At 46.2% G+C, this 72089-nt stretch overlaps 1 protein-coding gene across 1 annotated transcript; it reads left to right on the top strand.

Moving 5' to 3' along the window:
• Positions 1-14170: 14170 nt before the first annotated feature.
• Positions 14171-57932, top strand: CLEC11A (C-type lectin domain containing 11A). Its single transcript, XM_068241407.1, has 4 exons — positions 14171-14627; positions 22671-23112; positions 36884-37075; positions 56900-57932. Exons 1-4 carry the CDS (start codon positions 14463-14465, stop codon positions 57292-57294), a joined length of 1194 nt encoding a protein of 397 aa, XP_068097508.1. The 5' UTR covers positions 14171-14462; the 3' UTR covers positions 57295-57932.
• The last annotated feature ends 14157 nt before the right edge of the window (positions 57933-72089 follow it).

The raw sequence follows: 72089 nt of genomic DNA, 5'->3' as shown, positions 1-72089 counted from the left end.
CCCAGAGCCTGTAGGGGCCCCCAAGTTGTCCCTCCCCCATCTTAACTGTTGCTCCCCAGGGACTCTGCAGAGTCTGTTAAGTTGGGAGGTGATTGGGGGAGGGTCAGCAGCCAGCTCAGGGGCCCAGGAGGGAAGTTTGGCTGCAACAAAGGGCCTCTAATGACGCTTTTTGGTCGGGGGGTGTCTGTTGGGGGGGCCCCCAGGCTAATTTTGCCCTAGGGCCCAATTGTTACTTGAACTGGCCCTGAGGCCAGCCATCCTAGAACACAGCCCAACCAGCCTGTGCAGAAATCAGGCACTGGAAGCGACTGACGTGGAACAAGCATGCAGCCTGTGAAGTTTGAGTTAGGTAAGAGCTCAGGTGTGCATTGGTTCAGGGAGTACAGAAGCCTTCAGATTAGCACCAAAGCCAGAAGAGAAGCACTTTCAGAAAAAGAGGTCAGCAGTGCATATAAATCTCACAACAGGCTTCATCTGACAGCGGCTCTGACTATGTACAGTGTATGTGTTGTCACGGCTCATCCACACTGATGAGGATGAATTCCTTGGGCTCTGCAGTCACGGACACGACAGCGCTGATTAGCCCTGTCGAACCATCTGGACATAAATACACTGTGCTATCTATAGACTGGCACATCCTTCCCGCTAATAAACCTTGGAAGACTGAGCAAAATTCTTCAGCTGCAGGGGGTCCATCGTGTAATTGTTCAAACGTCCGATGACTGACAGTATCCAAGCGCCGGTAAATATTCATGGGCGAGACGCTTTCATACCAACCATACATTTTAATCAGGAGAAAGCAATTCAGACTCTCAGCAGGCGGTCGGAGCGGCGGCCCGTCCTGTTCCCCCCGCGCAGGTCACGCGACGCGGCACAGATCAATAACTCCGGCAACCTATCTCCTGTCGCGAGCTCACTTAAGCCTCAGATGTATAATGACTGCCTCGTCCTTTCACCCCTCCATGCTTTGTAGCGCTAAGGCGGCACGTACGACTCAGGCGTAGACTTCCCTTCATGGCGGCATTATTATTCTATCCCGCTAGAACCGGGATGATCGGCTAAATGACTTGCGAGGACTGCCTCACGTTGCCGAGTGTTCCATCCATTGTTACTAATGACAGGCTGCACAGAACCACCTAGAGGGCCCCACCGAATGTCACTATCTGTTCAGTACACGCTAAAGAATTCTACTCAGCGTTGTTTGACTATGGAACATCCACAAATCACAACACCATTATCATTTTAGAAAATCTCCAGCCCTTTATAGCACTAAAAATCTTGACTTTGACACCGGGATATATGCAGGAATGTATGTTTTTGTTCCTGTGCGGCCTCCTCTTCTTCAGCTTGTCAATGAGGAACAGATATGAACTATGAACAGTGTCAGCTCGTATGATGTAGCTGAGCGCTTTCCCGCCTCTTCTTCCTGTGCTGCGACTTAGCATGAGCCTATATAAAGTTGCCTCTTCAAAGTGGACCTGTCACAGAGATAATGGAACAGATGTTACCTTCAGGATTCTGTAATTGTTTATTGTACAGTTGTACAGAGGCGCCAGAAGTGTAAAAGAGAAATAAAACTTTTAAAAATGGGGGGTTAGTGGTGGACTTACCTCTCCAAGACAGACACAAGATGCTGATGGTTTTTTCAACAAAAACAATTTATTTACATACATTTAGATAAGTGCAACGCGTTTCATGGGCAAATCCCACTTCATCAGGCTATAAAAAGGAGCAAACAACTTATGCAGTCTGGTATAAAGCTTAGCGCCTTTTGAATTTAAGGCAGCACACTGATGTGCTGGTTAGCTCTCTTGCATGTTCTCACTGTGTCTTTGTGATTTTCCCCCGGGCACTCTGGTTTCCTTCCACATCCCAAAAACGTACAGATGCAGTACACTACACGATATAGACATATGATTATGGTAGGGATTAGATTGTGGGCCCCTCTGAGGGGCAGTTAAGTAACCAGACAATATAATCTGTACAGTGCTGCGGAAGATGTCAGCACTATATAAATAATAACACTGTGATGAAGAGTTCACCTCGGGTTAAAACATCTATCGACTTGGCAGCCGATCGACCATCCAATTCAATAATTATTATCGAATCGGATGAAAATCCGTGCCCTTAAGAACATGTCCGATCGACGATGTGAACATTTTTCACATCGTCGTTTTTCACATGCTGCAAGATGTCGGGCCATCGTGGTCGATCAGATGCGCAGTGGTAACGGTGAGTGATATCAGGTCAAACGATGAACCCCCACCACTGTCCCCCCAATGTAAAAACTACCCCCAAGGTGCCTGTGCGGTATACTTTACCTGTTCATGTCCGCTGCTGGCTCCAGGCTCCATCCGCAATCCTCAACCTGCATACATCTACCCCACGTGGTTGCCAGAGTAACATGGGTGCATGTATGTAGATTGCGGGCGGAGCCAGAGGAAAACACAGTCAAGTAAAGTATACTGCACCAGGCACCTCGGGGGAACATTTTACATTAGGGGGGACAGCGAAGGGGGCGGCGAGTCTGCCGATGTGGCGTCACAAGGCCGATTCCCGAAAGATTTCACACTTTAATTTGATCAGAGAGATATTTGTCTCTTGCTCCATTCTGTCCATCATTGCTAGATGTATGGCCACCTTTATCTTTGCAGCACAAGTATTTATACTTCATCTGACAAGTGACACCCCTTCCTGCTTCCTGGTGATCTCGTTCTTCCTGGAGCTACGATGTCCCCAGAGATGCGGGGATGGGTGAAATGTGGTGGCCACCTGCAGGAGAGGAGATGCAGGTGGTGAGCAGGACTCGTCACTCGAGCGGGAACACTCTGTCATCGTTCAGTAAAACTTCCAAGCTGTTGTTTCTCCTCCTCCTCCTCCACACTTTCTGGGACATGTTTAAGCATGAAAAATGTTGCTTTATGACTTTATGTGGATGTGATCGATCCTTCAGCTTCAGTTATTAACAGCTGTGGCTGTCTCCCTCCAGTCACTCAATGAGCCGCAACTTCCTGTCTTCAGAAGCTCACGTTCTGCCTTCGGAGTTATGTAAGATACGGTACAAGTGATCTGAATATTTACTAAGAGAATGCTGTGCTGGATTGTAGTACTCCCTGTTATCAAGTTAAAGGGACACTTAAGTCAAACAAAAAAAATGAGTTTTACTCACCTAGGGCTTCCAATAGCCCCCTGCAGGTGTCCGGTACCCTTGCCGTCTCCTTCCGATCTTCCTAGCCCCGCCGGCAGCCACTTCCTGTTTCGGTGACAGGAGCTGACAGGCTGGGGACGCGAGTGATTCTTCGCATTCCCAGACACATTAGCACCCTCTATGCTGCTATATGGTATATGATATATGCTCTAGCAGCATAGATGGCGCTATTGTGGCCAGGAACGCGAAGAATCACTCGCGTCCCCAGCCTGTCAGCTCCTGTCACCGAAACAGGAAGTGGCTGCCGGCGGGGCCAGGAGGATCGGAGGGAGACGGCGAGGGCACCGGACAGCTGCAGGGGGCTATTGGAAGCCCCAGGTGAGTAAAACTCATTTTTTTTTTACTTAAGTGTCCCTTTAAGAACTGATCAAGTATACAGTGAGTATGGAGGAGAAATAATAAAGTGAACAATACAAAAGTCCATAGCCATGTCACTAAGGCGTACATATGTAATTTCCATTTTTATTTTTTGGGCGTTCGCAGTATAATTAGAATAACAGTAAAACTATGAAACCGGTAGTCTGCTATGGGTAACAGTGGTTATTTCTCGTTCCTGAAGGTACTCTTCTAATCTCCCTCCTCCCCCGCCCACCCTCCTACCAATACGTTAAACACTAACCTTTTATATCTATTTGCCTAACACTAACCTTCTCACTGATAAGTATAACAGTACACTTCTTTTACATTTACCTAACACTAACCTTCTTATCAATAAGTCCAAAGCAGAGCCGGGACATGGTCTTCCAGCACCCAAGGCTGAGACACCAAAGTACATCCCTCCCACCCAGCCGTCACACACTGATTGCTATTAGACTAGGGCCCCCAACACCTTAATCTCTAGTTATCTGGCTTGCAGTCATTGCCATGTATCCCTTTTTCTTATTTCTCTCTGCTTCAAACACAATAGGCGAATGATAGCTGAGTGAGTTGTGTGCCCCCTTCTACACTGCGCCCTGAGGCTCGAGCCTCTTTCACCTATGCCTCGGCACGGCCCTGGTCAAAAGACTTGTACACACATTCCAACCTGCACTATAGTCAGGCAGATTGATCCACTGGTTGGATCTGGCAAACAACTTGTTATCAGTTGGTCTGTTTTTTTGCCAGCCGTACATACTCCCAACTATCTTCCAACACACATTTAAGGTGGCCATACACTGGTCGATTTGCCATCAGATTTGACCAACAGATAGATCCCTCTCTGATCGAATCTGATCAGAGAGGGATCGTATGGCTGCCTTTACTGCAAACAGATTGTGAATCGATTTCAGCATGTAACCAATCACAATCAAGTGTTTTCGGTTCACTCCTATCGGAAATCGATTTGAAAATGATCAGAAATCGATATGAAATCAGATTGGACATGTTAGAAATAATCGATCTGACAGTAAATCTGCCAGAAAAACTCATAGTGTGTACCTAGCATAACACTAACCTTCTTATCAATAAGTCTGATACTAAGCTTCTTACCAAATTGCCTGACACATATATTTCACGCGTTTCTTCACACGTTTGTGATTTACAACGCCAAGCATTACATGCATTACATAAAGCTACAAGCTGAAATGGGAAAACTATTTTAATAACATTACATTTGAAGAAGACCTGCACAGCACCGTTCATGGTTTTGTTTTACTTTTCTTAAAGCCGACCTGAACTCTTGCACAGGACAGAAGGAAAACAGAGAGCAATGCACCTTGTATGTATTTAGAGAGTTTAGCCTGTATAATAATCACCCCTCATCTGTGACTAATTACCACTGTAATTTGATCTATCAGCTTTGTCAGCTCAGAAATCCTGGCATCCTAAGCAGAGCAACTAATTTGTATTTGTGGATGTTAACCCTGTGTCTGCTTCCATGAAAGCAGGGAGTAGACACACTGCAGATTTATTTCAGGATTTGTATCAGCTGGAACAAAGAAATGTTTTTCTTCAACGGTTATTATGCTGTTGCTTATCGTTTAGAGCAGAGAGGAAGTGCTAAATTCAGGTCCGGTTTAAATGTAATGTCCCTTCAATTTTAAATGAGATGGTAGAAGTGCGCTCAGGTGCTGCTGAGTACATTATCTCTGCCCAGCTCTCATCCAGTTTCCTGTATTTATTTATCCAAGGTGTGAAAATTCTATAATCTTCTCTCCGGGCTTTATCTGTGTTTTCAGCAGAGGAAGTCATTACTGGATACAGGTAGACGGTCTCATTGCTTCCAGGGAAAGTCATGGGCTGGCCAGATGCCAGCACACTGCTCACTGCTTTACACTCAGAGTCAGACAATGTGGCCACAATTCTTACAAACGCTGCAGTTTTCCTATTGACTGTGTTACAGTTTTTTTACTTCACATAAATCGATACTACTCACACTGGGTGGTTGTCCATTTGCAACTGGATTTTTAGATTTTGAAGAAACCCATCGCCACCCAGGTCTTTACTGTAAAGCTGGGTACACATATCAGATAAAAGTTTGTGGGAAATGAAAGATCACAGACCAATTTTACCCCCTACCATGTAGTATGAGAGCAAATCTACACAGTCTATTATATTGAGCTGAACTCCCCATCAGATAAAAATCTATGCAAGATGCTGCACACACAGATGCTGTACACATGCAAAAGATCAGTTCCTGCAAAAGATCAGTTCCTGAAAATTGCATTCCTAATCTATGATATCTGCAGATCCCATACACACACACATTCATCTGCAGATCAGACAATCATCTGCAGATCTGAAAATCCATCCTGGTGGATCTGATCTGCAGATGAATGTCCGTTACAGTAAACAAGGTGTGTATGAGATCTGCAGATATCATAGATGATGAATGCAAATTGCAGGAACTGATATTTTGGATATACTGATCTTTTGCATGTGTACAGCATCTTTGTGTGCAGCATGTTGCTAAGATTTTTATCAGTTCAGCTCAATAGACTAGACTGTATAGATATGCTCTCATACTACATGAAGGGTGGTAGATCTTTTATTTTCCAAAGACTTTTATCTGATGTGTGTATCTAGCTTAGTCCTCTGGCTTCTCTCTACTGTAATATACATGTTTAGGTCAGCAGTAGAAGGAGAAAAGTGTGTGTGTGTGTGGGGGGGGGGGCAATCTGCAAAGTAACTTGGATCTACAGTGAAAAATTATGAAAAAAGGAAATAAAATAAATTTTAAAAATTACAATAAGGGCCTGTCTATACTCATGCATTTTTACAATAAACGTATTTCAAACTGCTGTAAAATGTGCACATAAAAATGCATACATTTTTGCATTCACTTTTTCTGCTTCACAAGAAAAAAGCATATTTATAACTACAGTATTCTGAGAGTGAAAAAGGTGGTTACATTTATACATTGGGGGGTAGCAGTGGTGCGGACGCGGAATCGGCCTGTAGTGTATTGGCAGCTTCGATGAATAGACACATTTATCTCTAATCAGATTCAATGAGAGATAAATTTGTGCGAATGTGGAATCTGTCGATAATTGTCAGGTCTATGTATGGCCATCTTTAGTATTTCTGTTTTTTTTAAATAATATATATATATATATATATATATATCTTCATCCAGAATAAATTGCCTGAGTTTATATTTTTTTCAGCCCTGAACTGAATTATTTGTGTTTTTACAGTTAGCCTAAGAGTACAAAGGTATATTCAGCAAATACAGTATGATAACTGTAAAGTGTTTTTGTTTACTGTAAATATTTTTTTTTTAAATTGTCACAAACGGCCTTGAATAGATGAAAAGCAATTAACATGTTCATTGGTCTGAATAACTTGTACCATGTAGTGTTGAAGACTGTATTTTTACACTTTCTCTATGGAAATGCTAACAGTGTTTTAAAGAGACACTGAAGCGAAAAAAAAAAATATGATATAATGAATTGGTTGTGTACTATGAATAATTACTAGAAGATTAGCAGCAAAGAAAATATTCTCATACTTTTATTTTCAGGTATATAGTGTTTTTTCTAACATTGCATCATTCTATAATATGTGCAGATTACACAACACTCAGCATTCAAAATGAGTCTTTCAGAGCAGTCTGGGAAGTAATGACCTCTCCTCTAGCAGAGAAAAGTAAACAGTTCACTTACAATTAGAGTTGGGCCGAACGGTTCGCCTGCGAACGGTTCCATGCGAACTTTAGTGGTTCGCGTTCGGGTCCCGCAGGTGAACTTTTGCGGAAGTTCGGTTCGCCCCATAATGCACCATGAGGGTCAACTTTGACCCTCTACATCACAGTCAGCAGGCCCAGTGTAGCCAATTAGGCTACACTAGCCCCTGGAGCCACTTCCCCCCTAATACAAGGCAGGCAGCGGCGGCCATTACGTTCACTCGTGTGCCTGCGTTAGTGAGAGTAGGGCGAGCTGCTGCAGACTGTCTCTCATAGGGAAAGATTAGTTAGGCTTAGCTTGTTCCTGGCTGCATACCTGTTCTGTTCAGTGAGCCCACCATACCTGTTCTGTTCAGTGAGCCCACTGGATACCTGCATACCTGTTCAGTGAACCTGCCACTGCATACCTGTTCTGTGAACCCACCACTGCATACCTGTACTGTGAACCCACCACTGCATACCTGTTCAGTGAACCCACCACTGCATACCTGTTCAGCGAACCTGCCACTGCATACCTGTTCTGTGAACCCACCACTGCATACCTGTTGTGTTCAGTGAACCCGCCACTGTATACCTGTTCAGTGAACCTGCCACTGCATACCTGTTCTGTGAACCCGCCACTGTATACCTGTTCTGTTCAGTGAACCCGCCACTGCATACCTGTTCTGTTCAGTGAACCCGCCACTGTATACCTGTTCAGTTAACCCGCCACTGCATACCTGTTCGGTTCAGTGAACCCGCCACTGCACACCTGTTCTGTTCAGTGAACCTGCCACTGTATACCTGTTCTGTTCAGTGAACCCACCACTGCATACCTGTTCAGTGAACCCGCCACTGCATACCTGTTCTGTTCAGTGAACCCGCCACTGTATTCCTGTTCAGTGAACCCGCCACTGCATACCTGTTGTGTTCAGTGAACCCGCCACTGTATACCTGTTCAGTGAACCTGCCACTGCATACCTGTTCTGTGAACCCGCCACTGTATACCTGTTCTGTTCAGTGAACCCGCCACTGCATACCTGTTCTGTGAACCCACCACTGCATACCTGTTCAGTGAACCTGCCACTGCATACCTGTACTGTTCAGTGAACCCGCCACTGCATACCTGTTCAGTGAACCTGCCACTGCATACCTGTACTGTTCAGTGAACCCGCCACTGCATACCTGTTGTGTTCAGTGAACCCGCCACTGTATACCTGTTGTGTTCAGTGAACCCGCCACTGTATACCTGTTCAGTGAACCTGTAAGTTACAATTGAGATAATAAAAGTCAGATAACAGCCCTCTCCAGGACTAACTTAGTCGGAGAGCTTAATGGCTTGTTTGCATAGAGATAACAACTGGAGTTTCTCAACTCTTCCTGTACTGGAAACAATTACACTGATATATCTGATCTTAATGTTTTATTTCTTAGCTGTACTACACATACAAATCATAATATCATAATTTTTTTTTTCGCTTCAGTGTCTCTTTAAGTTAAACACTGGAGTGTTTAAATGATTTAAACAGAGTCTGCTCATATGATGACATGTTTATCTGTTTGACAAGAAAATAGGGTTTTGGCAAGAAAGTGTACAGTTTTGACTAATGTGGTCCATTTTGCACATAATCTGAGGTGTTGTGCTACTTGTGTGCGGTGTTGTGAAAATTGTGTGAAGTGTTTTAAAAATGCTTACCTTTTTTTTTTAAACTGTGCTTAAGCAATTGTAAAAAAACTGTAAATGAACATGCACTGTGTTCTTGGTTAATGCCAAGGCTGTGTTTGAAATTGGTCTGGTGTCGTTAAAAATAACTTTAACAAGCACTGTAGTGACATATAACAGAATGCAGTAAAGTGTACAGGATACCCACTTTTACATTAATTATTCTGGTTTCAGCATCAGAAATACTTCTTATATCTATATATTGCTGCATATTGGTATGTAACCCCGCCCCTTCCCAGTTTAACCTCCAATGTTTAGCTTTGTGGAATTCTCCTCCCAGAGCATTCTGGGAGAACAGGTATTATTTCTGCTGGGTTCAGAACACAGAGTACCCAAACATTTCACAGTGATACACCTGCCTGCAATAAAAATGTCCCCGCCTGTGACAAATGTCAGCGTGTAAGGCCCGGTTCACATTAGCGGTGGCTATCCGGAATAGCCGTGCCGGAGCCGCACCGCATGCTGGCCGGACGAAACGGACGCACGGCATAGCAATGTAAGTCTATGCCAGGGTTCACATGTGTCCGTTTCGTCCGGACCGGAGCCGGACCGGATCCGGACTCCGGTGTCCGTTCCAACATGCGCTATTTTTTGGTCCGGCTCCTCCGGCAGCCGTATCCGGGGCGGAGCCGGACTGCACCATCCGGCCAATGGAAACCAATGAGAACCGGAGAGCGCACAACACACTGGCAAAAAATCCGGATGTTCTACCCCACTTCCTATGAGGATTGTTGCGGCGATATTGTATCGGGGACACATGGGCAACCATTTTGGAGTGGAGCAGCACGAGCTGGAGATGTTGGCAGCATGTTGGAGGTGGAGGTGAGTGCTAAACAGCGGAGGGCCTGATTCCACAGGTCCCCCTTCTGCTGACCTCCCAGACCCCAACATTTTTTTTTGTTTTTATACAGGTTGTTATCTCTTTAAGAATCCGGATCCGGACCGCAACCGTGTTCATACCGCACGGAAACCGTATGCAACCGGACCGGATCCGGACAGGAACCGTACGGTTCAGGTCCGATCCGGCTCCGGTGCGGTCCGGACATCCGGTGCGGTTTTTGCAAAACCGCAAGTGTGAACCGGGCCTAAGTCAAGGAGAGGAAAGATTTTACAAATTTTGCAAACACTGACTAAATAATTTATAAAGTAAATAAAGTAATGATGTAAAAATAAGAAATTTTATGAATGACGTTGTATTCAGTAAATTTCTACTTTAATAGTGTGTATGTGTAGCGTGTGTGTGTGTGTGTGTGTGTGTGTGTGTGTGTGTGTGTGTGTGTGTGTGTGTGTGTGTGTGTGTGTGTGTGTGTGTGTGTGTGTGTGTATATATATGTAGTGTGTGTATGTAGTGTGTGTGTGTGTGTGTGTGTAGTCTGTGTGTGTGTATATGTAGTGTGTGTGTGTGTGTGTGTGTGTGTGTGTGTGTGTGTGTGTGTGTGTGTGTGTGTGTGTGTGTGTATGTAGTGTGTGTGTGTGTGTGTATGTAGTGTGTGTATGTAGTGTGTAGTGTGTGTATGTAGTGTGTAGTGTGTCTGTGTAGTGTGTGTGTGTGTCTGTGTGTGTGTGTATGGGACGAGCATGCACAGTGGAGTGTGACTGATAAATGTACCAGGCAAGATGTTCAAGTCTCATCACTGTGAGCCCCGAGCAGAGTTGATCTGAGGTCTGAATATGCCGGGCAGCACAGAAAGTGGGATGATGGCGCAGACATGGAGGATGGACAGCTCAGCACGGCTGAGCCAAAATGGTACACATGGCAACATGCGCCCCAGCATTCTCAGCGCCCTAGGCACTGGCCTTTGTGGCCTGCCCACAAATCCAGCACTGAGTGCAGAGGGTTAATAATTGTCTTGCATGCAAATTCACCATTCCTCTTAGCACCTCCTCTCCCCTTTAAATCCTGAGTACTCAACTGGATAAGTAAAGCTTCCCTTACATGTGTGCAGGGATGCTCTCAAATTTGAATTCGGATGAAATTGGAATAGGGTTATTCGAATTTCATCCTGCTAATTACTGCAGCTGTGCGGGTGGCCGAGGGGGGGTTAATCTTACCCATCAGCCGTCTTCTTGCTCCGTCCCTCGGCGCCTCCCACGCTGTGTTCCAATCCGGCGGTCACGTGATTACATACACTTCCTCCTTCCGGGTTGAAGGAGGAAGTGTATAGTCACGTGACGCCGGAATGGAACGCAGCGTGGGAGGCGCCGAGGGACGAGCGAAGAAGACGCCTGATGGGTAAGATTAACCCCCCCCCAGCCCACCCGCACAGCTGCTGTAATTAGCAGGATGAAATTCGAATAACCCTATTTGAATTTCATCCGAATTCGAATTTGAGAGCATCCCTGCTTGTGTGTATATTTCAGTGGCCATTATGGTCTGGCTGCGTAGCTCTCCTGCTCATATACCAGCACAGTCCATTTATATGATGGTGTGAGTAGTGCAAGTTGTCACTCCCTGGAAATTTTAGACTGATTTATATGCATGTATTTCCTTTAAAGTGAGAATCTGACAGGCCTCAGCGTAAATCTCAGGTTCAAGAGCATGAAGTGTTTGCTAGCTTGGTGATTGATGTAGCTGGAGTAGGGACCCTTTAGATTGGAGGGAACAGCCCCGGGCCGCCCATGAGGCAGGTTCCTCAGGAGTTGGAAGTGGGGGGCCGCACCAGCCTGGCCGTGAGTGGGGGCTGCCGAGCCGGTGGGGGTAGCAGCTAGGAAGGGGGAGCAGTGGGCACAGCGGTGGGGGGGACAGACCCCCCTCCCTCATCTGGGGCTCCCCCGTCCACGCTTCCCCTCCAGCTATTTGCCCTGCATTTAAGTCAGCAACGATCGGGCCAGCGGGGAAGAATGACTCACCTTCCTGCTTCCAATCCAACGCTGCGTTCCATCGCTCGCATCACTTCCTGCAATGCTGCCTACTGTATTTCTGCAGTACAGTCGGCAGCATTGCAGGAAGTGATGTGAGCGGTGGAACGCAACGCCTGCTGATGTAAATGCTGGGCAAATAGCTGGAAAGGGAGCATGGACAGAGAGCCCCAGGTGAGGGAGGGAGTCTGACCCCCCTACCCACCGCTGTGCCCGCTACAACCCCTTCCTGGCTGCTACACCCTCCAGGCTACCTATACTGGGGGCAATGATACTACCTATGGGGGGTGCGGCATCCTTACAAGTTTGCCTCTGGTGGCAAAAAGTCTAGTACCGGTCTTGGGAGGGAACCTCAATGCTGGTGAAAGGGTCAAGTATGAAATATTTTGCATGCAAACCATTTTGGAAGCATATATCCTCCATTAAAGCAACCGCATAAACTTTGCATTGAAGTTGTTTTTATTATTACTAGAGTTTCAGCTTGATGTGAGTGTTTAAAGAGACACTGAAGCGAAAACAAAAATTATGATATAATGATTTATATGTGTCGTACAGCTAAGAAATAAAACATTAGGAGCAGAGACAGATAGTCTAATATTGTTTCCAGTACAGGAAGAGTTAAGAAACTCCAGCTGTTATCTAAGCAAAAGAGCCATTGAGCTCCACGACTTTCAAAGTCACAGAGAGCTCTGTCTTCTGAAGCTTATTATCTCAACTGTCAGTCATTGTATTTTCTTTTTCTCTCCAGAGGACAATTCAAAATCTCATTGGGCTGCTCTGTAAAATCATTTAGAATGCTGAGTAGTGTGTAAACTGCAAATATTAGAGAATGATGCAATGTTATAAAAACACTAACTGAAAATAAAAATATGAGAATATGTTATTTGATACTAATGTTCTAGTAAATATCTGTACTACACAACCAATTCATTATATCATATTTTTTTTTTCACTTCAGTGTCCTAAGTGCAGAAGGTTGTTTGTTTGAATGGAAATTGATCACTCCCCTCAGGACCTCCTTTCCCATTTAAATCCTAGACTGTCAAAAAGGTGATCATAGCTTCCTTTGCTTGGGAGTTAAATTGCGCATGAATGTGAAAGGTGACCAGAAAACTGTGCACAGAAAGACGTGGCCAGAATTATGCAGATCAAGTGAAAGTCTTACCTGAGTAAAAAAAAGAAAAGAAAATTAAAGAGAGAGTAATGCTTCGTACACACTTGCGATAACTATCGTTTGCAAAGAATGATAGTTACCAGACGAACGATATTGGAAAGATTGGTATGCAACGATGGGATGCAGCGATCATCATACACATTTTAACGAAAGTTCTCGCAGAAAAGAACGATCAGAAGGAAATGTTGCGTACATATTTATATAAAATAAAAAAAAACACTGACCTGGAGTTACAATAGATACAAATATATGATTGTTAACTTGAAAACAAAGTTTAATTGAAATGAGCAATGTAACAATCTTTACGGCCGCGCTACAAAGGAAGTACTGAAGCTGGGCAGAATTCAATGCAGGCGCATTGGCCCTTGTAACGATCGTTCTCGGCCGATGTCTGTACACACTATTGTTTTGTAAAGATTGTCGGTAGATATGATCCGTCAGGTTGGATATTTCCATCTTCCCGATGTCGTTCTTTTGTCGTTCGTGTTAATGATCGTTGGGTAAAGTTCTTTCCCCGATTGTCGGCGGAACGATCGTTAATGAGCTATTTCAAACGACCATAGTCGCCAGTGTGTACGCAGCATAAGGAATTGTTTTTACTTTGTGGTATTATATTATCTTCTGTATCACTGTACAGAGTACAAGACAGACAGCAGTGGGGAGCGCAGATACATAAGTAGTTAACATACAGTGCAATCAGAACATCCAGCAACATAAAGTACAACACGCATGCATAGTTGATGTGTGGTTTGAAACATTACCAATACTGGTACATATTCATTACATTAGATAAAGCATACCTTCCATCTTTTTGACATAAGAAAGAGGGACACTTAAAGGGCCACTATCGCCCAAAAAGTAGGCAGTTCAAATTATAAACAACATATTTTTCTTATGAAATCTTCGTGCGTGACTAGGGGAGTTTGATTAGGGGTGTGGCAGGGGTGTGACTTAACCACTTTAAAACCACCAGTACGAGTTTCTACGCTCCTGTGTTTACATAAATATAAACAAATAATAAACACTTGGCTCTGTTTTTGTAGCCCCTTTTCTGTTAAAACAAAACTCTTGTAGCAACTGTTGTGTTTTCATTCTGAATCTGTGGCCGCATTAGTAAACACATCAGTATTGCATAAAAGACGAACCCTCCTTTACTCCAACTTTCCCCTCATCTGCTGCGCTGTGTTAATTGGCCCGAACCCCTGGCCACTGCACTGCCGACGCACGGAAAAAAAAACCTGACATTTCCTGTATTTAAGAACAACCTCATGCGAGGAATTCTAGAGACGAAACAAAGAAAGTTCACCACGGACAGGGAGAGAAACCCAAGCTGAGCAGCCGAAACAGCCGTCTGAAGTGGCAGGAGCCTGATTGGACTTGTCAGAGAGAGGATAGATCTTCATTTTCTTCCTTTAAGATGTTACGCAGCAGTGTATTCCTAATGTTATTGTGTTTGAGCCAATTCCCCAGCAGCCAGGCCAGAGAGAAGGTGAACGGGAAGAGAATCGCTAATGAGGTGTCTGAAATGGAGAACCACATTTTGTCGGAGGAGCAAAAGATCGACTTAGAAAACCTGAGAAAGGTGAGACTAGTTCGGGATCGTTACAACATTTAAAGGACAACTGTAGTGAGAGGGATATGGAGGCTGCTTTATTTATTTCCTTTTAAATAATGCCAGTTGCCTGGCAGCCCTGCTGGTCTGTTTGGCTGCAGTAGTGTCTGAATCACACCAGAAACAAGCATGCAGCTAATCTGTGTCAGAGCGGACTGTCAGAAACACATGATCTGCATACGCTTGTTCAGGGTCTAAGGCTAAAAGTATAAGGGGCAAAGGATCAGCAGTATGGCCAGGCAACTGGGATTGCTTAAAGGGAATCTGAAGTGAAAATAAATGTATGAAATAATGAATTGTATGTGTAGTACAGCTAAGAAATAGATCATGAATAGCAAAGAAACAAGTCATATATTGTTTCCAGTACAGGAAGAGTTAAGAAACTTCAGTTGTTATCTACGCAAAAGGGTTTCTCTGAGCAAAATTGTGCCTATACTGATAGCCAGGCTGGTCTTTCATAGGGCAATGGTCTAGGGCCCCCAAACTGGTGAGCACTTACCTATGCGGGCATGCTGATATTACTTAAACCTGCTCTGTGGCTAGTACCTCAAATATTGTATGGAGGTCTTAAGCTCATCATTTAGAACAAACACAAAATCACTGGTACAAGTAGTGTACATTACATTATTGAATAGAGCCTTTAATTTAAGAGGGAGAGGAGGAACTAGAAGCCAGGTGTAAGGATCCGCTCAGCTGGCTGCACAGGCAGACAGCTGTTTGACCATTCCTTGTGTCTGAGGGATGCAGGTCTCTGGATAAGAGACCTGGCTTTGTCTTGCAAGTTCCAGACCTGCTCTGCTGCTGAGGGATTTGCATACATTGGTTATGCAAATCATCTAGCTGCTGGCAGTATAAAGGTTGGGATCACCCACAATCCTTTGCTGGTCATTCCTTCAGGGTTTGTTGAAACACTCCTAGAGTGTCAGCCATGCTATTTCTTGTTAAAGTTATCTTAGAGTAATTCTTGGAACTGTACTAGGCAGTTTCCTAGTGCAGTTAGATTGCCTATCTGTTTTGTCTGTCTGTTGCGATTGTCCTGTCCCAGCGGTGGTCGACAGGAAATCGTTCTGTTTGTCTGGGTGCTAACCGGGGCAGCGGTTGCTACCGGTAGCCCCTTCTGATCTGTCTTGCTTGGATCGCACTAGTCTTGCGCTAGCGCTGTGGATCCTTCTGTTCTGTTTTCCTGGATCGCACTAGCCTCTAGCGGTAGTGCTGTGGATCCTTCTGATCTGTCTTGCCTGGATCGCACTAGCCTTGCGCTAGTGCTGTGGATCCTTCTGTTCTGTTTTCCTGGAGTATAGCTGGAGCAGAGGTTGCTACCAGCTATCTCATCTGCCTGTCTTGCTTGGATCGCACTAGCCCCTAGCGGTAGCGGCTGTGGATCCTTCGTAGCTTATTCCTGTTTTCCGTTTGTCCGTCTTGTCTGAGACGAACGCTTGCTGTAGGCTTGGTGAGGTAACGATAAGCAAGCGCTCGCGCTCTCTGTTTCGTGTTTGTCTGTCGGTGGTTAGTTAGGCGTGCTTGTCTCTGTTGTGCTTAACACATGCGGAGACTGTGCTGTAAACGCGTTCGCTGTTGCGAATGAGTGCGGTGTTCGTGTTTAGTTAGCGTTTGTTATTTTCGTTACTTCTCATTGTCGTTTGCTTTGCCTTTGCTCCTCTTGTGTTCTGTTCTGATCTGTCTTGTGTCACTTCTGGCGATCGCCCTTCTCGCGATCGCGTTCCTACTTTTGTTTCTGCTGATGTGTGTTCACCGTCGCAGGGTCGCGACTAGATTGGTGAACACACATTCATCCTGTACCTGTGCTCTTTCTCTTTATGGGCTGTTCAGCCCTGCATTGTCTTGAACTGTACAATCCCCATCTGGCATCTGTGGCCGTGCAGCGGTTGTACTCGTCTGCACTCCACAGCGCCATCTGCCGGTGGGAATTGCCCTCTACTGGTGCTTGCACCAAAGCTGGGTTCCCCCCTTCATACGCTTGTGGAAGATTTCCGCCGTGTCAGCGCACGCCTTGTGCGCTGATCACGGAGATTATTCCGCATTTGTTACACCAGGCTAGCAAATATAAGCTACTACCTGATAATTATAGGCATTTCTAGGAATATAAAGTGCTGTGTACAAATCTTGTGGGTGAAAGGGGTTTTCACAGCTCGCACAGAATTTCTGACCTCGGCCTCGTTCACACTAGGGATGTTGCTGTACGCTTTTACCAGCGTGTTGCGCTGTGCGCTTTGCTAGGTACAGCTTTCTCCATTGATTCTAATGTAACAAGTTCACATCTATGCGCTTTGTTAGTCCTCGTTCAAACTAGGGACGTTGCTGTATGCTTTTTACAGCACTTTGCTAGGTACAGCATTTTACATTGATTCTAATGTACCACGTTCACATCTATGCTCTTTGTTACTGTCCGTTTGAGAAACGTGGTGTTGCAGGCATTTCTGTGCACTGCGCTGCGAAGCACACAGCAATGCAAGTGAATGAGTGGACTTTTCTAGGGCAGAGAAGTGCATAGCGATGCACTTTGGAGATGTGTTTTTTACCCCAATTAAAAAAAAACAAAAATTATTTTCAAATGAAAACACATTTTTATTGGCAACTGCCACATTAATAAGCAAAACATGCCAAATAAAAATGCGTTCAAGCACGTTTAGGGCTCCATCATTAATGCAGACTGGCAATGCGATCGGGATGTAGCAATGCAAGTGAATGGTTGCACTTTTTAAGTGCGTAGAAGTGCATAACAATGCGCTTTGGAGATGCGTCTTTACCTCTAATTTAAAAAAAATGTAACTTCTTGCCAACTGCTCTACGCCAGTGGTGCTCAACCTTTTTTGGCCTGAGGGCCGAACTTCAAATCAAGAAAAATCTCGAGGACCGGCACACATACATACAAAATTTCGATGTAAAACGTTTAACGTTTTTCTAGTAACAGTTAACATGGTGTTGGAAATGGAAAGAAAACGACAATATAAGAATTGTTGTACTCACCATTTGATGCACATTTTCTTAATGAGAAGTTTGCGGCTGTTTTTCAGAAACCAATTTCTGGATATTTGGCTCCAAATTTGTAACATTTATTCTTAATACAGATTAATGCAGCAGTGGTATCAGAGTCCAGTACGGTACCTGGGTGTATGCACAGGGCAGATTAATGCAGCAATGGTATCAGAGTCCAGTACGGTACCTGGGTGTATGCACAGGGCAGATTAATGCAGCAATGGTATCAGAGCAGAGGCGTAGCTAGGGCTTTTAGCGCCCGGGGACAAAGACTATTAATGCGCCCCCTAAGGTGAAGGGTGCGCCGCGCCAAAAAGGGGCGTGACCCCATATTAATTGTGGGCGTGGTTATGGGTGGAGCCAAATGTACAGGAAGGTAGCAGGCTCACGCTCACCCACCCTCCCTCAGTATGTACCTTCCAGCATGTTCCAAGACAAATTCAGCAATCATGAGCCCCCCCCCCCATCAAGACAAATTGAGCAATCATGAGGCCTCCAACATGACCAACTCAGCAATCATGAGGCCCCCAACAAGACAAATTTAGCAATCATGAGGCCCCCAACAAGACAAATTCAGCGATCTTGAGAACCCCCAACAAATCATGAGGCCCCCAACAAGACAAATTCGGCGGTCATGAGGCACATAAATAGACAGCATTTCACATAAATAGGCAGATGCCCCCTTAATATGGTAGACACCTCTCACCTGGCAGCAGTTCCCCAAAATACACTCAATCTGACAGCAGTGGTTCCCCAAAAATAGGTAGCCCCAGGTCTATAGGTGTCCCCAGAATAGGTGGCCAGCAGTATAGATGTCCCCAGAATAGGTGGCCAGCAGTATAAATGTCCCCAGAATAGGTGGCCAGCAGTATAAATGTCCCCAGAACAGGTAGCCAGGGGTAGAGATGTCCACAGAACAGGTAGCCAGGGGTATATGTGCCCAGTATATGTAGCCAGGGGTATATGTGCCCAGTATATATGTAGCCAGGGGTATATGTGCCCAGTATATGTAGCCAGGGGTATATGTGCCCAGTATATGTAGCCAGGGGGTATATGTCCCCAGAATAGGTAGTCAGGTGTGCCCCCAGCAGGAGGGGACCAGCGCAGTGGAGGGAGGCCATCTCCCCCCTTCCCTCACCTTAGGGGGCTCTCCCTCCCTCGCTGTCCCCTCCAGAAGTAATGTCCGGGTGGCTGGCAGCGGCGGGCGGAACTTACCTCAGTCTCGTCACAGCGAGCAATGGATTTGCCGCTACTCTGGTCTGGTCCAGACCAGAGCAGCGGCTGCGGCACCCGACTACCCTTTCTTTTCCTCAGGGGTGCTTCTCCTAAGCAGCCAATGGCCTGGACAATACCTCCTCAACCCACAACAACCCCCTTCCTTTCCCCAGAAAGCATGCTTTTTAAAAAAAACAGAACACACACACACATACATACTCTGACACAAATACACTTTGAGACACACTGTAGGTACACAAGCTCTGGCACACAAATTGTGGACACAAAGACACGCACGCTCACACTGTGGGTACACACACACAGTACACACACACACACTGGCACACACATACACACAAACACTTTGGTACACCCACACACTGTGGACACACACACTCTGGCACACACACACTGTGGTCACACACACTCTGGCACACACTGTGGGGACACAAAACACACTCTGGCACACACTGTACACACACATACATACATACACACACTGTACACACACACACACATACTCTGGCACACACCACAATGTACACACATTGTACAATGCCCCCTCCCCCCATCTCTAACCTCCGCACGATCCAACAGCCCAAAGAAGAAGAAAAATACTTTACCAGCGCAGACAGCCTTTGAAGTTTCCTCTTGAGGTGGGGGGACATCCCACACTCTCTCTCCAGCTGGAGCTGTAGCAGCGCGAAACAGCTGAAGCCTGCTCCCTGTCTCGCCTCTCCGAAGATAAAGCTCATGCTTGAGCGGCTACACTCTACCTAGAGAGCCCCGACGGAAGTTTACGCACACCGCCCCTTCCCCCTGACTGTCACAGGGGTTGTAATGCCGACAGAGTCGGAGAGATGTAGAGAGTGGGGTGGCATCGCAGTTGGGATAAGCGGGCGCGATGTAGCATCCGATGCACAGCAGGGCCGGATGTGGAGTGGGGGCGGCAGCGCTATCCCCAAAAAAAACAAACAAACACGCAGCTCAGCTGGGCGCCCTTGGGGACCTAGTGCCCCGGGGCACATGTCCTACCCCGACCCCCCAGTAGCTCCGCGCCTGTATCAGAGTCCAGTATGGTACCTGGGTGTATGCACAGGGCAGATTAATGCAGCAATGGTATCAGAGTCCAGTATGGTATCTGGGTGTATGCACAGGGCAGATTAATGCAGCAATGGTATGAGAGTCCAGTATGGTACCTGGGTGTATGCACAGGGCATATTAATGCAGCAATGGTATCAGAGTCCAGTACGGTACCTGGGTGTATGCAGTAATGCGCACGTGGTCTGTAGTGTGCTGGCTGAGGAGGCTGTCAGCTCTGCTGAGGAGGAACAGAGGCCTAATTACCCACACGTGGCCTGTAGTGTGCTGGCTGAGGAGGCTGTCAGCTCTGCTGAGGTGGAACAGAGGCCTAATTACCCACACGTGGCCTGTAGTGTGCTGGCTGAGGAGGCTGTCAGCTCTGCTGAGGAGGCACGGAGGCCTAATTACCCACACGTGGCCTGTAGTGTGCTGGCTGAGGAGGCTGTCAGCTCTGCTGAGGAGGAACAGAGGCCTAATTACCCACACGTGGCCTGTAGTGTGCTGGCTGAGGAGGCTGTCAGCTCTGCTGAGGTGGAACAGAGGCCTAATTACCCACACGTGGCCTGTAGTGTGCTGGCTGAGGAGGCTGTCAGCTCTGCGTGTGCCCCGGTGTCTGCCCGCGGTGTCTGCCCGTGGTGTCCTGCGGAGGAGGAGAGGATCGGGTAGTATTGCGTACTATCGGTACTCGGCAGGTATTGCGTCTCACGCATACACCAGCGTGTGCTCTGTATTCAGCCCCAGGTAGCGCTGGGATAGTTAGAAAGCCTCGCTCATTGGTTACTGCAGGAACCTTCCTCCAATAGGAATTAGGTTGATTTCTAACTATACCATGCGCTACCCAGGGCTGAATACAGAGCACACGCTGGTGTATGCGCGAGACGCAATACCTGCCGAGTGCCGATAGTACGCAATACCACCCGATCCTCTCCCCCTCCGCAGGACACCGCGGGCAGACACCACGCGGGCCACAGAAACTGGCTTCGTGGGCCACAAATGGCCCGCGGGCTGTAGGTTGAGCACGGCTGCTCTACGCCGATTGGTGTGAGCAGTACGGCAGCCCCGCCTTCAGTCTCCCAGCGGCGAACGCCGCTCGGAGACTGTTAGATGGCGAAAACACCGTCTATTTAGTTAGTACTGGGGACAGCCGTGTGACACGGCTTTCCCCCTGGGGGGCACAGGAGCGATCGGCTGTGATAGGCTGCCGTTGGGAGGGAGGGTGGTTAAAACAAAAAAAAAATAAAGAAAGAAATTTAATAAAAAATAATAAAATAAATATTTATTAAAAATAAACATTCCTGGGGGCGATCTGAGCCAACCAACAGAAAGCGCTGTCGGAGAGAAAAGGGGGTGGGGAAATCGCTTGTGTGCTGAGTTGTGCGTCCCTGCAGCAAGGCCTTCAAGCTGCAGTGGCCCAATTTGTCAAAAAAGGCCTGGTCACTGGGGGGGGAGGGGGGGGGGGGTTAACACCGTGGTCCTTAAAGTGAACCTAAAGTCAGGGGAAAAAAAATGAGATTTACTCACCCGGGGCTTCCCTCAGCCCCCTGCAGCCGATTGGTGCCCCCGCAGCTCCGCTCCGATGGTCCAGGACCCACCGGCGAACACTTCCGGTTTGGCCGTCACCGGCCCACAGGCATGGGAACGCGAGTGATTCTTCGCGTTCCCAGCCTGTATATCGCCCCCTATGCTGCTATTGCGGAAGTGTTCGCCGGCGGGTCGTGGACCATCGGTGCGGAGCTGCGAGGGCACCGATCGGCTGCAGGGGGCTGAGGGAAGCCCCTGGTGAGTAAATCTCATTTTTTCCCCTGACTTTAGGTTCACTTTAAGTGGTTAAAATTAAAAAAACCATTGACAACTGCTACATCAAATAAGCAAATCGTGCTGAACAAAAATGTGTTCACGCGTGTTTAAGCACATGTAAAATGCACGGGTCCGCTTAAAAAAAGCGCACCCCAATGCACTGCAACACGTTATGAAATGCTCATCAACGCATGCGTTTTTCATCATGCACTTAAATACGTTTCTGAACGCACCCAATGTGAACGAGGCATTAAAGAACTTACGATGTAAAAGGCCTAAAAAAAGTTATGTACCTCATAGCAATTGCAGACCTCAGGACAGATGATCAGCGGCTTCCTTTTCACTTTGCTGCACTCTTATCTAAATCCAGCTTTCATTGCAGTGCCTGACCTTCCCCAGGTTCGCCTTATCTGATGGCGTTTAGAATCGTTGCTTTAAAAATCAGCAGACACAAGTAGCGCTGAATGAGCGAGGACGTTCCCTGCACATTTCAATTAATCATAGCTCAGTGTTACTCGTGTCTGCTGAGGAGCCGCGGCTGATAGGCACTGCTAGTAGTCATGTGGGTGGTCATGTGGGCACTCCAGTAGATCAGAGCACTGGGAGAGAGGACGGCCCGCGGACAGAGCTAAAAACCTGCGCAGCCGCACTAGCGGCTCGGCAAACTGTGCAGGCGCTGGATTTTTAAAGCGGCAATTCTAATCGCCATAAGATAAGGCAACCCTGGGGAGGGTTGGGCACTGCAATAAAAAGGTGGATTTAGATAACAGAGCGCAGCAAAGTGAAAAGGAAGCCGCTGATCGTCTGCCCTGAGGTCTGAAATTGATGTGAGGTCCATAACTTTTTTTAGGCCGTTCAAATCGTAAGTCCTTAACATGAAAGTAGTGTTATGAAAGAAATAACATAGTCCCTTGTCTGTAGTTTTTGCTAGGTGACCTGGATGTGACTCTGCCTCCAGAGGATCCTCCTGTGCTGCCTCCAAAAACTGAAGCCAAGTTATCTTTCAATATCACCTTAATATCTGTTCCCAAGAAGGAGGAGAAGAAAGAGGAGAAGCTGCAAGTAGAGGACAAGGAGAAAGAGGTGCAAGTGCAGCAGACAGAGATGGGTGAGGACCAGGGTGAGATGCAGAAGAAGGCTGGCGAGGAAGAGGAGGATGAGACGCAGGAGAAGGAGGTGGAAGAGGAGGAGGAGCTGAAGAAAGAGGTGGAAGAGGAGGAGGAGGAGGAGAAGGTACAGAAGAAGAAGGTGGAAGATGTCCAAGAAGAAGATAAGATGGATGTTGGTGATACAGTAACAGGAGCAGCAACCACAGCACAAGTACCAACCACTGTACCCGCAGATGACAACTTATCATATATCTGTAAGTGTTCACGCCACTGACGCCAGGTCTTCAACATGCGTACATACAGATATTCTGGTTTGTTTTAAAAGGAACCCGAGGTGTAAGACCTGTGGAGGCTGCCATATTTATTTACCCTTTAACAATACCAGTTGCCTGGCCGTCCTGCTGATTTTTCTGGTCAGTAGGGTCTAAATCATACACCTGAAACAAGCATGCAGCTTATCTTGTCAGATTTGTCATAGACATTAGGGATGCTCATTTGGATCCCGCGGAAGTGAAATTTCCACATTTCCGATCAGAAATCAGCATATCTGATTGGAAATCCCATTTCTGCGGAAATACTGCAACTCTGCAATTGTTGCCCAATCACAGAACTCAGAAGCATTGGACTAATCAGAGAATGCAAAGTCAACTCGGAAGTATGTAGCCAATCAGAGAATGCTAAAAATGACCAAAAAAAGACTCATTGGAAAATGGGAATCGGAAACCCGCAGAATCGGTAGTAGGCATTGGCAGAAATTGGAATTTCTGCGAAATCAGAAATCAGAGTTTCCAAAGAATCGGAAATCCGCATTTCCGACCATCCTTAAAGAGAACCCGAGGTGTGTTTAAAGAATGTTATCTGCATACAGAGGCTGGATCTGCCTATACAGCCCAGCCTCTGTTGCTATCCCAAACCCCACTAAGATCCCCCTGCACTCTGCAATCCCTTATAAATCACAGCCGTGCTGTTAGGCTGTGTTTACATCTGTAGTGTCAGTCTCAGCTGCTCCCCGCCTCCTGCATAGCTGCGGTCCCTGCCCCCATCCCTTCCCTCCAATCAGCAGGGAGGGAAGGGATGCAGGCGGGGACTGGAGTTCTGCAGGAGGCGGGGAGAGCAGCAGACTGACACTATAGAAATAAACACAGCCAGCTCTGACAAGCTGTTTGTCACCAGCGTGGCTGTGATTTATGAGGGATTGCAGAGTGCAGGGGGACCTTAGGGGGGTTTGGGATAGCAACAGAGGCTAGGCTGTATAGGCATATCCAGCCTCTGTATGCAGATAATATTCTTCAAACCCACCTCGGGTTCTCTTTAAAGAGACTCTGAAGCGACTTTAAAAATAGCTTTTTAGCTTATATTCTACATGGGCATGTTTGCCCCAGCTAAAACGCAGCTATCCCCCAAATCCCCCCTGCAAAATCCACAACCAACTTGGTCGTAGATTTTGCTCTTCCTGGAGGCAGAGCTAATGGCTGCAGCTCTGCCTCCATGCGTGTCTATTAGCAGCGGATCTCCGCCTCTCCCCCGCCCCTCTCAGTGAAGGAAGACAGAGAGGGGCGGGGAGATGCAGCAATCAGCGCTGATAGACGCGCTGAGAGGCAGGGCTGCAGCCATTAGCCCTGCCTCAACAGGAAGCGAGCCCCGGACACCACAGAGGGGATTTGGGGGGTAAAGACCCCTCGTTCAGCCGCAAGAGAGCGGCGTTTTAGCTGGGGCAAACATACCCATGTAGAATATAAGCTAAAAAGCTGTTTTTAAAGTCGCTTCAGACTATCTTCAATAGACATTAGATCTGCTGCATGCTTGTTCAGGGTATATGACTTAAAGTATTAGAGGCAGAGGTCAGCAAACCAGCCAGGCAATGTGCATTAGTTAAACGTAAATAAACATGTCAGCCTCCATATGCCTCTCACCTCGGGTTCCCTTCGAAGCTACTAAGATAGATATAGAACAGGACCGTAATACCTAAATGGATCCAGTAAAATGCCACTCTTTATTTCACAACAAAGCAGGACAGACTAAAATGGCTGACGCATTTAAGACAGCAATGTGTCTTTAGTCATAGATGCTAACACTAAAGACATATAGAGGCTAAGACTAAAGACACATACCCTCTTTCCCTGAAATGAAGACATCCCCTGAAAGTAAGCCTCAGTAGCATCTTTGAGCATGCTTGAAATATAAGCCCTACCCCCAAAGTAAGCCCGAGCTGCAGTAAGGGGAACAAGTATGGCAACTTGTGTTTCTACCAATGGTCTCATGGGCAGGACCAAGGCACTGTCATTGGGCCAATCACAGCAGAGGAAGAGGCGGCACAATGGGGAAGACACGTAGCAGAGGAGCTTGTGCGTTCATAGAAATATAAGACATACCCTGAAAATAAGCCCTAGTACAACATTTGGAGCAAAAATTAATATACCGGTAAGACATCGTCTTATTTTCAGGGAAACACGGTAGAGGCTAAGACTTAAGATACATAAAGGCTGAGACTAAAGACACAATGCTGTCTGAAACATGTCAGCCATTGTTGTCTGTCCTGCTTTAATGTGAAATAAAGTAGTGGAGTTTTATTGGAGCCACCGATGTGTTGCAAATACCGCAAGTTCTAACTATCTGTGTAATTTGCCTTTGAGGACAGGTCTTTTTCAGCACCAATGTGATATTTTTGGAGTATGAGCAGCATAGGAGCGGTGACCACCTCAGCCAATAATCCACTGTGTGTACAGAGTCGCCGCCTCGGCCAGTGATTATGCAGCTTGAAAATGGACCAATGGAATGCTGTCACGGTTCAATCTGATTAGTCCATTTTTAAGCTGCATAAATTTGCATAAAGAATTGCAAGGGATTACACTTTTCTGAGCCCACATGTAATGGGCTATATACTGTATTGTTACTGGGGACACCAATTTAACCACTTGCCGACCAGGGGAATTTTCACTGATCGGTGCTGCGTGGGCTCTACAGCCCGCAGCACCGATCAGCAGTGCAGCAGGGCGATCAGACTACCCCCCTTTTTTCCCCACTAGGGGGATGTCCTGCTGGGGGGGTCTGATCGCCGCCGGCCATTAGTGGGTAGCGGGGGCTCCTCAAAGCCCCCCTCCGCAGCGTTTTGTGCGCTCCCTCCCCTTACCTCCCTCTCCCTTCCTGGGCTGCGCAGGACGGATATCCGTCCTGCGCATTGTGGGATAGGCTTCAGCCTATCATATGCCGGCGATCCCCGGCCAATCAGAGGCCGGGGATCGCCGATCTGACTTACGGCGCTGCTGCGCAGCAGCGCCGTATCATGTAAACAGCGGGGATTTCTTCCCCGCCTGTTTACATTTTGCCGGCGAGCCGCTATCGGCGGCTCTCCGGCTGTTCACGGAGACACCCCCTGTGAACTGACATGGAAAGGCCGCTCGATCGGCCATTTCCATGGTAACCCGCAGACGACCAGTTTACGCCAATCGGCGTTAGCTGGTCGTCAAGAGGTTAATAGGGGCACAAGCAATGGGCTTTCCATAAATAGGGGCTCAAGAAAGTGGTTACACACTGAATGGGAAATATATAGGTAGCCAAGCATGGGGGTCAGAGCCGGATCATCCACAAGGCAAACCTAGGCGGTTGCCTAGAGACTAAGCAGAGTCTAGTGATCTGGTAGATGCTAGCTCCAACCAAATCTTACTAAAAAAAAGTTACTGTATTTTTTGAACTACAAGACTCACTTTTTCTCCCCCAAAAGTGGGGGAAAAAGTCACTGCGTCTTATAGTCCAAATGCAGGGAGTTCCAGACTTGTGAACGCCTGCCAATGCGAACCTCCAAACAGCCGCAATGTTGGGGACTCCCTGTACTGTGCCCATGCAGAGGAGGACACGGGGACAAACAGAGGACACAGGGGGACACAAAGGGGCATAAAGGAGGACACGAGGACAGAGGCGGACCCAAGGGGGACAGAGGCGGACACATGGAGGACACAAGGGGAACAGAGGAGGACACAGGGAGACACAAGAGGTGCAAGGGGATATGAGGTACAAAGGGGCATAATCCACAAGATGCGCCTTCACCATGGATGCACCAAGTTTAGTATATATTTTTCCCCTGGTTTTTTTCCTCTAAACCTAGATGCGTCTTATGGTCAGGAGCGTCTTATAGTACGAAAAATACGGTAGGTGACCATCAGCGGTGGGCAGAAACTGCAATCTTGCCTTTCATGTTAATTTACCTCTGATGGGGGTTCCACATCTGATGAGGCTCTTTCAATGTAAGTAAGAAAATCCCACTCCTTATAACCCCATGTCTATTTGCTGCAGTTGTGCCCCCAGCAATACATCCTACAAGCTGCTAAATAACCTGTCTCTATCCTCTGGCTGGAGATAAAATAGCTTTTTGATTTATTTTCACCATCTCTGAGTTGGAACTACCACCAGTAAACATACAGTACTATATTTGGATTGATGAGCTTAAAATGCATAAGTAGACTCCATAACAAGAAAAAAAAATAATTATTGATTAGCTCAAGGTTAAGCCGCGTGTGCAGTGAATTATCTTAGATGAATAAAGGGAGAGAATCCCCCTGTATATAAAAATGGCAGGACCTAGAGATAAGTGCTCAAATGCATGCAAATGTGTATTCGTTTTTTAGGCTCAAAAATTATAGGAGCTCTGAAGGTGCTAATTATCCTATATAATAAACCATTGTGTCCCTGCATCCTCATCTGTCCCTGTGTCTGTGCCTTTTTTTGCCGGCGCACATGCTCGGCACGCGGTCACATTTTAGTCAGTACGGGAGGATGGGGGCGGGGGGAGGAGGGGCATGTGTGCAAGTGTCGCGGGCGTGCGGGCGCTTACACATCGTGGGCATGCGCAGCAAAAATATAATTTTGCCTACATAAAACAGAAGGTATTTGCAGTAATTCAGCTTTAAGTGAGCAAGTGTGGTTTCCCATGATGCATCACTCCCAAATAATATTATTATTTATATACCTTCGACATCTTCTGCAGCACTGTACAAATTATCATGTCTTGTCACTTAATTGTCCCTCAGAGGAGCTCGCAATCTAATTAATCCCTACCATAGTCATATGTCTATGTATTTATCATGTAATGTATGTATCGAAGTCTATGGCCAATATAGGGGGAAGCCAATTAATTTATCTGTATGTTTTTGGGAGGTGGGCGGAAACCAGAGTGCCCAGAAGAAACCCACACAGACACGGGGAGAACACACAAACTCCTTGCAGATGTTGACCTGGCTGGGATTCAAACTGGGGACCTAGTGCTGCAAGGCGAGAGCGCTAACCACTATGCCACCAATTATTTCTTTGTGCCCCTAGAAGCCAGACACACATCCAGAACCACTAGTATATAGTGAGCCCATAGCTTATACATTTTACAGAGCCACATCAACCCAACATGCATACAACATATTTCTGACTTTCTGGTCCATCAGGGCATGGCGTGGACTGACTTGGCTCTATGCAATAGGGCTTGGACACCAGCGTTTCTCATTCAGAAACCAGGACTAATCCAATGACTGGGAAGAGGCTTTGATACAAACACATCATAGGGCCCTTTCAAATGGATAGCTGAATGGTGGGTCTATTATGCTATCCAGCAGTCCAACGGGGGAACAGGAAAAAAAGGGCACAGGAACCCATCTGGAAAAAGGGAGTCGTCATGGACAACCATTCTAGAAGCTGCGATTTGCGGCAAAGAAGGGAAGGGCCCTCCAGGCGCTTGAATTTCTTTGTTTGATGCAAATCACAGCTTTGGTAGGTTAAGGTTAGGAGAGGGGGGGGGTTAAGTGTTAGGCGCCACAGGGGTTAAGTGTTAGGCACTACCTGGGGGAGGTTACAGGTTAGGCATATGTACAGGGTGGTCTTAGGGTTAGGCATCGCTAGAGGGAGGGCTTAGGATTAGGTATTGGTAGAGGGAGGTCTTTGGGTTGCTAGGCATTGGTAGAGGGAGGGTTCTGGGTAAGAGTAGTGTTAAGTTAAGACATAGGGCTTGATTCACTAAGACAAATAGCACGCCTTATCAAAGTTAACATGCCTTATCAGAGTAGCATAGCAAACTTATGCCTTCTAATTGGCAATGACGAGAACTCCACTCGTCCTGCCCTGAACCCCTGCGGGTTCATAGTGCTCGCTGTGCTACTCTGATATGGCGTGTTTACTTTGATAAGGCATGTTATTAGCCTTAGTGAATCAAGCCCATTGTATGGTATTGGATTACCGACATTTGGAATTAAAGTAGACCTAAATTCTTGCACAGGACAGAAGGAAAACATGGAAAAATCCACCCTGTATGTATTTAGAGAGTTTAGCCTGTCTAGTTCCCCCTCATCTCCGAGTAATCAAACTCTCAGCTGTATCAGCACAGGAATGTGGCAGTCCTCGTCAGAGCAACTAATTTGTAAAACCAGGATTGGCAACCCTATGTCTGCTTCCATGAAAGCAGAAAGTAGACAATGTGCAGATATATTCCATTTGTATCAGCTGTAACAAAGAAATGTTTTTCTTTAAAGGTTATTATGCTATTGCTCATCTTTTAGAGCAGAGAGGAAGTTCTTTTCATTATGTGCTGTGCAAGAGTTCAGGTCCGCTTTAAAGCATGATGCTGCAACCACCATATTTGACAGTGGGGATGGTGTGTTCAGAGTGATGTGCAGTGTTAGTTTTCTGCCACACATAGCGTTTTGCATTTTGGCCAAAAAGTTCCATTTTGGTCTCATCTGACCAGAGCACCTTCTTCCACATGGTTGCTGTGTCCCCCCACATGGCTTGTGGTAAACTGCAAACAGGACTTCTTATGCTTTCTGTTAACAATGGATTTCTTCTTGCCACTCTTACATAAAGGCCAACTTTGTACAGTGCATGACTAATAGTTGTCCTATGGACAGATTCCCCCACCTGAGCTGTAGATCTCTACAGCTCGTCCAGAGTCACCATGGGCCTCTTGACTGCTTTTCTGATCAGCGCTTTCATTGTTCGGTCTGTGAGTTTAGGTGGATGTCCTTGTCTTGGTAGGTTTACAGTTGTGCCGTACTCCTTCCATTTCTGAATGATCACTTGAACAGTGCTCCGTGGGATGTTCAAGGCTTTGTAAATCTTTTTGTAGCCTAAGCCTGCTTTAAATGTCTCAATAACTTGATCCCTGACCTGTCTTGTGTGTTCTTTGGACTTCACTGTGTTGTTGCTCCCAATATTCTCTTAGACAACCTCTGAGGCCCTCACAGAGCAGCTGTATTTGTACTGACATTAGATTACACACAGGTGCACTCTATTTAGTCATTATCACTCATCAGGCAATGTCTATAGGCAACTGACTGCACTCAAAACAAAGGGGGCCGAATAATTATGCACACAGCACTTTGCACTTATTTATTTGTAAAAAAAATGTTTGGAATCATGTATGATTTCCGTTCCACTTCTCACATGTACACCACTTTGTATTGGTCTTTCATGTGGAATTCCAATAAAATTGATTCATGTTTGTGGCAGTAATATGACAAAATGTGGAAAACTTCAAGGGGGCCGAATACTTTTGCAACCCACTGTAGTTGCTGAAGAAATGTACTGCTCTGTGTTGTGTTTGTTTTGCCAGATCAAAGTGTCTAATTAGTTCTTATCTGCAGCTCCGAATAGACCTCAGGAGCTCTGCCAAGGCAGCACTCCCCTGGTGAAAAGTGGGGTTTAACCGTTTCATTGCTCCCTGCAAAGTTACAGCAAGTTGAAACTTCTTTTTTTTAGGATTTCCATAAGTTGTAAAAAATATTTTTTTTCCATAAAAGTTATCATGCTGTGGCTAATCTTTCAGAGCAGAGAGGAAGTTCTGAGTTTGGTTCCACTAGTTGCACTTGAACAGTGACATTTCCAAGGTTACCTTTAGTAGAACGCTTGTCCATCCCTACAGATCAGAACAGTGGGTAGCAGTGCTCCAGCCCCCCAGGGGGCCATCTAAGTAAGTCAAAGAGGAAATGCCTCCACGGTGCTTATATAAGATTGGGAATGTTCAGCGACTCACCTTCCTTGCAGAACTAGGTCATCCTCCAAGAACACGCCACAAACCACAGAGCCAGCGGCCCAGGCTCTGAGGTCACCAGCATCCTCTGATGAGCCACAAACAAGGATAAAACTCTGTTCTCCGGGCATTTCATTTTCTCCAGCTAAGCTGGTAAATAGCGCAGAGGGGGGATCGGCTTCTCTGCACAGCCTGTGGAATTCGCTATCTTCGCTAAGAAGCACTACAGGGAGTTTGGTTTTTGCAGCGTGCCTTGTGGAATTCAGCATTACATGATCTGCCTGCTGTGAATACAAATAAGCCGCAGAGAGCAGATTATATGGCTCCAGACTGATGTCCACGGATGTCAAACTTGACAAACTGTCACCGCCAGTCTGGGTTTAGAATGCAACAGCCTGGATCCCAGCCACGGGCTGAAAACGAGAGAAGAAAAAAAAAACACCCACTGACAAAATCACAAATCACATGAATTTTGGCTAAAACTTATAGTTTGCGAAGGCAGCAAGAAATGTTCATCTCTATGGTATTAAAATGGAACGATGACCGATAAAAATTAATGTATGAAGAGTTATGGAAGGCTGCACCGCTTCCTGAGTCATGGAATTTCCGAACAGCAACAAGAATTACAATGAGGGTTACATTAAAGTGGGCTGACACTCAGATTTCATCTATGGTCTAAAGCAGGGGTCTGAATCTGTGGCTCTAGAGCCGTATGTGGCTCTTTAGCCATTTTAGTGCGGCTGTAATAGCGGCTGGGACTGACCGGCCATTTATGCTACCCCCCCCCCCCCCCCTCGTGTAGTTGCCAGTTGGTGCAGCCCAGCCCGCCAAGCTTTGCAAAACCCTCTATCTCCTCCCCTCTGGACCAGCAGGGGTCCACATGTTTTTTTTTGGTGTACATTCAACTTATATAACAGGAACAAATAGTAACTGTACAATAAACCATGTAGATCTCTGCTGGTTCTTGCAGTTCCACGTAGGCTGAATAATATTGACTGGCCAACTTTAGACCTTTTAGCACTGTACTAGTTATAACTAGTACACTGTTGAAAGGTCTAAAGCTAGCCCACTGTCACCCCATGAGTCGTCCCAATGTCACCCCATGAGTCGTCCCAATGTCACCCCATGAGTCGGCCCAACGTCACCCCGTGAGTTGGCCCAGTGTCACCCTGTGAGACGGCCTAGAGTCACCCTGTGGGTCAGCCCAGTGTCACCCACCATTATTAATGCAAGGCTGTGTCAATGTGGGAGTTATTCTTTATTATTGCAAGGCCTTGGCAGTGTGGGGGCTAATCACTATTGATGCATGGCTGTGTCAACAACTTTTGGGGCTATTAATTATCAAAATTCCAAGGAAATGCAAGGTCATTCTTCACATTTAGGCCTCTTGCACACTGCAAGTGATTCCGATTCAGATTCCGCTTTTTAATCGGTTTTTACATCCGATTCAGATTCCGATTTGCAGTTTGCTCCCTGCACACTGCAAATCAGAATCTGAATCGGATGTAAAAACCGATTAAAAAGCGGAATCTGAATCGGAATCACTTGCAGTGTGCAAGAGGCCTTAATGTGAGTATTGTCATACTTCTATTTAAAGAGACTCTGAAGCGAGAATAAATCTCGCTTCAGAGCTCATAGTTAGCAGGGGCAGGTGTGCCCTTGCTAAACCGCCGCAATAGTGCCGCTAAACGGGGGTCCCTTGACCCCCAAACCCCCCACTGCGTCACTTGGTCGCAGACTTGGTCGCTCATGGAGGCAGGGCTAACGGCTGCAGCCCTGCCTCCAGTCGTGTCTGTTAGCGGCGCATCGCCGCCTCTCCCCCGCCCCTCTCAGTGAAGGAAGACTGAGAGGGGCGGGGGAGAGGCGGAGATACGTGCTGACAGACGCGCGTGGGGCAGGGCTGCGGCGGTTAGCCCTGCCCCAACCAGGAAGCGCTCCCCCGCATTACGGAGGGGATTTGGGGGATCAGGGGCCCCCGTTAAGCCGCGGGATAGCGGCGGTTTAGCAGGGGCACACGTGCCCCTGCTATCTATGAGGTCTGAAGCGAGATTTATTCTCGCTTCAGACTCTCTTTAAATGTGAAATATCATTTTAGGTCATGATATAAGATTATTACTATGATATCTGGTTTTATTTAATGTCAGTAGCTAGTTTAAACAGACTCCTAAAATATTGAAAAGAAATCTGGCTCTCAAAAGAAATCGTAATCGTTGTATTGCTGATCTTTGGCTCTTTTGATGAATGAGTTTGCAGACCACTGGTCTCAAGCATTAAACTAATAGCTAAGAGCATAATATTGGTTCTAAGTTACTGGAAGGGTTAATACTCAAACTTTTCTGTTTACATTGAAGCTAATTGATAAGATTACCCTTGCCATTCCAGAAGTATCAGATTGATTTGAGCTGTACTAAGCTGTGCGAACAATACTGAAACGTTTCTGCTGTATCTAGGGGGATGCAGAGAACTTACTTTCTTTTACTTGCTCAGTAGTTACTTAATTAGAAGTGAATCTGATCATTTGCCCTAAAACCAGCAGTGTTGTCAATTAGCTTGAATGAAGTGTAAATATGCCTTCAAATGACATTATGCCTCGTTCACATCAGGGCCGTTTCTGTGCGCTTTTTACAGCGCACTGCCCTGTGCGATCAGCAAGGTATTTACTTTCCCATGTAACTAAATGTAGCTGGTTCACATCTATGCGCTGCGCTGAGCAGCGTTACAGAAACGTAGGGTTGCATGCATTTCTGTGCGTTGAGCTGGAAAGCGCACATCAATGCAAGTGAATGGGTGCGCTTTTTTAGCGCATAGAAGCGCATGCGTTTTTTACCCCTAATTGGAGAAAAAAATACATTTACATACAAAAACAAAGTTTTATTGACAACTGCTGCTGGTACAACAAGCAAAACGTGCTTTAAAGAAGCGCAGCGCAATGCACAGAAACGCGCACTAAAGCGCGCACAAGCGCATGTGTTTTTTACCACGCGCTTTCACACGTTTTTCAGCGCAGCAGATGTGAACGAGGCCTAAGACCAGTCTTATACTGTTTCATATTCATTTTTTACTGTGCTTAATGTTTTAGATCTAACATTTAGTTTTGAGTATCATACCACTTTAAACCTTATAATGCCCAGGTCCATTTTAGGATTGATCCACACTGTGTTCTCGCTGCATAACACGCGCATTATAACGTGTGTGAACTTCAAAAGTTACTTTGTGCGTTACACTATTCATGTTAATTTAAAGCCTGCATGGAGCGAGATAGGATAAATGTGAACAGGCCCATAGAATTGTATGGGCAGGGGGTTTGCATGCAGAATTATTCTGCAAGGCAAGAGATGGAGGCTCATGTGCAATTAGCTTTTTCTCCTGCGTTTTCTCATAGGAGATAACTTTTAAACTTCTTTTTCAGCACTTTGTTACCAAAAAGTAGGAGAAAAAGCTCCACTAAAATTATTTTCAGTACTTTCTTTCTTGCTGGTGGCTTAGAATGCATTTTCTTGACAAGGTGTGAAAATGTCACCTAGGAGAAAAAGCAGGAGAAAAAGTTAATTGCGTATGTGCTGTAGTGTGAAAGGAGCCTTAAAATGGATTTATACTATACTAGTGGACCTAAGCCTTAAAGAGAACCAGAGATGAAGCACCCTCATGTATTTTATTACATTTATCAGTGGGAACATGACAGTAAACACCTACCCTGCTTTTAGTTTTATTCTTCTCAGTCTAATCTATCTGTTATCAACTGTGATAAGAATCCATCAACTATTCAGTCCAGGTTTGACCTGGAATCATTATAGCTGAGTCACTCTCTTCTGTGGAGTCTTTTCAAGCCCAAGCCTTCCCCCTCCTGGCTCAAATTTCATGCTTTACATACTGAGAGCTGTGATGAGATGGGAGGGGCTGCTGCTGCAGGAAAAATCTCTGTCTAACAGACAAGTGTGGCTGTGTGATCTGTGTGCTCTGTCTGTGCAGCCAGTCATCATTATTATCTACTGTATGCAGTTTCATTACTATGAGAGACACTTCCTACAGGCAGCCACAAAGCATACCAGAATATGAAGTTGAAAGCACACAGATGAAAGCCTACAGCAGCCCTTCTTGTCTATAGTCTCATATAGCCTAGACAGCACATCCAGAACACCTCATAACCTGGAAACAGAAGGAATATGAGCCGGCGGTCATATTGGATATTTCCTGGAGCAATAATGGATAAAAAGCACTCAAAAAGGCACACCAGAGTGGCGAAATTATCGGGTAGAGCATTTATTCTTTACAAGCTATCAACTGATATGTTTATTTTGTGTGAATCGTTCATCTCTGGTTCCCTTTAATATAACGGGCTGTAGGCCTCCCTCACAACCCGCCTCCCCTCCCGCCCCTGTGACCCCCATCGCAGCCGCATGTTGGCGCGTCCACGCTCGCCCGCACACACACACGCACGCCCACACACCGCGCTCACACAGGTCCGCCCTCCTAGCCCCGTCCTCCTCCTGCTCTAACTGCCGGTGGCATGCGCAGTACGCAAAAGCACGGTCGCAGGTACACACAGGAGGAGGACGCAGGGAGACAAGAGTTTTATTGTATAGGATTACGTATAAATCTGTGCACAAAACCTGCCCTACCTACCTACATCTCAGAGCTTGTTCACAGGTATACACCAGGTCGCCCCCTCCAATCCTCCAACGACCTTCGCCTCACCACCCCACGCATCTCCCACTCCCATGCCCGCCTGCAGGATTTCTCAAGAGCCGCCCCCACCCTCTGGAACACCCTTCCACCACCCATCAGACTTGCTCCCTCTTTCAACACATTCAAGCAAGCCCTCAAAACCCACCTCTTTATGATGGCCTACCCACCTCCTACCACACAGTAACTCTCTACTGAATGTTTCACAGCCCCACCTAGTGTTTCCACCCCACGCTTTATATTGTAAGGCTCTGGCAGGGTCCTCCACTCCCTAGTGTAATCTACAGGATCATGTGTTCCTGTCCTATGACAGCCTGTACTTGTATTACTGGGCCTACCTAACCAGCCCATATTGCATGATCATGTATTTTGTACAATTTGCATGTATAACCTTGTTCTATGTTGTATAACCTTGTTATGTCTGTCATCCTTGTATCATTGTATATATTTATTGTCCAGCGCTGCGTAATATGTTGGTGCTTTATAAATACAATAAATAATAATAATAAAATAATAATACACAAAATTAAAATCACAAAAAGTCACTTTTGGATACAAACTGCTTACTGGGGATGGTAAGTGAGATGTAAATAGTTTCAAGTTGATGAAGAATTATTGAAATTTATTGAAGGATTTATTGAAATTTGTATGCAAATATATGCTGCTTGAAAATGGACCAAGCATATCCCACCTTGACTTCACTTGATTCATGTGTTTTCAAGCTGTGTCAATTTGCATAATTTTGCATTGAATTATTTGCATAGCATTGACTATCTCTACTGCTTGATTTCAAGGCTCAACAAACTTGTTGTGTTGCCTAGGTGATAAGTGCTGCGCATGTGTCTGCCTCCCCTCTACAAAATTGTTCACCTTGGTTACATTTGAGAGTTTTCATCACTCTCCCACAATGCTCCTGTTAGGCAGATGTTGCAATTTTTGCCTAGGCTATGTTCCTTGGTGGAAGCCCCAAGGAAGCATTTTACAAATTAATTGAACAGTTTCTTGGCAAAAGGATTATGAATCATGATCACATAATAAAAAGGATTATGATCACATGCTTTGAGTCCTATGGGAGAAAAGTGCTTTACAAATGTTATTGTACTGTATTAATGTACTGTATTTTAACTATTGGAGAGGTTTGGAGGTCTGCAGCCAGATGCAAAAGAAACTCTGGTCTTATGTAATTGCCTTTGTAGACTCTAAAATCTTTGCGCACCCCAGGCACTGTGCCTAATGAGAAATCTGTTACAACCTAAAAAATAAGTCATGCTTTTTATATCCTAGAAAAGATGCGTGTTTGCTTTGGCTAATCTCCTTTCTATGTATGCTCTACCCCCCAGTGTCCAGGCTTAGCGGTATAGAGTCGGCCATCCATCGGCTCAATGTCCAGTTCTACGGCCTGGACGTTAAAGTGTCGCAGATGTCTCAGAGCGTCTCGAAGATCCGCAATAAGCTCAGCGAGGCAGAGGATGCCATCACCAGTGTGTCAGAACTGAATCTCAGGAATCAGAGACAGATTGGACATATTGAAGGTAGGACTGCCAACCAGGAACATGTGTCAGGCTGTTGTTTTTCAAGTTAATTCCTCGTTTTAATTATGGTATTCTTTACTTTCCCATGAGAGCACCGCTTCCTTGTACTGAACGTAATGTGATTATGCAGAAATGTACAACGGAGAGCATCAGAGCAGAAAAAGGGGTAGATGTCTAAGACGGTGTGTCAGGCAATGTAAGCAAGAAAAGTGTCATAGATTCAGGCAGATTTTTACTTTTTTCAAGTAACACTGTGTTGACAAATCAACTTTGTTAGCTATTATGATGAAGACATTTGAAGCACCCTCCTTTCGCCTTGAATCTGTGGCTCGATGTCTTCCATATGACCTGCAGGCAACATCTCATTTATTGTGTTCTTCAGATTTCTCTTTTCTGTGGACTTCCAGGCCTCTGGGATACAGCAAGCCAAGGCTCCACAGGCCTCAGTGGGTAGGGTAATGTCTCCATAGTGTCCTGTGTCACAGCTGTGATCACCCAGGTTCCTGTAATGTTTTTAGTTCCAGTACCATAGCTATTCAGGCTTCAGTGACACAACTGTAGTATCTAAAGTTCCTATGAACTTTTGCCCATAAGATGTTCCTTTTGTACTCCATCCCTTCTTATTACAAAGGCCAGATTTATACTTTTTGTACCCCTAGGCCATACATGTCAAATTCCGGCCTGTGGGCCAAATATGGCCCCTGGAGCAATTCAATATCGTCCGCAGGTGGTTTCCCCACCTTGCATTATGTTTGGCCCACTCTAGTCCACCAGGGAAGCTATATTGGAGGGTAAGCCCTAGATCACCAGGGAAGCCATATGGGGAGGGGCCAGCACTAGATACCAGGGAACTGTACAGAAGAGGAACACTAAACATCAGGTAATTATATAAATGAGGGAGGGAGCTATTAGACACCAGGGAACTTTATAAGGGATAGAGGTGGCCACTAGATATTGAGGTCAGCCTGCAACTTTGGTCCTAGAGCTCAATTTCAGCCCACTTTGTATCTGAGTTCGGCACACCTGCCCTAGGCCAAGCATGTTGTGGCTCCCTTTCCTTGTGCAGCAGTGCCCCTCCCATTCTATGTGCAGCCTCCTCTTCCATGTGTATCATTCATGTACTATTATCTTTCATGAATGGCTCCCTTTGGCATCATTTTTCTTCTTTTATGTGTTGATCCCTATTTATAGCTTCCTCTTTCATATGTAGCAACCCCCATTTCATGTTTAGGTACCCCATTGGTCTGCAGCTGCCCAAGGCCCGGGCCTTTGTGGCCTTTCCAGAAATCTGGCCCTGCTCATTATTTCTAAGAGTGTGTGCAACAACCAGTGTGTTGCCATTTTGTTTTAAAGTGGGACTGAACTCTTGCACAGGAGAGAAGGAAAACAGAGAGAAATGCACCCTGTATGTATTTATAGAGTTTAGCCTGTGTAATTCCCCGTCATCCATGACTAATCATGAGTGTAATTTCATCTCTCAGCTGTGTGAGCTGGCTGCCTCGGCAGATCAGCTCATTTGAAAACACAGGATATTAACAAGATGTCTGTTTACCTGAAAGTAGGGAATAGGCACATTGCAGATTTATTGCCTGATTTGTATCAGCTGTAAATCGACTGGAAAATCGAACTGAAAATCAATCAGATGGAAAATCGACCGAAAAAACGCATTGTGTATTACCAGCATGATGCTGGGAATACACCATACGTTTTTTTCATCAGATAGATTGTTCGATAGAAAATTTCCGACATGTCCGATCTTATTTTCGATCGTTTTTCTGATCAATTTCTTATAGAAGTGAATGGAAATAGATAAGAGAATTAACCACTTGCCGACCGCCCCCAGCCGATGGGCGGCGGCAAAGACCGGTCCCAAACGACCGCAATACGCCCATCGGCGGGGGCGGCTGCGGGAGTGGCTATGCGGCGATCGCGTCATTCGTGACGCGATCAGCCGCCGGGGACTGGCTCCGCCCCCCGTTCGCCGTAACCCGCCGGCCGTTCGGAAGCGCCGGCGGGTTACTGGCATCCGGATCGCCGCTGCAACAGTGTATAATAGGCTTTGTAATGTATACAAAGCCTATTATACTGGCTGCCTCCTGCCCTGGTGGTCCCAGTGTCCGAGGGACCACCAGGGCAGGCTGCAGCCACCCTAGTCTGCACCCAAGCACACTGATTTCCCCCCCCCTGCCCCCTGATCGCCCACAGCACCCCTCAGACCCCCCCCTGCCCACCCCCTAGACCACTGTTTGCACCCAGTCACCCTCCTAATCACCCATCAATCACTCCCTGTCACTATCTGTCAACGCTATTTTTTTTTTAAGTCCCTAATCTGCCCCCTACTCCCTCCTGATCACCCCCCCACCCCTCAGATTCTCCCCAGACCCCCCCCAGACCCCCCCCCCCCCGTGTACTGTATGCATCTATCCCCCCTGATCACCTGTCAATCACCTGTCAATCACCTGTCAATCACCTGTCAATCACCCGTCAATCACCCCCTGTCACTGCCACCCATCAATCAGCCCCTGATCTGCCCCTTGCGGGCAATCTGATCACCCCCCCACACCAATAGATCGCCCGCAGATCCGACATCAGATCACCTCCCAAATCCATTGTTTACATCTATTCTCTCCTCTAAACACCCACTAATTACCCATCAATCACCCCCTATCACCACCTGTCACTGTTACCCATCAGATTAGACCCTAATCTGCCCCTTGCGGGCACCCAATCACCTGCCCACACGCTCAATTGCCCTCAGACCCCCCCCTTATCAATTCGCCCGTGCAATATTTACATCTGTTCTCCCCTGTAATAACCCACTGATTACCTGTCAATCACCCATCAATCACCCCCTGTCACTGCCACCCATCAATCACCCCCTGTCACTGCCACCCATCAATCAGCCCCTAACCTGCCCCTTGCGGGCAATCTGATCACCCACCCACACCAATAGATCGCCCGCAGATCCGACATCAGATCACCTCCCAAATCCATTGTTTACATCTATTCTCTCCTCTAAACACCCACTAATTACCCATCAATCACCCCCTATCACCACCTGTCACTGTTACCCATCAGATTAGACCCTAATCTGCCCCTTGCGGGCACCCAATCACCTGCCCACACGCTCAGATTGCCCTCAGACCCCCCCCTTATCAATTCGCCCGTGCAATATTTACATCTGTTCTCCCCTGTAATAACCCACTGATTACCTGTCAATCACCCATCAATCACCCCCTGTCACTGCCACCCATCAATCACCCCCTGTCACTGCCACCCATCAATCAGCCCCTAACCTGCCCCTTGCGGGCAATCTGATCACCCACCCACACCAATAGATCGCCCGCAGATCCGACATCAGATCACCTCCCAAATCAATTGTTTACATCTATTCTCTCCTCTAAACACCCACTAATTACCCATCAATCACCCCCTATCACCACCTGTCACTGTTACCCATCAGATTAGACCCTAATCTGCCCCTTGCGGGCACCCAATCACCCGCCCACACGCTCAGATTGCCCTCAGACCCCCCCCCTTATCAATTTGCCCGTGCAATATTTACATCTGTTATTCCGGGTAATAACCCACTGATCACCTGTCAATCACCCATCAATCACCCCCTGTCACTGCCACCCATCAATCACCCCCTGTCACTGCCACCCATCAATCAGCCCCTAACCTGCCCCTTGCGGGCAATCTGATCACCCACCCACACCAATAGATCGCCCGCAGATCCGACATCAGATCACCTCCCATATCCATTGTTTACATCTATTCTCTCCTCTAAACACCCACTAATTACCCATCAATCACCCCCTATCACCACCTGTCACTGTTACCCATCAGATTAGACCCTAATCTGCCCCTTGCGGGCACCCAATCACCTGCCCACACGCTCAATTGCCCTCAGACCCCCCCCTTATCAATTCGCCCGTGCAATATTTACATCTGTTCTCCCCTGTAATAACCCACTGATTACCTGTCAATCACCCATCAATCACCCCCTGTCACTGCCACCCATCAATCACCCCCTGTCACTGCCACCCATCAATCAGCCCCTAACCTGCCCCTTGCGGGCAATCTGATCACCCACCCACACCAATAGATCGCCCGCAGATCCGACATCAGATCACCTCCCAAATCCATTGTTTACATCTATTCTCTCCTCTAAACACCCACTAATTACCCATCAATCACCCCCTATCACCACCTGTCACTGTTACCCATCAGATTAGACCCTAATCTGCCCCTTGCGGGCACCCAATCACCTGCCCACACGCTCAGATTGCCCTCAGACCCCCCCCTTATCAATTCGCCCGTGCAATATTTACATCTGTTCTCCCCTGTAATAACCCACTGATTACCTGTCAATCACCCATCAATCACCCCCTGTCACTGCCACCCATCAATCACCCCCTGTCACTGCCACCCATCAATCAGCCCCTAACCTGCCCCTTGCGGGCAATCTGATCACCCACCCACACCAATAGATCGCCCGCAGATCCGACATCAGATCACCTCCCAAATCAATTGTTTACATCTATTCTCTCCTCTAAACACCCACTAATTACCCATCAATCACCCCCTATCACCACCTGTCACTGTTACCCATCAGATTAGACCCTAATCTGCCCCTTGCGGGCACCCAATCACCCGCCCACACGCTCAGATTGCCCTCAGACCCCCCCCCTTATCAATTTGCCCGTGCAATATTTACATCTGTTATTCCGGGTAATAACCCACTGATCACCTGTCAATCACCCATCAATCACCCCCTGTCACTGCCACCCATCAATCACCCCCTGTCACTGCCACCCATCAATCAGCCCCTAACCTGCCCCTTGCGGGCAATCTGATCACCCACCCACACCAATAGATCGCCCGCAGATCCGACATCAGATCACCTCCCAAATCCATTGTTTACATCTATTCTCTCCTCTAAACACCCACTAATTACCCATCAATCACCCCCTATCACCACCTGTCACTGTTACCCATCAGATTAGACCCTAATCTGCCCCTTGCGGGCACCCAATCACCCGCCCACACCTCAGAACGCCCTCAGACCCCAGCCCTGATCACCTCGCCAGTGCATTGCTTGCATCTATTTCCCCCCTCTAATCACACCTTGAGACACCCATCAATCACCTCCTGTCACCCCCTAGCACACCTACCCATCAGATCAGGCCCTAATTTGCCCCGTGTGGGCTCCTGATCACTCGGCCAAACCCTCAGATCCCCCTCAGACCCCCTTCCGATCACCTCCCCAGTGCATTGATTGCATCTATTTTCCCCTCTAACCGCCCCCTGAGACACCCATCAATCACCTCCTGTCACCCCCCTAGCACTCCTATCCATCAGATCAGGCCCAATACATCCTGTCATCTAAGAGGCCACCCTGCTTATGACCGATTCCACAAAATTTGCCCCCTCATAGACCACCTGTCATCAAAATTTGCAGATGCTTATACCCCTGAACAGTCATTTTGAGAAATTTGGTTTCCAGACTACTCACAGTTTTGGGCCCGTAAAATGCCAGGGCAGTATAGGAACCCCACAAGTGACCCCATTTTAGAAAGAAGACACCCCAAGGTATTCTGTTAGGTGTATGATGAGTTCATAGAATATTTTATTTTTTGTCAAAAGTTAGCGGAAATTGGATTGTTATTGTTTTTTTCACAAAGTGTCATTTTTCACTAACTTGTGAGAAAAAATAAAATCTTCTATGAACTCACCATACCCCTAACGGAATACCTTGGGGTGTCTTCTTTCTAAAATGGGGTCACTTGTGGGGTTCCTATACTGCCCTGGCATTTTAGGGGCCCTAAACCGTGAGGAGTAGTCTAGAAAACAAATGCCTCAAAATGACCTGTGAATAGGACGTTGGGCCCCTTAGCGCACCTAGGCTGCAAAAAAGTGTCACACATGTGGTATCGCCATACTCAGGAGAAGTAGTATAATGTGTTTTGTGGTGTATTTTTACACATACCCATGCTGGGTGGGAGAAATCTCTCTGTAAATGGACAATTGTGTGTAAAAAAAATCAAAAATGTGTCATTTACAGAGATATTTCTCCCACCCAGCATGGTTATATGTAAAAATACACCACAAAACACATTATACTACTTCTTCTGAGTACGGCGATACCACATGTGTGACACTTTTTTGCAGCCTAACTGTGCTAAGGGGCCCAAAGTCCAATGAGTACCTTTAGGATTTCACAGGTCATTTTGAGACATTTGGGTTCAAGACTACTCCTCACGGTTTAGGGCCCCTAAAATGCCAGGGCAGTATAGGAACCCCACAAGTGACCCCATTTTAGAAAGAAGACACCCCAAGGTATTCTTTTAGGTGTATGATGAGTTCATAGAAGATTTTATTTTTTGTCACAAGTTAGCGGAAATTGATATGTATTGTTTTTTTTTTCACAAAGTGTCATTTTCCGCTAACTTGTGACAAAAAAAAAATCTTCTATGAACTCACCATACTCCTAACAGAATACCTTGGGGTGTCTTCTTTCTAAAATGGGGTCACTTGTGGGGTTCCTATACTGCCCTGGCATTTTAGGGGCCCTAAACCGTGAGGAGTAGTCTAGAATCCAAATGCCTCAAAATGACCTGTGAATAGGACGTTAGGCCCCTTAGCGCACCTAGGTTGCAAAAAAGTGTCACACATGTGGTATCGCCGTACTCAGAAGAAGTAGTATAATGTGTTTTGGGGTGTATTTTTATACATACCCATGCTGGGTGGGAGAAATCTCTCTGTAAATGGACAATTGTGTGTAAAAAAAATCAAATAATTGTCATTTACAGAGATATTTCTCCCACCCAGCATGGGTATGTGTAAAAATACACCCCAAAACACATTATACTACTTCTCCTGAGTACGGCGGTACCACATGTGTGGCACTTTTTTGCACCCTAAGTGCGCTAAGGGGCCCAAAGTCCAATGAGTACCTTTAGGATTTCACAGGTCATTTTGCCACATTTGGTTTCAAGACTACTCCTCACGGTTTAGGGCCCCTAAAATGCCAGGGCAGTATAGGAACCCCACAAATGACTCCATTTTAGAAAGAAGACACCCCAAGGTATTCCGTTAGGAGAATGGCGAGTTCATAGAAGATTTTATTTTTTGTCACAAGTTAGCGGAAAATGACACTTTGTGAAAAAAAACAATTACAATCAATTTCCGCTAACTTGTGACAAAAAAAAAAAATCTTCTATGAACTCACCATACATCTAACGGAATACCTTGGGGTGTCTTCTTTCTAAAATGGGGTAATTTGTGGGGTTCCTATACTGTCCTGGCATTTTAGGGGCCCTAAACCGTGAGGAGTAGTCTTGAAACGAAATGTCTCAAAATGACCTGTGAAATCCTAAAGGTACTCATTGGACTTTGGGCCCCTTAGCGCAGTTAGGGTGCAAAAAAGTGCCACACATGTGGTATCGCCGTACTCAGGAGAAGTAGTATAATGTGTTTTGGGGTGTATTTTTCCACATACCCATGCTGAGTGGGAGAAATATCTCTATAAATAGACAATTGTGTGTAAAAAAAATAAAAAAATTGTCATTTACGGAGATATTTCTCCCACCCAGCATGTGTATGTGTAAAAATACACCCCAAAACACATTATACTACTTTTCCTGAGTACGGCAATACCACATGTGTGGCACTTTTTTGCGGCCTAACTGCGCTAAGGGGCCCAAAGTCCAATGAGCATCTTTAGGCTTTACAGGGGTGCTTACAATTAGGCACCCCCCAAATGCCAGGACAGTAAACACACCCCACAAATGACCCCATTCTGGAAAGTAGACACTTCAAGGTATTCAGAGAGGAGCATAGTGAGTCCGTGGCAGATTTCATTTTTTTTTGTCGCAAGTTAGAAGAAATGGAAACTTTTTTTTTTTTTTTGTCACAAACTGTCATTTTCCGCTAACTTGTGACAAAAAATAAAATCTTCTATGAACTCACCATGCCTCTCACTGAATACTTTGGGATGTCTTCTTTCCAAAATGGGGTCATTTGGGGGGTATTTGTACTATCCTGGAATTTTAGCCCCTCATGAAACATGACAGGTGCGCAGAAAAGTCAGAGATGCTTGAAAATGGGAAAATTCACTTTTGGCACCATAGTTTGTAAACGCTATAACTTTTACCCAATCCAATAAATATACACTGAATGTTTTTTTTTTTATCAAAGACATGTAGCAGAATAACTTTCGCGCTCAAATGTATAGGAAATTTTACTTTATTTGAAAAATGTCAGCACAGAAAGTTAAAAAAGTCATTTTTTTGACAAAATTCATGTCTTTTTTGATGAATATAATAAAAAGTAAAACTCGCAGCAGCAATCAAATAGCATCAAAAGAAAGCTGTATTAGTGACAAGAAAAGGAGGTAAAATTCATTTAGGTGGTAGGTTGTATGACCGAGCAATAAACCGTGAAAGCTGCAGTGGTCTGAATGGAGAAAAAGGCTCTGGTCCTTAAGGGGCGAAAAGACTGTGGTCCCGAAGTGGTTAAGCGGGAAATCGCCAGGAAAATCTTATCAAAAATCGATCTGACAGAAAATCGAATGAAAAAATGCATTCCCTGCATTTATTGCACGATTTGTATCAGCTGTAACAAAATAAATGTTTTTTTTATTATGCTGTTATTATCTTTTAGAGAACGGACGTTCTGAGTTCAGGCCCATTAAGAGATGGCATAGCCGGCCTGATGCTGCTTTCTAATCAATTGTTAATATTTCTCGCTGATGGAGAGGAATACTGAGGCAGGGGTCACACTTGTCTTTCAGTTTTCTACACTTTTCAGAAAACTAAAAAAAAAAAGTGTAACCCCTGCCTTAGGGCTGATTCACACTACAAAAGCTTTTTTTAAGTGAATTGAAAAACTCTTGCTAACACAATGCTATGGTTTTTTTTTTACAAAATGACATCGCTCCAGTGTGAACACACACATAGGATAACATTAGCAAGAGCTTTTAAAATCACAAAGGGCTCAGAAAAGCTCTTGTAGTGTGAACCAGCCCTTACAGCAGCTAATGTAATTTATAGAGAAAACTGATAAAATGTGCAGGATATCAGTTTTTTTTTCAGCATGTGAAATATGCATTCAAGTGTGACCTAGCCTACTGATTAACATGAATGCTCCGCTGAAATCAGTGTTTCTGTGCAGAAAATGCGCATGAAAGTAGACAAGTGTGACCCCTGCCTTATTGTTTTCTGCCTTTCCAGATCAGTCAGATTTTAGGGGAAATGCTGTCATCCCCAGCACTGTGTTGCTTGATACATTACTGTACCATGCATCCAGAGGGCATAACTACATTGTGCCAGCCCCCCCCCCCATAGATCTGTCAGCTAAGCCACTCCCCCAGTATTTGGTAAGCCTCCTAACCTCCCTCATGGGGGAGGGGAGGGGAGGGGTGCTCCTGTACTTAATACAGAGTGGAGCAGCATTAAACATTGCCTGCTTCAGGCATCAGGACAGTTCCTTGTCACTCTTCAGTGCAGTTCTGCGCTGAGCAGCCAATCACCATGCAGCTCCAGTCTCTGCCTGTCATGTGACATGGGCGGTAGCCACATGGTGATTGGCTGTTACTGACGAGGATTGGGCCTCCCTAGCCAAGCCCCCCGTTCTCTGACGGGTATTGTTACGCCCCTGCTGGCATTGATAGCATGACACCCCGCGCTCCCTTCCCCCCCCCCCCCCTCCCTTGGCCACCCCCATTTTTCTTCCTGTGCTCCTCAGGGCTGTGGAGTCGGTCCAAAAATCCACCGACTCCGACTCCTCCGTTTAGGATTCCACCAACTCCGACTCCGACTCCGAGACTCCGACTCCTCTAATTTGCATATTACAATTTTGTTGATTAAAAGTATGTAACATGAAATTCGTCTCTTTACTGCCAACACTTAGGAATTTTACAAGACAACTGAAGTGAGAAGGTTATGTAGACTACTTGTAATGATCGCTGCTGCAGCAGCTATTGCTGGAAGTAGTGCTGCAGCTCAGGCAGTTCTGATCTATTTCCATGCAAGTTGCATAGCTTTGTCTGTCTTTCCCTGCTGTCAGCTTGTGACTGATTATCATTCACCTGTGTGGGAATCTGCATGTCTGCTCCCATTGGATGACCTCAGTATAAAGATCTGCTTCCTGCAGGGTTTCCTTGGGTTTTCATAGCTTCAGCTTAAGCCTGCCTTGCTGTCGCTTTAGCCCCCGATCGTGTTTCTTGTTAAAGATACTTTGCTGGTCTTTGCATCATATATTGGTTCATTGCCAATATATATGCATACCAGCACGTTTATTATTTTCCTTGTATTTGTGTTACGTTGATATATCAGTGTTGCTGATATATACGTACACGAACTGTTTATTTCCTGTGTTCAGTTAGTCAGTTTTCCAGCACGTTTTGGTAGTTTGCGCGTACCGTGAACACCCGTGCTGAGCTAGTTATCCTGTTCCTGGTCCTGTTTGTGGATTGCGTTCATCTCTGCGAAGAGATAACGAATCCTTCTGAATCCTGTTCTGTTACCGTTTGTGGATTGCGTTCATCTCTGCGAAGAGATAACGAATCCTTCTGAATCCTGTTCTGTTACCGTTTGTGGATTGCGTTCATCTCTGCGAAGAGATAACGAATCCTTCTGAATCCTGTTCTGTTACCGTTTGTGGATTGCGTTCATCTCTGCGAAGAGATAGCGAATCCTTCTGAGTCCTGTTCCCTGTGTTACTCCAGTCTTAGTCAGCGTTCCTGCTTATGTCATATATCGGTTCATTGCCGATATATACATATGTTAGTCAGACGTTACAAATAGTTTCATTGATAGCTGTAATTGTAATACGCTAGGAAAACATACTTATTGTATATTTATCTGTGTTACGTTCATCTATCTTAATCCTGCTATTTTCTGACTGTCCTGTCCTGTCTTTGTGAGGCACGCCATCGCCGCATCGCATTGGCTGCCTCATTCCAGTCTGTCTGGTTTTGGACGCTTGCTGTCGCTAAGTAGACGCTAGCTAGCAAGCGTTCATTCTGTCTACCTGTCCTGATCTCCACAGTTCCGGTGTATGCGCTCAGCGCTACTTTGCGCTGAGACGTTATACGAAAGCATTGTTTGTGGCTGCCAGATCTGCACCGGCTCTGTGCGCCACAATCTCCTATTGGAGTCAGTCCTCCCCTCCACTATACTAGGGATAGCCTGTTTCCTGGTGCTAGTGTGTGTACCTCCTCCACGTCAGCCCATGCGTTGCATGCTGACTGTGGAGAATACACCACCAAGCCTTACACTACTATATTTATTCCCTTTAGACTAAAACTAGTCCTTGGTAAGAGTACTTGTAAAAGGTACAAACCGGAACAAAGAACATCTATCAGGCCCTAGGCAATGTAACTGTGGGTACATGTAAGAATGATGTGCAGGTACTCTGCAGGGGAATGAGGAGATTCTTCCTCTATTACACATTCTTCATGCACAATCTGAACAAGGTTTATGGGTGACAGGCAACATTGTGTTCAATGTGCACAGCATTCTCAGTGGATTCCCTGCAGCTCTGTGGGGAGTGCATATGTAGAGTATAGTACTACTGTGTAACAAAGTAAACCTGAGACAGATAAAATTAAAGTTTTATACATACCTGGGGCTTCCTCCAGCCGCCTTCAGGATAATCAGTCCCTCGTTGTCCTCCTCCACCACCTGGATCTTCTGCTATGAGTCCAGGTACTTGAGCCAGTCGGGCGTAGTGCGCATGCACACACTCCGCCACCAGGAGCATACTACACCTGTGCAGCACTATTGCGCAGGTGCAGAATGTTCCTGGCTGTGGGAGCGGCATGCGGCCGGACAGCGCTGACTGGCTGAATTACCTGGACTCATAGCAGAAGATCCGGGTGGTGGAGGACAGCGAGGGACTGATTAGCCTGAAGGGGGCTGGAGGAAGCCCCAGGTATGTATAAAACTTTACTTTTCATCCCTATCAGTTACCCTTTAATTTGTAGTCACCAAACCAAATTTTAACAACATATCAAATTATTTGATTTCATCAGCAAAGGGAGTGCATACATTTGCATAAATCAGCATCAGTGCAGAATTATTTCCATCTCATTGACCATCTCTATTAGGCCACATACAGACATCAGACCATAGTCTTTGGAAAATGAAAGATCACAGACCAATCTTACCACCCTTCCTGTAGTATAAGAGCCATACTCTACACAGTCTTTTCTATGGAGCTGAACTCCACATCAGGAAAAAATCTTGGCAAGATGCTGCACACACAGATGCTGTACAGACACAAAAGATCAGTATCTGCAAAAGATCTGTTCCTGACAAAAATCCATTCCTGCAAATTGCAATGATAGTCTATGAGATCTGCAGATCATCATACACACATGATTTAACTGACATTCATCTGCAGATCTGAAAATCCATCCTGGTGGATCTGATCTGCAGATGAATGTCAGTTAAATCATGTGTGTATGATGATCTGCAGATCTCATAGACTATCATTGCAATTTGCAGGAATGGATTTTGGGCAGGAACAGATCTTTTGCAGATACTGATCTTTTGTGTCTGTACAGCATCTGTGTGTGCAGCATCTTGCCAAGATTTTTTCCTGATGTGGAGTTCAGCTCCATAGAAAAGACTGTGTAGAGTATGGCTCTCATACTACATGAAGGGTGGTAAGATTGGTCTGTGATCTTTCATTTTCCAAAGACTATGGTCTGATGTCTGTATGTGGCCTTAGTGACACAGCTACACATCAGGCTTTATTCTTACAGCATAGATGTTATTTAGTATATATGTTACGGCCAGAACCCGAAGTTTGGCCACTTCTAGTTCTGGCCGGCCACTTCGGGTTCTGGCCGGCCAATTTGCGAAGTGGCCGCTGCGCTGCGGCCAATGTTAGAAATGGATTGTTTACTCTGATATTAATGTATCTTCTGGCCGCTCTCTCTCTCCTCTTATGGCCAGCCGGCGGGGGACACGCGAGTCCCCCAGAGTCGTTCGTCGCAGCAGGGGCATCAGAGCGGGGAGGCTGCAGACATTGCTTCTGCCAGCACCCGCTCTGCAAGAACGGCAGGCTTCCCTGCCGCGACGAACGACTCCGGGGGGACACTCGTGTCCCCGCCAGCTGCCCATAGGAGAGCGAGAGAGGCGGGGGGAGGAGAGAGAGGCGGGGGGAGAAGGAGAGAGAGGCAGATAAAAAGCCGGCGGCTTGAATTGTTACATTGCCGCCGGCTTAATTGCAACAAATTAATACGTTTGGCCGCTGCGCTGCGGCCAGAAGATACATTAATATCAGAGTAAACAATCCATTTCTAACATTGGCCGCAGCGCAGCGGCCACTTCGCAAATTGGCCGGCCAGAACCCGAAGTGGCCGGCCAGAACTAGAAGTGGCCAAACTTCGGGTTCTGGCCGTAACATATATAAGAGATTCCTGTGTACACATCATATATACAGTCACAATCAGATATGTATATCTGACCTTAAAAATACGGGGACTGCTTTATTGAAGCAGCACAAGTAACTAATTTTGATTGGTTTATTTCATTTTTGTGGACTAAGCACAGCTATTACTGTATATATACTGTATATATATACATTATTTTTAATGACTATTATCTGAGAAATAGAACATTTTATCATATTTTCTATTTTAATTACAGTTACAAATTCATTAGGAGTCGGAGTCGGTGCATTTTTTCCCGCCTCCGACTCCGACTCCAGGCACCCAAAATTGCCCGACTCCACGACTCCAACTCCACGACTCCGACTCCACATCCCTGGTGCTCTTCCAGTAAAAGAATTTCCATTTCTGATCAATATTCAGTTTAGTTTTTAGTTAGATTTACCAAGAAAGGGCATTGTTTTCCATACATTTTTGTACATCTGATATTCTAGTCATATCGAATATATTTATTATAGACATTGTGTAGTATATGCTTCCATTATATACTGCAGAGCCGGCTGCATATGAGCCTAGCTGTGCTCAATCATTTGATTCTAATTGTCAATTAAATGTGATCAGCTGGTTGCTTGGGTAACTAACGGCAATTATTTTTTCGCTTGGCTGATATGAGTGTTGGATAACATTGCTCCTTAAATGAAGTAATCATTCTAAACCTGTTTTCTGTATTTACTCAGGTTCCCAGTGTCTAATATTATATTCTATTTAAAGATCAAAAAACATTAAGCACAGAAAATATGCAGGAATTAGGAAAATTAGAAAAGGGCCAAAACTTTTTTCGGAGCACTTTACAGCAGTATGTGTTAACAACCCCTAACAGCGCAATGCAGTGCAGTGTAATGCAGCGAAAGCCAACAATTATCCCCCCTAGAATAAAATACTCTGACCCCAGATCAGGATCATCCACAAGGCCCCCTAGGCTGTTGCCTAGGGCCTAAAAGGTGTCGGGGCCCAACTGACACTGTCTCTGACCGCTCCCCTACCTCATATTACCAAAAGGACCATGGAGGGGGAGCCAAAGTTACTGCCTTGCCTAGGGCCTCATTTTATCTTATTTTTTGGTCGCCTTGCGCCTCCTAGTGATACCATCTTGGCATAAGTCCCCCCTAACTTGAAACACTACTCCCCGCCATATTGTAGAAAGTACTCCCCCCCCCCCCCCTCCTTCACCTAGCCCTAATCCTTCATCACCAAAATAAAATAAAAAAGTCTCTATCATACACAACTAATGAAGAGATACAGAACAGCTATTCTTTCCCTTAAAGGACAGCTATCGACTAACATGTTTTTTGAAATGGAATGGCAATAGCTTGTCTAGGTGTTCCTACATACTGCTGTATATCTCCCCTTGCTTATCTCTTCCTTTAATAATATCAAATTTCTTTCATGGAGGGTTATGGGACCAGTGAGTCATTAGGAGGGGGGGGGGGGGGACGCTCTCTCTACATCTGCCTTTCACTACCCTGTGTGTACTTTATATATTTTGCAGATGACGGGTCTCGCTTGCTTAAACTGCAACTGTCGTTTTGTCTCTCTGAATGAGCTGTCCAGGCTTTGAGGGTTGGCTGTCTGAGGAGAATAATGCACTGGCACAGGGGCGCTCCTAGCTTCAGGCAATCCAGGCAACGGCTTGGAGCGGCAAGATGGGGGGGAGCGCCGCCGCGGGTGGGGGGGATTCGCCGCTACTACCTACAGTCAGTCACTGTCTGTGAACTTGTCTTGGAGGGAGCCCGTGGTTTGTTTACATGCGTGCTCCCTCCGCAATGCTGCCGCCTCTATCCACGCCCCCAGCCAATAGGCATGATAGCCAGCTCCCAGGCCAGGTCCCACCCTTTCCTCCTCCTCTAGCCCGGCTGGCCCCCTCTACATAGCACGGGTACTCTGATTACCTCGTGCGCGGCGCCGCCTCTAACTCCGCCCCCCGCAAGCGTGACTTGCCGCCGGCGCCGCCGCCGGATTCTAATTGCCCTCTTGCTGAGCCCCCAGGCGCTGCTTGTCTGCGCAGCATGGTTCCCCCTGGCCCCAAACACCTGTGAGTGACCCCCAGCCAGCAGCCTGCAGCCAGGACAGGAGTAAGGATTCTAGTGAGACACTGTGAGAGAGGTAAGCCGCATCCTTGCAGCTCAGATCATCCTTTCTCTGCTGCTGCCTGTTACTACAGTATACACAACTCCTGCATCTCCCACACAGCATAAACAGCAGCAGCAGCTGATACAAGCCCTGATGAAAGCAGACATATACCGTGTCAACAGCCTGTGCTTGCAAATGAGCTTATCTGCCATGGCAATCAGGTGACCCAGGGGGACCAAATTGCAACTTGTGAATAGACACAAATGAGGGGGACTCAGTTAATCAAGCTAAACTCAAATACATACAGGGTGCATTGATGTCTTTTTCGATTTCGTTTTCATTTTGTCCTGTGCGTTCAGGTCCACTTTAACCTCTTCAGAACCGGCTTTAAAACCCCCTTAACCTTTTCGGGACCATGTTAATGAGATCCTACGCCGCACTTGTGGCTGTTCTAGCCTGATGCGGCGTAGGATCTACGCCGGCCCGCAATTTCCGCTCCCGACGCGATCGTGCGCACCCGGAGGGGGAGATTAAGCTGTCATATGACAGCTGACATCTCCCCCGAGTGATCAGCAGCCATCGCGTATGGCTGCTGATCACATGATCACTACGATCGCCGTCGGATCGTAGTGATCAGTTTGACAGCTGCGGCGGCAGGGGGGAAAAGAAGAGGATCCACTCACCTCCCTGCCGTTCCAGCGACGATCGGCACCCCCCTCCGCTCTGGCTGGCATCTCCGCTCCGTCTGACGTCAGCGCCGGGTCCCGGCTTGATGACGTCATCAAGCCGCGACCCGGAACTGATCTTCAGACAGAACGGAGATGCCGGCCGGAGAAGAGGGTCCCGTGCGGCTCATCGCTGGAGCCTGGAAGGTAAGTGAAGGCTGCCGGCAGAAGGGGGAGGCACAGGCCACCATGGGGGACACCACTCTAGCCAGCCACACACGGGATCCGGCCGCCTGACCCCCCCCAAACGCGCGCACCCCCTTCCCGCGCAAAACGCCTGGTCCTTAAGGGGGGGTAGGTGGCCGGTCCCGAAAAGGTTAAAGGAGTTATCAGGCTGCTAGATGTAAAATAAGGGCTACTTACCCGGGGCATCATCCAGCCCCAAGTTCCCAGCATGTCCCTCGCCGCAGCTCTGCAGTCTGCCGTTCACTGCCTCTCCTTCCCGGTCCGCGGTAATGTCAGGCCGCCCTCTGCACCAACGCGAGCGGCGCTGTCAATCACCGCCACGTGGACCGAAGCGTACTGCACAGGCGCAGTAGTTTTGCACCTGCGCAGTACGCTCCGGTCCATGTGGCGGTGATTGACAGGGCCGCTAGCGCAGTACAGGCCGACCTCCACGTCATCACCGTGAGGGACATGCTGGGAGCTTGGGGCTGGACGAAGCCCCAGGTAAGTAGCCCTTATTTTACATCTAGAAGCCTGACAACTCCTTTAAAAGGGAAGGTCAGAGGGAAATAAAAAAAAAATTCTACTTGCCTGGGGCTTCCTCCAGCCCCCAGCAGCCTTCCTGTGCCCTAGCCGCAGCTCCCCTTCCAGACGGTGGCCTGCGGTCCCCTCCGTTACAGATGCCAATCTTGCCAGGCATTTGAAACAGAGAGGGTGGAGCTGCGGCGAGGGGGATATTGGCTGCTGGGGGCTGGAGGAAGCCCCAGGCAAGTAGATCTCTTTGTTTTTTAAACTCCTTGCATCTGTCCTTTAAGGACCTGGGCATATTGGGTGTCCCCAGTTTAGATAGCCAGGCAGAGGTTTCCCTAGTATTGATAGCTACTTAGCTAGGCATGGGTGTCCCCAGTATATTAGCCAGCCGCCATTACCTCCCCAGCTTCAGCGATGAGCAACTCTACCTCCCTCTGCTCTGCCCGGCATCTCTGCTTGCGCTTTCGCTATGTTCTGAGTCCTGGCTTGATGATGCCATCACGCTGGGACCCGACATTAGAGGCAGAGCAAGCAGGTATGCCGGACAGAGGGGAGGGGGAGTGATGATTGCCAGGGAAACATCAGGAACGTGAGTCTTGGACCTTTTCTTCCCCTCCTACCGCAGCTGTTTTCAGCGATCACTACAATCGTCCTGCTATCGTAGTGATCAGGAGCCAATCTCTATGGCTCCTGATCAGTGAGGGGAGATGTCAGTTGTCATATGACAGCTTAATCTCCCCTCTCGGTGCATGCGATCGCGTTGGGAATGGTAAAAGCAGGTGGCGTAAATCCTACACCGCATCAGATGTAGGCAGCCACAAGTGCGGTGTAGGATTTACATTAGGCGGTCCCCAGGAGGTTAATGCTAGTATTGTAAACAGTCCCACAATGGCAATAGTCATCGCCGTAGCCTTCATAGTAACCTCTATAGGGAAAATGATCTGTTACTGGGGAAGAGTGAGTTGTCACAACAGGGGTCAGTAAAGTGTGGGTAGGGGTAAGCTGTGTCTGAGGGCTATGAGCTGTCACTGGGGGAGTAGTGAATTGTCACTAGAGGTGGGCAAGCTGTGGTAGGCAGAGTTTGTGAGCAATGCTGTGAAGAATTGGGTTAATGGTATGACTTGTCATTCATTGTGTAATGAGTTGTCAATACAGGGAAATATGTCAGTTACCATAGTCTGATGATTGTGTCCTTGGCAAAAAAGAAGGGGGATAAATAGGGAGTATGTAGGGGGGTATAAAGCATGCGTGAAGCCATGGGTGGTAGAATATCGGTATGCCCAGGGTGGGGAGTAGTAGGGAGAGATAGATAATGTGTGTGTGTGTGTGTGTGTGTGTGTACGTGGTGGGGGGCAAGGATGAAGGTTGGAAGCAGGGGGCACCATGGGGGGGGGGGGGGGTGCCACAGGTTTTCTCGCCTGGAGTGACAAAATGGCTAGAGGCGCCCCTGCACTGGCATGTAGATAGCAGGCTGAAATGTATATATCTGCAGCATAAATAAACATCTTCTTTGTGTGTAAAACCTGATACCAAGGCAGGATTATCATACTAAAAGTTATCTTTGCTGTACTCTGTAGTCTTCGGAGAGATGCAGAGACCAGCACTGGCTGTATTGCCACTTTTCTTACAAAGCACAGACTCCCCTTTGCAAATAAATCCTTCCAATGCAGCTAAGACCTACACGCAATGAATTACAGCTTTTGCCTCTGATCTTTATTCTTTAACATGAAAAGTAAGAAAATGCTTTCACAGCTACTTAGAAAATATGGGTTCTTGGGAGGGACAGGTTGTGTCGGAAAGGACTGGTTTCTGTCTTTTCAGATTATCAGGCCTCCTTGATTTGATCTGATCTTTCTTGGTGGGGCTCACTCTGATCTCTTTTGCCCCTTAGATTTTTTGTTAATCATTTAATTTAGAGAATTGTCTGCAGGCATAAAGTTGATGGGAATGATTGCTAAAGGTGGCCATACACTCGTTAGATTAGCAGCAGATAGATCATCAGATAGATTTCTGATCTATCTGATGAGTTTAGAAAAATGTGTTACTAGGAACAGATTTCCAATAGATTTCAGTGTGAAATCTATTGAAAATCGATCTGATGGCATTTTTTTCATCAGATTTGCATTGGGGCCAATGCAAAAGGATAAGCAATCTCAGCAGATCGACCTAGATTTTCCAGCCTGCGAGATTGATTGAAATCGATCCAAATCGGTCGATTGGTCAATAGATTTGCAATCGACCGATCGGCCAGAAATCGGCTGAATGTATGGGCCCCTTTAGTCTTACTTAAAAGCACCCAGTTTAGCTTACCTGGGGCCCACTGTAGGAGGGCTCGCTCCTGTATGTAATGCATTGTACATTACCTCCTTCTGGCGGCGGGACAGGTGCTCTTCAGTGTACAGGTGCTGTACAACTAATCACCATGCGGCTTTCATCCCTGCATGTCATTTGACAGGGACAAAAGCCACATGGTGATTGGCTATACGGAGCTTTTCTGCTGAAGAGAACTGAAGAGGACCTATTTTTGCTGCCAGAAGGAGGTAACTTAGAACACTTCACTGCTGCTCTGCATATAAGAGTGGGCCCCCCCATCCCCTGCTCCGCCACCCCCTTCCCCAGCAGCAGGGGTCATGGGGGCTATGATGCCCCTGGACCTGGTCTCCTTTTTCCATCGGTCACCAGAGGAGTTTTGCTACTGATCATAACAGGAATAAAGAGATTGATGCAGATTGCTCCTATAGCGACCCTATGAAGCCTTTTAAACATTTCACATTGGTGCCAATTTCTTATTCAAAGGTGACGTTACACACAAAAAATGTATTATATTTGCCTCTCTGTAGCTTATCACTTATGTTATCTTCCTTAAAGGTTGTATGAAGGGAAAGCGATACTTCCACAAGTGCTTCCTCCTTTTCCAGCACTTTGAGGACTACGCAACAGCACAAAACCACTGCTACACCCGCGGGGGAAACCTGGCCATGCCCTTCGATCAGCAAGAGTTTGCTGCTCTCTCTCAGTACCTTCATGATGCCTTCTTTCCCTTCAACTGGCCCATCTGGATTGGCATTAACGACCGGCGCTCAGAAGGGCTTTACTTGTTCGAGAATGGGCATCGGGTCTCTTATTTCAACTGGTACAAGGATCACATGGTGACACAGCCCAACGGTGGTCTCCAGGAGAACTGTGTGTCCATCTCCTCGGCTGATGGAAAATGGTGGGACAATGACTGTTCCCGGAGGATGTACTATGTGTGCGAATACTGAGCTGCTGAGCAGAAGGCTAATGGGGGTTCTACAGTATAAACAAAAATTCTTCAGCTGCTTATAAACCTCTCATCAGTACCACAAGGCAGATTATTAACTGGCTTTTCTTCATTTGTTCCATATGTAGATAAGCGGGTAACTGTAGTCATAGTAGGCCGGAGTCCCTATGCTACTTTCTCTGTTAGACTGCTAGATAAGAATTGTAAGTTATTTCACAAAGTGAAAGTGGCCTACTGGGGTTGTGTTAAACTCCCAACTTCAGGCACAGATGTTGGAGCTAGTTTAGGGGACTCAAGTTCCTCAAAGGGGAATTCCGCTAATGTGATTGGTTAAATGGCGCCCTATTAAACTGCTAGGTTTCCAACAGGTTGTAGTAAACTATGCCCACTCTATTTGGCCAATCACAATGCTTTGTGCTATAGAGGGTGCTGTGATTGGAGAACTGTTCCGTATGAGGTTTGCTGCTGGGTCCTGCTGGGTTACTTCAGGTACCCTTTAAAGAGGGATTGGCAAGTATAAAATCACATTCCATTTACCCACTGCTCTGTGTTTATTATGCACTCAACAACCTGACCCTGTATTTCAAGCATTTCAATATAATCATAAATGTTCTTCTGTAATAAATCTTATTTCAGTCAGCCTGACTCAATTTGGTACATTGCCAAGGAGAGGAAGCTTGTTATTTCCCCTCCCACATTCCTGCTCCTCACTGATTGGCTGAGGGCAATTTAATGTGACATGAGGCTGGCCTCATCCCTCTGCAGAAGCTGCTGAAATACGATCTCAAAAAGCTGCTCATATGTATTTACAAAGCAAGATAGATATGACAGTGCAGTTTCTAGGAGGGGATAAAAGGAGTAAGGGAGGAAATGACATCAAGCTTCAGTCAGAGGTAGTAAAGATGGAAAATGCCTATTCACTACATAAAATTCACTGAAATCAAAATGTGGACAGTAAAATACACATTATGTAAGTAGAACAAGTATTTATCTACTTATCTATTGTCTTTTTTCTAGGATAGTATGGCTGTCCCTGATGCTGCTATATATCATCTTTTCTCTACTTTCCTTAGAATTTCTCTTTATTTTAGCGCTGTTATTATATTGTAGCCAGTATTATGTCCAGGATGTTTACATATCGGTCTGCTCATTATACTGCTGCTTCCACACAAAAGAGGGGTCACAAAAAGCTGAAGAATTTGTTTTAACTTGAGAACCCCGACAAAAAATGATTACTGCTTGTAATATTTCTGATAAAATTTCCCATTGTTTGTAGTTCATATCTCAGGTACCAGTAACAGTGCTTCTAATGTATAATACCATTGTTCTCTCATGTTAAGACTGTTTCAGATGTACAGAGAAGACCACTCTAACTTTAGGAGAGCTATAGATGACAATAAAAAATGTCAGAAAATCTATACATTCTGTGTATTTCTAAATAGTGAGCTACAATGTAGAATTGTTGAATTGTAAAATAAATTTAAAGTAATACAGTGTGCAATGCAGAGTGATGTGGGGGGGACAACTGTGGCTAGCTATACCAGGGGTTAACCTTGGCTACCTAGCCTACGCACGGAGGACAACCTTAGCTATCAATACTGGGGGAGGGGGGGGCACCTTTGGCTCCCTGCCTATACTGGGGACAGATTTAGCTACATATATTGGGGGGACACCTTTGGCTGCCTATACTAGGGGGCTAACTCTAGCTACCTATACTGGGGGACTACGTCCGATTACCAATACTGGTGGGCCACCTCAAGGTGGCCCCCCAATATAGGTAATAGGAGGTGAGTCCCTTGACACCCACTAGGCTCCAGGCACCTGCTTAGGAAATCAGGGATGGGCCCCTTGATACCCACTAGGCCCCAGGCACCTGCTTAGGTTGCCTGGTGGATGATCCTGCTCTGGTGATGTTATTGGCTGGACAAATTAGGGATTTGAAGGCCAAAGAAAACATGATTTACTCAGTCCAGGCCACCTTCTTGCTTCCATGGTACATTTTTGACATGCATGTGCCCATTGTAGGTGCTTTTCTGCAGGTAAGGTGCAGGTCATACATACCACATTGCTATGCATTCTGTCTTCTGAGCTGCAGCACTAACATTGTTGGGAAGTGAATAAAATGATCTTGATACAATTGCACCTGTTAAAAGGTGGATGAAATTAGACAGCAATTGAACAGTCAGTTCTTAAAGTGTACCTGAGGCGAAGCTCAGATATGCAAACACATACTTACCTAAGAAGGAAGCCTCTGGCTTCCCAAGCCATCATCTGGTCATCCACTGCCGAGTGCAGACCCTGAGAATTACAACAATGGCTTGTCATGATGAAGATCGGGGACATGCTCCTCTTTAGGCACGAGCGTGGCCATACTGCGCCTGCGTGAGTACTACCACACCTGCCGAGTAAGCACACGCAAGTGCAGCATGGCCCCGCTTGTGCCAGAAGAGGCGTGCCTCCAATGTTCTGGAGGGTCCCAGCGAGCAGCGTTGAGGAGAACACAAGAAAACGTCTAAAAGATCCAGATGCTTCCTTCTTCTCAGGTGTTATCTTACCCTCTTAACTCAACTTGGGTTCTCTTTAAAGCTGATGCATTTGAAGATGGAAAAATGGGCAAGCGTTATGATCTGAGTAACCTGGAAAATTGCCAAATGCAGTGGCCAGACGACTGGGTCAGAGAATTTTCAAAATGACAAGTCATATGAGGTGTTCCTGGTTTGCAGTGGTACCTACCAAAAAAAACGTACAAGTAAAAGCAACCAGTGAACAGGTGATAGGGTCTTGGGTGGCCAAGGTTCATTGATGCATCCTGTATCAAAGGCAAGTCCATCTGGTCTGAGGCCACAGAAGAGATATTGTCACACAAATTTTATAATGGCTATAAGTCCTGTGTCAGATACACAGCACATCACACCTCAATGCATATTGGCTTGTGTACCGATAAAACAACCTGACCCCTGTCTACAATGGGCACATACATGTCACCACTGGACTATGAAGCATTAGATAAAGGTGGCCTTGTCAGATACATCACATTTTCTTTGAACTCCAAATTCCCCACATCTCAACTGGATCAGGCATCTATGGAATGTGCTGCAAAAACCAATCCAATCCATGGAAGCCCACCTCAAATATTATGGGAATTAAAGGATCTGCTGCTAATGTCTGGGTGCCAAATACCACAGAATGCCTTCAGAGGTCTGTGGGAGAGCATGCTTCAATAGGTGAAAGCAAGAAATAATCTTTACTGCTGTAATACAGAAGCCCCCAATATTGCACAGGCCATGTCTCCTAAATTGATAATTGTCAATCAAATCCTGATATTCACTATTGGGCTATCTAACAGTTTGTGTCTTAGGTTCCATACACACCACGGGATTTCTGATGGCCAGAATGCAATGGCCAGAACGCAATGCCTTGGGTGTGAGTGCAGTACGAGCACTCCACAGAGAACAAGCGGTGCACAACCGAGCAGATTCCCGTGGGTGGGGGAGGACAATGCTATGGGGCGGTGCTCTTTTTTTTCCTCTCCTGCCTCGAGTAACTATCGTGAGCCAATCCCTAGGTGTGTGCAGCGGCCGCATGATGTCTGCTAAAGAACTGGCGAGCTGAATCTTTAGCGAACCAACATCAGTTCGCTAAAGATTCAGCTCGCCGGTTCTTTAGCAGACATCATGCAGGGATTGACTTACAAATGAATTTTCATCCACCACGGCTGAGTACAAACCAGCATCTGTATGTAGCTTTAGTGTATGTTCATTGTTAAAATTTCACTTTTCAATGGACTCTCTATCTGTCAACTTACTTCTGAGAATGCAGGCTCTCCGGTCGATGAAATTCAGGTGATGAACCTCAGGAACCGGGAGAGGAAAAAGGAAACAGAAAACGCCAGGAGCACAAGATAGTGAAGTATTTCCAGGCAATGAAATAATGTGTGAAACAAATACTACTTACAAAACTATTCGGTAACCACAGAATTAGGCCACATACACACATCAGACCATAGTCTTTGGAAAATGAAAGATCACAGACCAATCTTACCACCTTTCCTTTAGTATAAGAGCCATACTCTACACAGTCTATTCTATGGAGCTGAACTCCACATCAGGAAAAAATCTTTGCAAGATGCTGCACACACAGATGCTGTACAGACACAAAAGATCAGTAGCTGCAAAAGATCTGTTCCTGCCAAAAATCCATTCCTGCAAATTGCAATGATAGTCTATGAGATCTGCAGATCATCATACACACATGATTTAACTGACATCCATCTGCAGATCTGCAGATCTGAAAATCCATCCTGGTGGATCTGATCTGCAGATGAATGTCAGTTAAATCATGTGTGTATGATGATCTGCAGATCTCATAGACTATCATTGCAATTAGCAGAAATGGATTTTTGGCAGGAACAGATCTTTTGCAGCTACTGATCTTTTGTGTCTGTGCAGCATCTTGCAAAGATTTTTTCTGATGGGGAGTTCAGCTCCATAGAAAAGACTGGGAAGGTATGGCTCTCATACTACATGAAGGGTGGTAAGATTGGTCTGTGATCTTTCATTTTCCAAAGACTATAGTCTGATGTGTGTATGTGGCCTTAGGTAGGTGGAGAATTCTGTGTCCACGCGAATTGGGTATTCTCTTCAAGATTGGTTGGATCACCCTCCAGAAAAAGGACCATTGGATAATTATCACAGGGGACACCCCTGGTGGGAGGGAAAAACTGTACACAAAATAAGAGAATACTCCCCAATGTGGTAAGTAATGGGGTCTTACCTCAAGCAGGAGGTTTAAAGATAATAATTTAATTGGATGCAGGAAAAGACACTCCCAGATTATGCGTGCAGCTGCATAAGACACTGTACTGTAGACCTGAGGAAGTGGGCAGGTCCCGCGAAACGCGTTGTCTTTTCCAGAATTGTTTGGACATCATTAGAGCTATGTGAAATTTCGCCAAAGTAATTTTCACGTCAACATGCTATTTATGATTTTGAGAAAATATTCGCGAAAATACATTGTATTTTCCCATTTGGTAAAAGAAAATAATTTTTGCTTACAATACAAGAATTTGTAAAAAACCACAAAAAATCAGTTTTTTTACTTAAAAAAATACAAAAAAACTTGTTACAAAATGATTTATGATTACATTTTCGCTCGAAAGTTGAATTTTTCATTATTTTTTTAAAATGAATGCGAAAAGAATATCCACATTTTCGCTCATCCCTGTTAGAAGTCCAAAGCGAGTCAGCACCGTCTTCAGTAAATTACCTCTTTATTGATTAAAATGGCATGATGTCAAGCATCTTTCAGCGACAGCTCCGCTGTTTCGGGCGTCTAGCCCTTTATCAAGCCAAGAAGCAAAGTCATCAAACAAACTGAGTCAACTCACAGTTTAAATAGTATAAGCAGCCAATCAAAATTGCCCTTTGTCAGCCAATCAGAGAGAGGCAGGGACCGGCGGACCTAATGGGGAACTAATCCCTTAACATGTAAATGAGGAAGCCCAATTCCTCCCCCAGGAAATACAATCAACTCACCTAATCCGTGAGTAAACAAACGCCATGCGGACTGACATCCGGGATCCTCCGCAACCAAACACTCCCACGGCGACCACCATCAGCGTCATGGGTCACATGGTATCTAAATCGGCAAATGGCATACGCCCCCCGCACGGCATATAAGAAAAAATCCCTGGACAATTTAACATACCAGCCTCCTTTCTTATATGCCGTGCGGGGGGCACCCGTGGTCCGTGATAGCCTTCTCTCCTACTTGGGTGACACCATACTGTGTTCAGCGTAGGGGTTGCTATGGTTACAATGTTTACGGCCGGGGCAGTCACGTGATGGTGGGGGTGGATCGCCCGGTGTAGCCTGTGACGCACCTGGTGGTTCTAAGGGGCGGCGTAGCACGATCCTATTGGATACAGGATGTGCGTATGCCATTTGCCGATTTAGATACCATGTGACCCGTGACGCTGATGGTGGTCGCCGTGGGAGTGTTTGGTTGCGGAGGATCCCGGATGTCAGTCCGCATGGCGTTTGTTTACTCACGGATTAGGTGAGTTGATTGTATTTCCTGGGGGAGGAATTGGGCTTCCTCATTTACATGTTAAGGGATTAGTTCCCCATTAGGTCCGCCGGTCCCTGCCTCTCTCTGATTGGCTGACAAAGGGCAATTTTGATTGGCTGCTTATACTATTTAAACTGTGAGTTGACTCAGTTTGTTTGATGACTTTGCTTCTTGGCTTGATAAAGGGCTAGACGCCCGAAACAGCGGAGCTGTCGCTGAAAGATGCTTGACATCATGCCATTTTAATCAATAAAGAGCTAATTTACTGAAGACGGTGCTGACTCGCTTTGGACTTCTACTATTGACATGGTTTGAGGTGCACAAACCATAGGGGTCAGAGCACGTCGAACACGATTCTCTCCTGTTGGTGCTTGCTATACACTGTGGACGCTCATCCCTGTTAGACATGCGTTTATATAAGCTGGAGTTTGAGTGGAAAGTTTGTAAGTATCTGGGTATTTCTTTTACATTTAGAAGGTTCTCACAGGGGCGTACCTAGAAATCCCCGGGGCCCCCTGCAAAACAAAAAAAAAAATCCGGCCCCCACTCAGGCAGAAGAGGTCTCCATGGGCAAAAAATCTGGTCATCTGCTTCAAATTGAATGAAACTGAGGCATCAAGAAGATATAATTTCATTTCTTTCTGTAAGCCCAAAAATGTTTACGCCCCCTCCTGCCTCCCACACTATTATCAAGAAAGCCATCCAGCAGACTAAGGAATCAGCCATGCAGAGGAGACAGATGGAATGCAGTTTCAGCTGAGCATGATGGGCTCCAGGGGTCCAAGAAAGCAAATTAAAGACACGCACAGTATATAAAGAATAACAACTTGCACCCGATTAAAGGTTTTGTTGAAGTTAGAGAAAAATTCAGTGTTTTCTGATGAGGAGGTAGGTATCTTGGAGGTTGATCTTAGATATGCGAGACCTATGCAGTGATGCAAGTACATTCGAAGTGGAAAGCAAGCCCAGTCTTATTCACTAATATAACCCCTTCCTCTATCCAGAGGCATAACTAGGGGGGAGCAGCCCCTGCCTTTGCAGGGAGACCCAGAGGTGTGGGATGGCTGCCTCTATCTACCTGTTTTGAACTTCACTTGATATTTTTAATATTAGCAAATAGTTAAAATAAATCATGTGAAATCTCTTAATTGATTCAAGCGGATCCGAGATGAAAAACTAGCTATAACAAGTAACTTGTTTATATATCTTATCTAAAGTTTAGATAGTTTACACAGCAAATGTAGCTGCAAACAGCTTTAATGGAATATGATAATTTCTTCCTGTGATACAATGACAGCAGCCATGTTGTTTGTAAACATTACACACAGGCAGACTTATCTGCATCTTCAGCACTCAGCCTGTGAAAAAAACCTAATCCCCTTCCTCCTCCCTCTGCCTCTGAAATCTCTGGCTAGTAATACCTTCCCCTAGGATGGCGGGGTAATACCTTCCCCGAGTGGGCGGGGCATAACCCGTGATGAGATCTATGCGCTCCTAAGCTTGAAGCTTCCAGCTGGAGGGACCCTCGCTATTGGATCAGCACGCCGCCACTCCCCGCTGCGGACGCGCGGCTGGGTAGAGAGGTGGACAGGTGAATACCCTGCTAGCACGGAAATCCGGGGAACCGGACCGGAATCGCTCAGGACTGGTTGAATACTGGCCGGATCGACGTAGCAAGGTGAAGTGACTGTATCTGTGCTTGAGTGCCCCTTTGCAAAGCTGGATGATTAGGCTTCTACTACAGCCTGGCTGCCTCTGTCTCCCCGCTCTGAGTTACGTCGGACTGGTGCCGGCACCAGTGTGGATGGGATGAGTGTGGCGTGCTAGGTTGTACGAGTGAGGAGCGCTCCACAGGTCTCTTATTTTAATTGTTTTTAGGGCGGAATTGTATATCACTTTGTATTGGTGCTAATAAAGGCTTATTTATAATATTTCCCCTGGGTGGACACAAATTAATAATTTGCTATAGTAATACCTTCCCCTCCTCCTGCCCAGACTGAGCTCCCATGAGCCCTTGCTACTGTCTGAAAATGCCAAGGCCCTCTGAAAAGCTGTGGGCAAGGCTTGTTTAGTTTATAGGGAATTAGAGTATTAAAACAAAAACAAAAAAGTATTTGGCTTGAGGAATGCCCTATAAACAATAGGAAAGGAACACAATTATGCAATAAGTAAAAGTTCATCTCTGATCCACTTTCAGCCAGGGAATATGTTCAGAGGTGCGACTCAGCAAACACTAAGCAGGAAGCAATTGGAGGTTGGTTGCTATGTTTCAACAAAGATTTGGCAGTAGAAGAAATTTTCTCTAATGCAATTAGGACAAGCACCATTAATTAAGGAAAATGTAAAGAGCCCCGATTAGCAATACTGATAAAGTAGTAGAGTGTGCAGAAAAACCAATAATATATCAATCAAAAACAAGAGCCAGAAGGTTCAATTACAGCACCAAACTACAATGTATCTTTAAATAATCAATTTATTAATCCATAAGAAGATTAAAAACAAGAAACTAACAGTGGGAAAGATTAGATGATGCATAATTAATAACCTTTTAAAATAAGGGTAAGTGTCAGGGTACGTTCCCTGTTTTTAATGGTTTTTAGTTTTTCTACGGATTAATAAATGTATTATTTTGGGGTACATTGTAGCTTGGTGCAGAAACTGAACCTTCAGGGCTCATTTCCACTATAGCGAATCCGCATGCGTTGTCCGCATGCGGATTCGCACAGCCAATACAAGTGGATGGGCCTGTTTCCACTTGTGCGTTGTGCGGAACGTTTTTGTGTGCGGGGAAAATCTGCACGGCAGAGCCGTCAGAATTCGCTCCCCGCACACCGCTAAGCGAATCGCATACAATGTATCTAATAGGGAAATCGCATGCGGTTTTGGCATGCGGTTTTCCCCGCGATTTCGCATGCGATTTCGCATAGGAGGTAATGTTAATTTACACAGGCAGTGACATGGTTAAAATCGCCCACCTACTACCCTATGCGAAATCGCATGCGAAATCGCGGGAAAAAACGCATGCAAAATCGCACCCGCATGCGATTTCGTCTGCGGTGATTTCCCAGCGATTCCGCACCGCACAAGTGGAAATGCAGCCTCAGGCTCTTGTTTTCGATTGGCAGCAGAAGAAGACAAAGGGACAGCCCGTAAGTGAAGTCAAAAAAAGGCTAAATTGGTTAACATTGATAATTAATGGACCCTATATAAAAAAAAAAGTTGTAGGAGTAGAGTGTGACAACACCCTCCAACGCCTGTTCCTTTGCTGCAATTTACCATTCAGCATTAGACCATAAGGGAATTCTGAAGCCATTCAGCACTGCAAGCAAAGAAACCTTTTGGATTGGTACAATTTAAAATGTATATACAATCTATACAATTTGCGATCTCATATAGAAATCCGGTAAGCTGCCTGCCACCTATTCGCATTAGCAAGTGAATACGCAAATCTACCTCTAGTCAGTCCTGTAGGAAAAAGGGGTAATTCACCAACCTCTCTAGAGTTAAGAAGATATAACAATATCAATAAAAACAGTTAGGGTAACGTTCTCCCCGAAAAGTGGGAATCTTTCCAAGAATATTTAGAACAAGCACTTAGACAAACAATTTTAATGGTTTATTTTATAATAAAATAATGCATAAAAATGAGTACATAAAATGTTAAAAAAAAATCAGTGAACAGATTTATATAGTAAAATAATAAGGATAAAAAGTGAAGATGATAACTGGATACAGTCTGAATAGTCTTTAGAAATTAGAATTACCATGTCCTTTGGCATTTGTAAGTCCAAACAGAATATATAAAGTTCTGTTGGTAATAGTCCGAAGATAAGAACCAAAATCCTGGATGGTATGTGGATTGGCAAGAAAGGACACTGGACAGTCTGTGTGTCCAGCAATTTAACCCTCTATGTTCTAGGGGTGGATCTTGTAGGGAGAGATGATCCCCACCTCTAGCAACCTGACCTCATGCTGGGTCCAGCCCCTCGCCTTATGAAGAGAGTTTTAGCATTTAATCAGACTATGCAATAACTCTATGGACGTTCGGCAGATGATATATATAACCAACATTTTATGCTCTGTCATAATGTGCTGAAAGCGTGGATACCAATTGTGTCTGGTTTACCAGATTCCCTGACTAGGGAATTGATATCTCAGGCTGTGGACCAGCTAGACCACCTCTTCAAAGGTGTATTGATCATGGAGTATTATTCACTGTGAGCGGCGACCGTCTGCGGCCATAATGCTCCAAAATATCCCTCAAATTATGCCACAATGTGGAAATAAATAAATATATATATATATATTTATATATCAGAGTTGAATCAGTGAATATCTCTTTGAATGTCTATGTGACAGTTATTAGTTTATGATGGTCCTGCTTCCTGACTAGCTATCAATGTAACTGTGATGTAAACTCAAAGAATGTGTAGGGAGTCATTACGTGGAGGGATCAGGCCTGTTGAGAAGAATGGGTTTACAGCATTTCCCTGTGAGGGGAGTTTTACAGCCCTACCCAAGGAACGTGCAGGGCTGGATTTAGGCCAAGGCCACCTAGGCCATGGCCTAGGGCACCACAGGAGCAAGGGCACCAAAGCAGCAGGCTAAACCGGTGCAACATTTGCAAGCTTGCAAATGCTGCAGTGCAGGGAGATCAGGCGAGTGCCTGACCGCGGTACTCTGCTGCTAGCCACCTGTGCAGCAGCCATCTTGCTCTCTGTGCATGTTTGCATTGTGGCCGGCGGCTATGGACTTGGGCAGCATTGGAGACGGAAAGGAAGAGGAAGCTTCTGCACTGGAGACGAGCTGAGATATGAGTGACACTGATGGCTGCTGCAGTGTGAAGGCGAGCTGGCTACCTATACTGAAAAGGAGGGATTAAGGGAGTCATTTGGCTACCTATACTGGAGGGACGACTGGGAGGGATCATCTGGCTACCTATACTGGGGGGAGGGGTCATCTGGCTACCTATACTGGGGGGGAGGGGTCATCTGGCTACCTATACTGGGGGGGTGTCATCTGGCTACCTATACTGGGGGGAGGGGTCATCTGGCTACCTATACTGGAGGGGAGGGGGGGGTGTCATCAGGCTACCTAGGAGGGAAGGGGGAGGGGTCATCTGGCTACCTATACTGGAGGGGAGGGGGGGTGTCATCAGGCTACCTAGGAGGGAAGGGGGAGGGGTCATCTCGCTACCTATACTGAAGGGGGTTGGCTGGTGACAGTGGCCTAGGGCGGTAAAGAGCACAAATCCGCCCCTGGGAATGTTTAAATACCTCCTATGGACACATTTTCCTTTTAAAGCAAAATTGAAACGTAAAGGAGTACTCTGCAACACGTCTTTTGTGCATGATTTCATACTATAGGTGCATCTGGCACAGGTGAGTCTGTCACATAAGTATAGTACCATGATAGCAATCAGTAAAAGTAGGAAGTTCTGGATCAGGATGATACCATTTATTGACTAACTTAAAAGAAAAAGAGTAAGCTTTCGGCTAATACTGGCATGCACAGCCTCTGGAGAAAAATCGTATTAGCTGGGAGTCAAACAGCAATGAAAAGACATATGTTCCAATCCCACTATCTTCTGTCCAAAGCTAAAGGAGAAACAGTCCTGGTTATACAACCAAGGTCTTGCTGTTTATTTTCCCTTGTCCTGGATGACTGGAAGCAGCTCAGTGAAGCACAACAGAAAGCTGTGAAGCCCATCTGGGTTTTAACAAATAGCCTAACATAGATTCTTCCTGTTAGCACATCTGCAAATATCTGATGTACGCTGGGTGATCTATTCTATTAAGAAAATCTCAGCATGTCAGAGAACTCATCTCACATCCATCGCCCTTAGGGAGACATTACAGGAAATAGAATTCTTTGGGTTTCTATGTATGTTCACAAGCTGCAGGGAAGCCCTGAAAAATGTATATTATGGCTGCACTTTAAATGTAGCCAGTGAGATAAAAAGTGTGTAAGGGAATATTGGCTCCTTATTGGAATATGTTAGGTTTATTGTCTGGAAAACTAGAATTTACTTTTATTGGTGTTTTATTTCTGGTGTTCAGAGACTGTTGTGTTTGAATCAGAATCTCATTAACCAAAGTGGATACAAAAGACAAAACTGCATTATGCAAACATATGATAGCTGCCCGAGATGGGCCATTCCAGGGGAAGTATTCTTCCAAACGCATTTGTCAGCCTTTTTTATTATATTTGTAATGCAAGCAAATTTAAGAAGAAAGCAAATATTTTAGCAATAAAAAATGGAAAATATCTGGAGCAGAGGTTCATTTCACATGACTGAAGACAATCAACTACTACTCACATCATCCTCCCCGCTCTTTCGGTCAGAACCCAGACCCTTGTAGTGATTTAAAGAAGTCGGCAGCCAAATCATGCTGCCCCATGATACACTTACCCGGGATACACATCTCTGCTCGCAGCCGCCGATCCCTGTCGGTGCAGAGGCCGACCTTAAGGCCCTCCTCTACTGCGCGAGCGCCTGCGCAGTACACTGTGGACAACGTGGACTTGATTGACAGCGGCGCTCACACAGGCGCAGTAGAGGAGTTCGGCCTCTGCACCGGCGGGACCCCTGCCGGAGGCTGAAAGCTGAGATGCTACGAGGAACATGCATATGCATGCAAGGGGCTGGAGGAAGCCCAGGTAAATAAATCATGGAATATAGAAAATAGGGTAAAGCGCTCAAAGACCAGTCTCTCCTGTAATCAGATTCTCAACTTGCCACATGGAGGGTAGTATGCAAAACACAGTATCCCCCCCCCCCCCCCATATGAAAGGACTCACCGGATGGATTGGCCAAACGGGCCCGTCAGCGCATCAGGGGTATAGGCCACCCCTCAGCCACCTCAGCATCCTCTACTGGGCTCTTGTACTTCCAATCTGGGGACGTTACCTCCAAAAAAACGCTTCACATAGCGTAAAAGTACAAAGGATACTTACCACATTTATTATAAAAAGTTCAACAATGGTATGCTTCCAATAATACATGCGGATATGCGAAAAATTGGGAGGCAAGTAGCTCTGAGTTAAGCGTGTCAGCCTCAAGATAGCCACCCGGGCCCTCACCCCAACAGCACCGCCGCTGATAGTAAAAAAGATCCGTGCATCAGACAGTCACCCGCGTACGGTGACGTCACACGTAGCGCCGCTCCGTAGCTCAGCCCCAGTAAATCTTTGGGAAGCATGATTTGGCTGACAATTCCTTTAACCTTCCTGGCGATAACCCCGAACGTAGTTCGGGGTAAGCCGCGCAGGAGGTTTTCTCAGGCCCTGCTGGGCCGATTTGCTTTTTTTTTTTTTTTTATGCACGCAGCTAGCACTTTGCTAGCTGTGTCAGCACACCGATCGCCGCCGCCCCGCGCTCGATCGCCGCTATCCGTCGTGCCGCATCGCCCCCCCAGACCCCGTGCGCTGCCTGGCCAATCAGTGCCAGGCAGCGCTGAGGGGTGGATCAGGACAGGTCGCTGACGTCATCCCGCCCTGTCGCCATGGCGACGGGGGAAGCCCTCCAGGAAATCCCGTTCTTTGAACGGGATTTCCTGATCGGAGATCGCTGAAGGCGATCGAAGCGGGCGGGGGGATGCAACTGAGCAGCGGCTATCATGTAGCGAGCCCTGGGCTCACTACATGATTTAAAAATAAAAACTGCTGCGCTCCCTCCTGGCGAAATTAATTAGACCGCCAGGAGGGTTAAAGGGAAGCTTAAGTGACATGTGATAGGATAAGGTAGACATGTTTATGTACAGTTAATGGCACACAAATAAATATGCTGTCATGCTTTTCTTCTTTCTCTGCCTGAAAGAGTTAATATTCCGCTATGCAACTAACAGTTTTTCTCCAGTCGGGACCCAGTCGGACTATACCAGTCCCTCACTGAAAAGGAATTACAGCCATATAATACTTTGCTCTAGGAAGCCCAGTTCTCTGCCTGGAGAACATAGATAACAAAAGGTTAATAGTTCGAATATTTGAGCACTCTAAGGCACACTGAGGCCTAGTGCACACCAGAGCGGTTCGCAGGGGTGCCTCTAGCCTTTTTGTCACTCCAGGCAAGGAGACCTGCAGCGCCCCCCCCCCCCCCCCTATCCTCTCCCTTCATACACATACACACACACTATATGCTACGATAAGTTCCCCATTTGATATATTGTACTTTCCGTGTATTTTTTTTTTTTTTTTTAATTTCCTTCCAACTTCCCCTCATGTGCTGGTTTGAAAGTGGAACTAGCAGTTTTTCTGAGTGTTTCCTGTGTGCATGGTTGGTGCTAGTGGGGAAGAGGGGAATTTTGGGACCATAGCATGATATGGATAAGCAGGCAGGCAGCTTATCAATATCATGCCATTATGTATAACCCCATAATTAATACGACAGATGGTGCCGGTTTAATACCTTTTTGCACAAGTTTGTTCTGGGGTGCTGCCAGACTTGACCAAGGCACATCAATTGCACAAGAAAGAAGAGGTGCTTCACTGTATCTTTACATCATGTATAAACCCAGAAATACCCTCTGTCAAGAACCGGCCCGCGGCACGCCTGCGTATACGGTTCCCGACTGCGGGTTTGACCAGATTAAGCGGGGAACAGCCTTATTTAAGCTACAAACAAGGCTGGAACCCCTCAAAACACCTCTCACTGCCACCGCTAGCGTTGCTAGACACTTCCACTCTGCTGTCGAGTCCTCAGCGCGCACTCCGCGTTTTCGTATTTGG

The sequence above is a fragment of the Hyperolius riggenbachi genome, chromosome 6 (assembly GCF_040937935.1).
Source record: "Hyperolius riggenbachi isolate aHypRig1 chromosome 6, aHypRig1.pri, whole genome shotgun sequence".
In the NCBI taxonomy this organism is placed as follows: Eukaryota; Metazoa; Chordata; class Amphibia; order Anura; family Hyperoliidae; genus Hyperolius; species Hyperolius riggenbachi.
This window is presented reverse-complemented; position numbering and strand designations above follow the sequence as displayed.

What these genes read in the sequence shown, in the direction of transcription:
- CLEC11A (XM_068241407.1), top strand. Translation starts at nt 14,463, where the DNA reads ATGTTACGCAGCAGTGTATTCCTAATGTTATTGTGTTTGAGCCAATTC. An exon ending in ACTTAGAAAACCTGAGAAAG is followed by an intron (nt 14,628 to 22,670) that starts GTGAGACTAGTT and finishes CCTTGTCTGTAG; the next exon opens with TTTTTGCTAGGTGACCTGGA. An exon ending in TGACAACTTATCATATATCT is followed by an intron (nt 23,113 to 36,883) that starts GTAAGTGTTCAC and finishes TCTACCCCCCAG; the next exon opens with TGTCCAGGCTTAGCGGTATA.